Genomic DNA, 67,067 nt, shown 5'->3' on the forward strand with positions numbered 1-67,067 from the left:
CTCACTCTGTAGACCAGGTTGGCTTCAAACTCACAGAAATCCACCTTCCTCTGCCTCCCGAGTGCTGGGATTAAAGTGTAAGCCACCACTGGCAGGCTTCTCTTTTTTGAATTTATTTTATTTGTGTATATGCCATGTGAGTGCAGGTGCCCATGGAGACCAGAAGAGGGCATCAGATCCCTTGGAGTAGAAGTTACAGGTTGTGAGCTGGGATATCAGGAACCTATTTCCAGTCCTGTGGAAGAACAACAGGAGCTCTTGCCTTGCTTCCTGTCTCCCGTGTTAACAAGTTAATAGATTTCAGCTCATGCATAAGTTTGTCTAGCATGCGTTGTTAGCCCTTTATATGTTTTATAAATATATATGCATGCAAGGTCTATATACATAGTTATATGTGCATACATAGCTTGATTTTCTATCATAACTACAATAATAGTACATGTGCTTTTCATCCTTACTGTGAAATATTTGATACATGAGAATAAATAGGTATGTGATGCACATGTAAATTATAAGGCACAATCACAAGAGTGAAATGTGGCTGCACACTGCACCTGAGGCTCCTGTGGGCTGACCTCATGGTATGTCCTCTTACTCAGCTGGACGCTCCCACGGTCCTGATTTTGGTGTGTGTTGTTTCCTTACACAGAATTAAGTTTGTTCTTTCCTCTGCTCGTTTTCTCCTCCAAAGAAGATTCTTCTTTTGTTTGGGCATTCGGGGACGGAATCTCACTGTGCTGTTCAGACTGGCCTCAAACTTGTGATCCTCCTGCCCTAGACTCCCAAGCACTGGTCTGAAGGCGTGAGCCATTATACCTGGCCAAGAACGTTTTTTGTTTGTTTTTGTTTTTATTTTCTTTTGATAGTGGGAACTGAACCCAGGGCCTTCCACAACCAAGGCAAGTGTTCCGGCACTCAGCTACACCCCGGCTCAAAATATTGGCTTTTTAAAAGTCAGCTTCAGGGGTTGGAGAGATGGCTCGGGGGTCAAGAGCACTGGCTTCTCCTGCAGGGGACTCAAGTTCAGTTCCCAGCACCCACGTCAGGTGTATCACAACAAAAGCCTGTAACTGCAGCTTCAGGAGATCCAGGAATCTTCTGGCCTCTTCAGGCACTGCACACAAGTGAACATTACTGCCCCCTCCCCCTCCACACACACACACATACATATAATTAGAATAAAATCCTTAAAATTAAAAAAAAAATCAGTTTCAGGGTTTTGGGATATAGCTCCGTAGTAGCATGTATAAGGCCCTGGGTTCGATCCCCAGTACTGCTGAAAAAAAAGGATCAACATAGCCGGGCGGTGGTGGCGCACGCCTTTAATCCCAGCACTCGGGAGGCAGAGCCAGGCGGATCTCTGTGAGTTCGAGGCCAGCCTAGTCTCCAAAGCGAGTTCCAGGAAAGGCGCAAAGCTACACAGAGAAACCCTGTCTCGAAAAACCAAAAAAAAAAAAAAAAAAAAAAAAAAGGATCAACATGATTGTACATACCTATAACTCCACCACGTGGGAGGTGGAGGCAAGATCAGGAGTCCAAAACCAGTCAGCTACACAGAGGGCTTGGGGCCAGCCTGGGCTACATGAAATGCTGTTTCAAACATCTGTATTTACACAGAGAGATAAAACACATGTAGAGATAGAGACAGCCATCTCCAGCTGTCAAAGTACAACTGTAGTTACACACCCGTCAGAGTCAGGAGGCTAACATTGGTCCCTCGCTGCAATCTAATCCTCAGAGGTTATTCAACCTTCCCAGGTTATCCCATGGGCATTCTTACAAAGAAAATGCCCTAGTCAGGGTCACACGCTACACTTGGTCCTTTTAAAAAGACCGAAATTCTATTTTATTTATTTGTATGTGTATGTGGTGGGTGCGCACATGTCACACTACATGGTGAGGTCGGGACAACTTAGAGGGGTCAGCAGTCCCTGGGATCGAGTTCACATCATTAGGTTCTTTCACCCACTGAGCCATCTCCCCAGACCCTCTACAATAAAACTTATGTGACTCAAAAACATGTTGAACAAGAATATCTAATAATAAACTGGGATGTGATACAGCAGTAATTCTCTCTGTGTGTGTGTCTGTCTGTCTGTCTGTCTGTCTCTCTCTCTCTCTCTCTCTCTCTCTCTCTCTCTGCCATCCCACTGTATTTGCCCTTCTCATGGTGATGAAATTCCTTGCATCACATGACTGCATGAGAATTCCTTGCATCACATGACTGCATGAGAATTCCTTGCATCACATGACTGCATGAGAATTCCTTGCATCACATGACTGCATGAGAATTCCTTACATCGCATGACTGCATGAGAATTCCTTACATCGCATGACTGCATGGGTTGCTTGAAGCTGGGCACGTTGGCATGAATTTGTAGTCCTAGCTGAAACAGGAGAATCATTTGAGTTCAGGACTTTGAGGCCATCCTGATGACATGCTGAGGCCCACTTGTAAACAGAGTACTCACACTATTTATTGGAATATAAATATTGGAATCCTCCATTTCATATTGTCAGACTGCAGTGGATACCCCAAACTATAGGAAACCAATTGCACGTGACTGTGGATACCACAAACTATAGGAAGCCAAACTACTTATAAATGGGTTTACTGTATTTAGAAATTGTTTGGAAGAATGAAGTTGTAATGGATTAAGGTGGATCCTAAATCCAATAAATATAATGTCCTTATAAAAAGACCAAGGAGGGCACAGGGATATGGGGAGAATGTTGTGACAATGAGATAGACTGAAATGACATGTCTGCATGCCAAGGAACTTCAGGGGCCATTGGCAGCCAGGGACAGAAGCCAAGAAGACAGAGGAGACCCTCCTTACAGGCTTCAGAGGCATGGTCCTGCCCCCACCTTGATTTCAAATCGTCAGCCTCCAGAATAGTAAGGGAATAAATGTCTGCCACTTAAAGCTACCCAGTCTGTGGTCATTCATTATAGCAGTCTTGGGGAAGTAAAGGTGTTGCTAGGAAACGTGCTGTAGACAGAGTTACATGGTTTGCATTCACGTGTGCCTCCATGCTTATCTCTGCATAGTGAATCCTTGCTCCATCTCACCTACTGCGGTAGCAGAATTGGCTCATTTTCTCTTCTCCACAAACTTGGCTCTCATTATTTGGCCATCCCCCCAAAAGGTAGCAGTTTCCACCATATGCTCCCTCATACAGCCAGCCTGCCTCACCCTGCCCATGTTCTGGCTCCCTTGTCAGTCTGTTCTGGCAGACAGACACACGCCTCACCTCCACCACCCTGAGCCAGGCGAGCCCCTGTGTGGGTTCCCTCTAGCCCAGCTCTGCCTCTAATAACACATGCTGGACTGGGCTGCCCTGCACTGATTTTAACGTTATGTAAGCAGTGTGTGTTGCCCATTCCCTCCTGTGATCTGAATCTGAATCACTCAGCACCATGTTTATGAACCTCACGCAGACAGATGCCTGTAACTGTAGCTCACCTATCTGAACGATGTAGTATTTCCTGATGAGAGCTGCCACGGTGGAAGGATGTTCCATTGTCCGGCTGTGACATCCACCGACTTGTCTCTTGGTGCAGAGCAGTTTTTCTAGGGCATGTCCCCAGGGATGGCTTCGATGCGTCAGAGGGCGTGCATCATCACATCAGGCCCTGCCAAAATGTTTCCCTAAACACTCCGTTTGTCCCTTTTGGTTCTCAAACCCGAAGAACAGCTCCTGTTGTCCTATATCTCAGTGACAATGCATTCAGACCTTTAAAATATTGCCTGTCTGATGGGACAGAAGAATAGCTAAACTTGATTTTATTGGCAGTGCCCGCCCTTCCCATGAGCTGAGCAGCCCTCCAGTGTTGACTGTCTCTTTGCCTTTGATTTTTTCAAAAACTGCCTGCTGATATCTCTCTTTTAAATTTTTAAAAAAAATTTTAAATTATTTTATGTATGGTTTTTATTTTTGTTTGTTTTTGTTTCTATCTGAATGTATGTCTGTGTACTGTGTGCTTGCCATGAATTTCTAAATTTCTAAAAACACTGAGTTCTAGGACAGCCAGTGCTACTTAGAGAGACCCTGTCTTAAAAAATAAATAAAACACACACACACACACACACACACACACACACACACACACACACATGAATGGACTTTACTGAAAACCATGAATAAAAAATTTTTGAAATCTCCCATGTTTTCAGAGCTTTTTTTTTTTTCCCAAGACAGAGTTTCTCTGTGAAACAGTCCTGGCTATCCTGGAACTCACTCTGTAGACCAGGCTGGTCTTGAACTCACAAGAGATCCACCTGCCTCTGCCTCCCGAGTGCTGGGATCAAAGGCGTGCATCACCACCACTCAGCCATAGCCAGGGCTCTTAACGGCTGAGCCATCTCTCCAGCCCCACATCAATCTTTTAAAAAGTAATGAAGCATCCTCTTGGAGGAGGCTACTCTTCCTTACTGCCTCTGTTAACACGAGTCAATCCTAGTGGCAGAGAATCAGGAAAAGGAAACCATATTTACAGATTAAGCAATCATATTCATGACATACTAGTTTAAATGAGTATCAAATGATATACTTAAAATATATGATGTACTTTCACTAAATGACACCAAATTGATACATATATTTCAAATGTTAGTACTATGTTAAATAGCATGTTAAGATTTATAGTAAATCGTTCAATTTTTAAATTCCAGTATAAAGGGCTTAGCTTAACAAAAGATTTTTTTTTTTTTGGTTTTTCGAGGCAGGGTTTCTCTGTGTAGCTTTGCGCCTTTCCTGGAACTCACTTGGTAGCCCAGGCTAGCCTCGAACTCACAGAGATCCACCTGGCTCTGCCTCCCGAGTGCTGGGATTAAAGGCGTGCGCCACCACCGCCCGGCAACAAAAGATTTTTAAAGTAGGGGCTGGAGAGATGGTTCAGCAGTCAAGAGCAGTGGCTGCTCTTCCAGAGGACCAGGGTTCAATTCCCAGGACCAACATGGTGGTTCACAACTGCCCATAACTCCAGTTCCAGGGGATCCAATGCCCTCTCCGGGCCTCCACAGGCACTCACTCTGTTGACTAGGCTGGCCTCTAACTCTGCCTGCCTCTGCCTCCCATGGGCTAGTTTTCAATTTCTTTATGGGCCCAGTCTTCTATAAGGCAGACTGCTGACTGTCCATCACGATCCATATTCTCCTTCCTCCATTATTGTTCACACAGCAATAATGTAGGCTGTTACACATGGCAGCCCCGTTAGGCTAACTGATGTGGCCAATGGTGACCACCTTGCCATCGAAATAGTAGCAAAAATGGGTGCATCATATTTCCAGCCATGTCTTAAGACACTGAACCCCTACAAATCTTCCTCTCACTTTCCAGCTGGAAGTCATAAGTGAACATGTGAAGTCAGACACCCCCACTGTCTGGACCATCACTGAGGGATTAGTGTCTGAAAGTCCCTGGCTTGTTACAGCAGTTGGCTTCCGCCCCTGTGGAACTCACTTCCTGAGTCCCCTAAGCCCCTCCCACACATGCCTCTGAATGTTCTCAGGAGATGAAAATCCCATTATCAACACCCCATCCACACCAGGCGCCTGAGCATGGAGGTTTTCTCAAACTCCTTCAGGGCTTTCTTTTTCTTTCTTTCTTTCTTTTTTCCTGTTCCCTTTCTCAGAATTTTCCCAAGATAGCCATGGAGGTGTTGGGTGGGAGTTGGCCTTGATTCCTCCTCCCACCTACCTTCCTTCAGTGACTAAGAAGACTTCAAAATCAAAGCTAGGATGACCTCCCAACGTGGTTAAGTCAGCATTCTGCCCTTTTTTCACTGAGGGCTCTTTTAGGGACATATTCTCCAGCCTGTGCGTCAAGAAAAATGTAGGGCATGTTGGCTGATGGAGGCAGGCTGGACCGGAGATAATGAGATACAAACTGGATGTTCATTTTGCCAATATTCTTAAAAAGTGTGAAACTACCTCTTATGGATGATGACAGTGTACCACAGATCAGTTTGGTCAGACTATGGCACTTGAAATAAAAATGCAAGCATTCCTAACTCAGGGCTGAAGAAGAGCCTCCAAGCCTGGTGCCATCGCCATAGTTATCTGCCTTTTACTTCCTTGCTGTACACATCGGAAGTCCTGAGCAGGCTGAAGACCTAGTATCCTAGGTGGCGATGAGCAGGACCACAGGACTGGCTAGTTATCTGCCTCCATCCCCTGCCCTTTGAGGAAGCCCCAGTGGCGGGAATGGAGCAGATGTATTGCTACTCACTGTGTGACGCTATCTGCTGGCATGTCTATGCTGGACCGCATCACATAACTCGGTCCAAGAGGGGCCTGGCCTCCTCAGAAGCCAGCACACGGTTCCTCAAGCGCCCTCCTGAGTGGCTGGTCAGCCCTTCATCACCACTGTGCGCTGCTCCGGAGCAGGGTGCTGTCTGCGGACCCTAAGGCATTCCTTCAGTCTCGCTCAAATTATATATATGCTTTCCACTCCCTGCTTAACTGAAACTCTGGGTTCCACCTGAAATCTGGGGCCTCAACTAAGGAGTTCCATTCTGTTAGTTTTTGAGATGAGTCTCGTTCTGTAGCCTAGGTGGGATTCAAACTTGTGACAATCCTCTCGCCAAAACCTCCCAAGTGTGTGATTACAGGCACAGGACACCATGACCAGCCCCTAATACCGCCTCTCTTTGTTCATTTTGGTGAACATGAGGAAGGAAGGTTTTGGAAACAGCTGTTATTTTCTCACCAGAATTTATTTACATGTTAATCAATTAGGTTCTTTCAAGACAGGGCTTCTTTGTATAGCCCTGGATGTCCTGGAACTCACAATGTAGACCAGGCTGGCCTCAAACTCAGAGATCCTCCTGGCCTCTGCCTCCTGAGTGCTGGGATTACAGATGTACACCACCACTGCCCAGCTTATTTACATGTTTTAGAGCTATACAGTTTATAGTCCAAACATGTCTATGGACAGGACCTGTCGATCTGAATCCCCAGTGCCACCCAAAAGAATCATATGATCTTAGAAAGCAGAAATGCCAGGCATGTTGGCACATGCTTGTAACCCAACATGTATGTAGCAGGGGACCTATAAATTTGCCGGTAGCCTGGGCTGCACAGAGAAAAACCTGGTCTCAAAAATGGAAAAAAATAAAATTTCACATAAAAACAATCTAAAATGTTTTAAAATACAGAACTTTCTCCCCAGCATCAAAAGTTTTTCTCAAATATTTACACAATAATTTACTCTTTTATTAAAAGTCTGGAAGTTTTTGATCACTAAAGTAATACATACTTATTTTAGAAAATACAAAATGTATAAAAAAGAAGAGTCACTCATAATTCTGCTACTGATCAGTTAACTACTGCACGCATACACTGAGCCTCAGCCCACTCATACTTCCAGTCACACACCAACCTCAAAGAAATAATATACTTTTTAAAAATACTCGAGCGGTATTCTTAAAGGTTTCTTTACACAGTAGCTTCCTACAAATCCTCCATTTTCCCGATTCCTCTGATTCAGATAGAGAGGGAGCAGTTGTTACAATGAGCGGGAACGAGGGAGCAGAGCAAGGCAGGGCGAAAGGGCGGGCTCATCTCCAGATGCCTCCCCTACTCCTCACGCTGCTCGGGCCGGGATGCCCACTTTTCTTCCGTGCAGGCTTTTCAGTCTTAGGGGCTGAAGCAAGGCGTCGAGCGACGGCCTGGGAGGGGATCTGAGAATTGAGGGGAAAGAAGAAAAGCCATCATCATACACCCTCACTTCCCCACCCCACAGAGAAAGGGCCTGGCGTGAAGTGGCCCCGACCAGTGAGCACAGGGGAAGGAAGTGTGTGTGCTAGCAAGTGGGGGGCCAGGTGGGGTAGCGGGGCCAGCCAGGGAGTGTGGAGTGCCGAGGGGACCAGGAGACAAAAGCCCTGCTTTCCCCTGGTCCCTGCTGACTTTCCCTCACCTCTTTCCGGGGGATCTCACCCAAGCGGGAGTCTGTGTTTCTTCTGGGGACAAGCTCCCCTTGGCCGTCAGTCCTGCCACACAGATCAAGGGTGTGAGCGAAGATGTGGGGGGTAATCCCCCAATTCCACACAGATCTGTATACAAACTGAAATGCTCGCCAATTTCCTCTCTTGAGTGTGAGTCTGGGGAGAAGGCTCAGATGGGAGAACACTTATCCTGCGAACAGGAGGCCAGGGGCTCAATATCCGCTTACAAAGAGAACTGAGAACGGAGCTGGAGACTGCGGGAGGAGGCTCAGTGTAAGCTAACGAGTCACTCTGGACCCGACTTTCTCAAACTGTGGTACAACTAATCATGGAGGTGAAAAGGTTTCTGAACAAGGCACAACCAAATATTAACTCAAAATCAAGCCCAAAATGAGTCCAAAGTGTTTCTGGATGGTGGTGTACTGTGGGACTTCAGCCTTGGTTCGGAACACACAGCACACAAGTTTTACACTGCGCCTGCCATCACCACACAGGACCACTGCCTGAAACACCTCGGCTCTAACTGCTGCACATGGTGAGTCGCAGTGTGCGACTTACTGTCCATAGGAAGTTTTCTGCTCTCACAGGAACAGCAGTTTAATTATAGAAACAAGGACTGCGTTGGGGACGTGTGTATCCAGGTGCACACGCACACGTGTGAGCATGCCTGTGGAGGCAGAGGACAGCCAGCCTCCAGGTTTGCTCCTCGGGAGCTGTCCACCTTAATCTTTTTTGTCTTTTTAAAACAGGGTCTCCCTATGTGGCTGGCCTCAAACTCACAGAGATCCACCTGCCTCAACATCCCAAGTGCTGGGATTAAAGGTGTGTGCCACTATACCTGGCTAATTTAGTTTTTGAGGGAGGGTCTTTTATTGGCCTGAGGCTCAATGATTTGACCTAGCTGGCTGCAGGCCGGTGAGCCCCAGGGTATTTCAAGTGTGTGCTACCACGCCTGGTTTTTCTGTGAGTTCAGGGGTCACACTCGGCTCTTCATTGAATTGCAGGCACTTTCCCACAGGAGCTGGCGTCTCTCCAACCCTGTCATTCCTCATCATGTATCAAATTAGCATGTCTCTGCGTTGTAGTCACATGTTTGGTTTGAAATTGTTTGAGTTGATGACTTTAAGTTTCATTACAAAAAAAAAAAAAAAAATCAAGGCAAGCATGTTCACACACGTCCCTTTAATCCCAGCACTTGGAAGGCAGAGGCAGGTAGGTCTCAGAGTTTGATGCCAGCCTTACCTATACAGTGAGTTCCAGGCTAGCCAGGGCTGCATAATGAGATACTGTCTCAAAAATATATAATAAATAAACAAATAAGCAAATTTCCTTATGATTTACTATGAATAAATGTTTGATTTGTTTAAAAAAAAAAAAAGTTCCCAGGTAAAAAGGGCCACAGGTGGAAAAAGTTTTAGAAGCCCTTCACTAAATAAGCAAAACTCCTGGGACTCTGAGTTTTAAGCTTCTGGAGAGAGAAGAAAGAAAACTGAAGTACAGATACATGGGTAAGAGTTTAAGGAGAAAAATCAGCAGACATTCCTGCCAAGAGATGGGAAAGTTGTGACTCTACATTTCATCCCTCATCCCTCCGTGTGTCCCTCCACCCCGAAAAGGACAAAAGCCTGCACCCAGTGGATATACTGGGCCTGACCACCTCCTAATCCAAATTCCTCCCTTGGCTCCTCCTCTTCCCTCCCAGGCTCATACCCGCCATGTTCCAGCCTCTTCAGGTACAGCAGCAGGTCCTCAGCAGGCAGAGCGCCCCAACCCCGAGCCTGGTACAGTCGTAGCAGCTCAGACACCTCCATCAGCTGCCTTGGGGAGCTGAGCCTATCTGTACCTGAGAGACAAGCTGACACCATTACCCGAGGGCTCTTCTCCCAGCGTTCATCCCATTTCCCTAGGAATGGTCTGAAGGAAAAAGTCCCAAGAATTTCCTTTTCTTTCCCTGGCAAATCCTGGCCTGTTTACCTCTCTCCGGGGAGCCAGCGCTGAGACCACTGCCTTGTAAATGGGACGAGGGAAGCTCACGGACCCTGAAAAGACTAGACGCCATGGCCAAGGGAACTTTCGTTTTGTGGACAGGAGGTGGGAGGCGTGGCACCTGAGGTACTTCCTCCCAAGATGAGACAGCCCGAGAACCTAGCAGCAGGAGAGAGATGTAAGAATGAGCATGGGATAACAAGGCTGGGCACAGCTCGGCTCACAGAGAGCAGCTCAGAGGCCCTGGGTTCAATCTCCAGCACAAATAAAACTGGGCATGGTGGCACACACCTGGACTCTCAGTACCTGGGAAGTAAAGGCAGGGTGATCAGGTCACCTCTGACTACGTGAGATCCTGTCTCAGAAAGAAAAATGACAATCCTTTCCCTCAATAAAAATGTTCTATGTCCTGGGTACTATGTAATAAAAGAATTGTAAGAAAGTATGATATTCCAGTGATCACAATGTACTATAGCATAACTGTTTGGACATTTAAATGAGTACTTTTAAGTTTAACTATATTAATTTAGCTGTTATTAATATATTGCAAAGTACCAGAAGGAACTGTTTCTAACACTACCAGGTAAAATATAAATTAATTTAGAAATGGAATCCAAATTCAAGCCAGGCACTGTGACTCACTCCTGGAGACCCAGTATTTGGGAGACCAAGAAAGGCCACCTGCTGAGTTCAACCTGATGTACACAGCAAGGTTGAGGCCAGTCTGGACTACAGAATGAGATCCTGCTACAGAAAACATACAAACAACAACAACACCACAAGAAACAGAACCCAAATTCAAAGAAATGTATATAAAACCTCTCTACAGAAAACTACAGTGACCTTGTTTCTAATGCAGATCTGTTTTATATGTGAAGACAGGTAGTCTTTAGCAGTTAAGGGAGCAGAGTTGAGTCCTCCCTCCAAGCTCCTACTTCATCCTAGACTGCCAATTCCCACCTCTTCTAGGCCCAGCCTCGATCCTCTTCAGAGTTGGGACTCACCAGACTTAGCGGGCAACAGGTCAACAGAAGGGTTTTCATTGCTCTGAGGTGCTGAGGTCTCCAGCAGCTGGGGAAATAAGACAGGATGTTCCCCTAGAAAACTGTAGAAAGAAACCTGGGGTCTGAGGCAGGGTCAATGGCCTCAGTCCCGGGAGAATTACGGACTAAGAGGGACAGAAACTAACAGCTGGCAGAAACAACTGCTCCTGAGGAGAAGGAAGGGAAGGGCTGGGGAGACAGCTCAGTGATAAGAGTGCATACTGAGCAGGCATGGGGACGGACCTGAGTTCAATTCCCAACATCCACATAAAAGCCAGGCACAACTAGGAAGGGGGGCACACGCCTTCAACCCCAGCACTGGGAGGCAGGCAGAGCTCTGAGTTTGAGGCTGGCCTGGTCTATAGAGTCAGTCACAGGCCAGCCAGGGTTATAGAGTAAGGCCTTGTCATTTTTTTTTTTTCCCTAGTTTTTCTGAGACAGGGTTTCTCTGTGTAGCCCTGGCTGTCCTGAAACTCACTTTGTAGACCAGGCTGGCCTTAAACTCACAGAGACCCACCTGCCTTTGTCTCCCGAGTACTGGGATTAAACCACCATGCCAGGTTGAATCCATCTTTAAAAAAAAAAAAAAATTGGGTGTGGTGTGGGATGGAGCCATTTTGCACTCAGCACTTAGGAGGAAGGGAATCCGAGGGAGACAGGTGAGTCCTGGGGGCTTGCTGGCCAGTCACTCCAGCCAACCAGTAAACTCTAGGTTCAGTCAGAGACACTGTCTCAAAAAAAATAGTGTTGGGATCTACAGAATAAAAAAGCTGACACCGACTTCTCTCTCTCTCTCTCTCTCTCTCTCTCTCTCTCTCTCTCTCTCTCTCTTTCTCTCTCTCTCTCTCTCTCACACACACACACACACACACACACACACACACACACACACACACATGCAGGCACACATACCTACACACAAAGGCAAGGAAGCCGGCCGGGCACAGCGGCAAGCCTGTGATCCCTGCACTTGGGAGGCTGAGGCAGGAGGAACAAGTGTTGGGATCAGATCCAAATTGAGAGCAAATGAGTCAGTAGATAAGAAAAATGGAGTTCTTGGTAGAATCTCTCTTACCTGCTGCAAAAAATTCTTAAGGCCCTCGAGCTGAGAAGCAGGTGGCAGCCCTGGTTTTAGGGGGCCGTCACCATCAGACCCAGGGTCTTCCTCAGGAAATGGTCGTTCTGGCCTATGGTCAGCAGTGAAGGCCTCCAGTGCAGAGAAGGGTCCATCTGTAAAAGGAGACAGGCACCTTGCACACATGTGTGTTGTGTATGGAAGAAGTCTCTCCATAAATGAACCTACCAAATGCTCCCAAAGGAAAGGCACTAGTAAATACAAGAGTCGGGGCTGGAGAGCCGGCTCAGAGGTTAAGAGCACTTATCGTTCTTCCAGAGGACCTGAGTCCAATTCTTAGCACCCACATGGCAGCTCCCAACTGTCTGTAATTCCAGTTTCAGGAGATCCAACACCCTCTTCTGGGCTCCACAGGCACTGCATACATGTGGTCCACAGACATATAGGCAGGCAAAACACCCATATACATATTTTTTAAATCTTTAAAACAAAGAAATAAATAAATAAAGGAAGGATACCACAGCTAGGAGATGACACCAGAGTTTAAAAATCTGGAGAAGGGAGGAAGGGAGTTGTCTGGGAGATCACACAGCTGAATTTTAAGACAGAACTGCAGACAGAAGCAGAAAGTTGTGGCACTTCACTCTACACAGGTTTACCATCAACTCCTTATAGACACATTCGTTACAGGGCCTGGGGAGGTAGCTAACAGAGATTGCTTGCCGGGCAAACAGGAAGCACTGGCCTTGATCCCAGCACCGCAGACTGGGTGTGGCAGCATTGGAGAATCAGAGTTCAAGGTCCTACGTGGATATGACAGCAATCCAAGGCAAACCCCACCTCCTTTTTTGGTGGGCTTGCAAGAAGGCTCACCAATAAAGGCACTTGCTGCCAAGCCTGGGGACCCGAGTTTGATTCCTAGAACCCACATGGTATAAAGAACAGATCAGCTCCCATAACTCCACATAAATACCACGGTATGCACGTGCCTGTACATACACAGATGCAAGTGGGTAATGTGAAAAAAATTACTGTTTCCGTGTGCAAATGCAGAGGACTGCTTTACCCCCTTTGGACGAGTCTCTCTCTAAACCTGAAGCTACAAGCCCCGCTGGTCCCCAATCCTGCAATGGTTTGAATGACAATGGAACCCACAGGCCCATGGGGTGTGCTTTGAGGTCTCAGATCTCAAGCCAGGCCCAGTCTCTCATTCTCTTCCTACCTCAAAGGCCCGGACTAGAAGTGGATTCACCCACTTCAAACCAAGCAGAAAACCTCTCACAGGTGTCCCTCCATTCCTGGACTGTAGTTCATTCCAGGTACGGTCAAGTTGGCCCCCAAGAAGAGCCATCCCAGGCTCCCTGTCAAAGGCTGAGCTTATCAGTGATGTCACCACACTGGCTTTCTCACGGGTGCTAAGGTCTGACTCAGGCCCCAGTGCTCATACAGCGAGCTCTTACTCCAGCCAGGCCAGCTCTTTCCTCTGTGCACTGGGGACTGAACCTAGCACCTCGGATGAGAGGCAAGCAAGCAAGCTGCCACTGAGTTACAGCTCCAGACATGGCCTTGAACTCTTGACCCTCCTGCCTCCACCTTCCAAGTGCTGGGACTACAGGCATGAGACACTGCTCCTGGATCTACTCTTTTTTTTCTTTTCCCTTTTTTGATAGGGTTTCATTTATCCCAGGCTGGCTTCAAATTCACTCTGTATTTATAGATGCTTTAGTGGTTAAGAGCATTTGCTGCTCTAAATAGGACCTGGTTCAGTTCCCAGTACTGGCATGATGGCTACCAACCATCTGTAACTCCAGGTTCAGGGAATCTGATGCCCTCTTCTGGCCTCCACAGGCACTAGACATCCATGTGGTGCATATACATACATGTAGGCAAAACACTCATACACATAAAATATAAAAATAATCCTAAAACCACCTCACTATATAGCTGAGGATGGCCTTGAACTTCTGACCTTTTTGTCTCCACCCAGTGAGTGCAGGTATACACCACCAGGTCATTTACGCGGTGCTGAGGATTGAACCCAGGGCTCCACACATGCTAGGCAAGCACTCTGTTGACAACTAAGCTACAAACCTCAGCACAGTCTCCACTCTAAATTCACACTGGATCGAGATGTTTGAACCACAAAGAAAGTCAACCATCAACAGATAGGTACCATCCATCACTTGGAGTCTTTAAACTGGACCTACGGAACTATTCAGTGTCAAGAGCCTAGGCTAGAGTCATGACTGGTCAAGGTCACAAATCAGCCAAGGTTATGAGGAACTAGAACCACGAGTGTGAGAGAGTGAGAGTGAGAGGTAGTCTTTTAGAGAGCAGCAAGGGTGTAGAGCGAGGCAGTCAGGAGAAGGGCCTTCCTAGAGAGAGGTAACACCGCCACTGTTCCTGACGTCACCCGCTTTGGACTCCAGTTCTCAGTAAGTCCAAGTACTTCTGTGATCTCCTCTTCCCTTTACTGAATGAGTTTCATGATGGTAAGACATCAGCAGGAAGCTAGGTAAGGAAGCCATTCATGCACGTACGGAGAACACCAGCGGCTTCTGGCCGCGGTTACCTGAGGGTGGAGCCATGTCAGGTTTGGGCTCCAGGGGCTGGAAGGAGCTCTGGTTCTGGAAAGGGGGTCCCAGCAGGAGGCTAAGGTCCGGGGAGGGGCTACAGAGGACAGCAGGCCCTCCAGGCAGATCATCCCTCACTTCTCGGCTTTGCTGCAGCACAGGCTTCAGGGCCACGGCCACGGGAGGCATGGCCCAGACCCTCCTCTCCCCCTTCTCTGGCTCCAGAGGCCCAGGGCTAGAGGGCTCAGCAGGAGGGGCCTGGCCAGGGAGAGAAAGAAAGCAGACTCACAGCCCGGGGGCCTCAAACACAAGTCTTAGGACAGGCATTTTTTTTTTTTTTTTTTTTTTGGTTTTTCGAGACAGGGTTTCTCTGTGTAGCTTTGCGCCTTTCCTGGAACTCACTCTGTAGCCCAGGCTGGCCTCGAACTCACAGAGATCCGCCTGGCTCTGCCTCCCGAGTGCTGGGATTAAAGGCGTGCACCACCACCGCCCGGCTTAGGACAGGCATTTGAATGTGATTACAAGCTACCCGAATTCCCTTCAAGGAGACTGGGTGGCATCGAATTTCCATCAGAGTTAAAACTGATTATTTCTCATATTACAACTCTATTTCCAGAAATTTTATAGATAACTTATACAATTACATGCATTTTAATATTTATTGTAACACTATAGACATAAAATATAGAAAACTGTTTCTGTAGCCAGGAATATGCGCTTGGTTACATACAAAGTTATACAGCGTAGGCAGAGGGTGGCATCTGGTGGAGGGGTTGAGGAGGAGGAGGAGGAGAGATGTTCAAGACCCCAGCTCACGGCTGCCTCTGGGGAAGGAAGGGACCTGGACATAGGGAGCTGGGTCCTGGGACAGGATGGATGTTCCTTTTTACTGTACACTTTTCTATTTCAGCAGCTTAGACTTTTTTGTTTGCTTTGACCACATACATGTTACTAACTAGCCAATATCACATGTGACATTCTAGCCAATAATCACACCGTAAACAAAAGGAGGAGATGCCAACGGAAGAAAGACTAAAAGGAAGGGCCCCTGCTTTAGTCAAGGGCGGGACTCAGCAACAACGTGTGTGTGTGTGTGTGTGTGTGTGTGTGTGTGTGTGTGTGTGTGTGCCCAGAGGTCACACTTGAGTGTAGTTCTCAAGTTGTCACTTTGGTTGCTGTTGCTGGTTTTTTTTATTTGTTTTGTTTTGCTTTTCCTTTGAGATAGGACCTCAGTAGCCCAGGCTTATCCTGAATTCACTTTAAAGCTGAGGATAACTTTGAGTGTCTGACCTTCTGCCTCCACAAGCATTCGTGCACAGCTATTTTTTTTTTTTTTAACATGGGTTTTAGGGGATGAAATCAGATCCTCAAGCTTGTAAAGCAAGCACCTTACTGACAGTTATCTCCCTAGCCCTATCAACAATTTACTGTCGTAATTAATTCAGCCATTATTCCACCAAACTGGTATCACATATTCATTCATTCATTCATTCATTCATTCATGTCTTAGAGTACTGGAATCACAGAGCTATGCCCAATGGGCAGGGGCCAGTATGGTGAGCTATGGCCATGGAAAATGGTTTATTTCGGCAGAACAGCTAGTCTCTGGGGCAATGCCTACCTGGAGGTTGGGAGGCAGGAGCGTGGTACTGAGCAGCTGGTTGACCTCATCCCAGTGGGCCTGCAGCATGGCCTGGAGCCTTTCTACCAGCTCCACCCGCTGCTCCTCCAGCTGTTGGGTGCCACTCTTCAGGTCCCGCACTCGAGCTTGCTCCCTTGCCAGTCTGAAGAAAAGAGAACAGCTGGGAGATGGGTCAGGTGGTAACCTGTCCGCTGAGGAGCCAGAGGCCCAGAGTTAGGACCCCCACAAAGGCCGGGTGTGGCAGTACAGATGGGACACTCCAGTGCTGGGTGATCCCTAGAGACCCCAGGGCTCAGAGGCTAGACAGTCCAGCCAAACTGGTGAGCTCCAAGTTCAGTGTCTCAAAAAATAAGGTGAAGGAGACATCTGACATTGACCTCTGGCCCACGCATCACCCAAAGGAGCAAATCCGTACTCCCCCATACACACACATTAAAGAGGGGACTTAGGGGTTTTAAGAGAACAGAGGCTGAGAAGTTACGAAGGACACTGGAGGAGGCCGATCTTCGGAGAGGCCGTTCTTTGCCATCCCCAGTCTGGGCTCTTCCCACTGAAAGAGGAACCCAGGCCAGTACCTGAGCTCGTAGTCCTGAAGCACCTGCTGCTGCCGCTCCTCCCGGTCGGCCATCTCCACCTTGAACTGAGCCAGCTGGGTGGCCAGTTCCTGTTGGTGCTGCCCACTGAGTTCCTGCAGCTGCTTCCTACAAGACCCCGGTGAGAGAGAGACAGACTACAGACAGGTGATACCACCAGGGGCTGGAGGGCTGGCTCAGTGTTTAACAGTGTGCCATGTGCTGCTCTTGCAGAGGACCTAAGTTCGGTTCCTAGCACCCACATTGGACAGCTAACAACTGCTTGTAACTCTAGCTCCATGGATCCAAGTCCCCGTCTGCCTCCACAGGCGTCTGTACTCACCTGCAAATACCTAAACACAGACACGTGTCTACATGCAATTAAAAATAAAGTCGTTTTTAAACAAAAAGATGTGATCAATGAGAGAGAGGCAGACTGTGTGTAGGTAAGGGGAGATGTGGGAAGCCAGACCAACCCAAGACTTTCTCAAAAGGCCCAGGAAGAGGATAAAGGGAGCTTTAGTTCTGTGTCTTTGTCTCAAAGGGGACTTGGCGAGACCAGTCTAGGGCTGGAGCCAGTGTCTCCTCAGAGAGTCGAGGTTGTGGTTTCTGGGGACCCGACTTTTCCCCCTGAGCTGTGCAGTCCCTAGGCAGCTGTGTCTGAGGGATCCCATGTTCTCTTTGCCAATATTGTCTGACTTAACTCAATGCTGACCTTGGCCACCCCCCAACCCCTGACAAATAGTATATAAGATACTTTTGCCGGGCAGTGGTGGCGCACGCCTTTAATCCCAGCACTCGGAAGGCAGAGCCAGGTGGATCTCTGTCAGTTCAAGGCCAGCCTGGGCTACCTAGTGAGTTCCAGGAAAGGCGCAAAGCTACACAGAGAAACCCTGTCTCAAAAAAAAACAAACCCCCCCCCCCAAAAAAAGATACTTTTGTGTGTGTGTGTGTGTGTGTGTGTATGTGTGTGTGTGTGTGAGTAAGACAGGGTTTCTCTGTGTAGCACCAGCTGTCCTGGATCTCACTCTGTAGACCAGGCTGGCCTCAAACTCAGAGGTCCACCTGCCTCTGCCTCCCGGGTGCTGGGATTAAAGGCGTGCGCCACCACTCAGTGATGCTATACTTCTTAGACTTGCTTGGCATACGTCATCAGCTTAGGCAAGACCTGCTGGTCCTAGCTATCACTTTCGTCTTCTTCATTTCTCACCCCTGGTCTTCCCACTCGACACTTCACCTTTAGGGACCCTTATTCCTGTGGGTTCAGGTTAGGGAGACAGACAGCTGCAATCACCTGGCCTAGCCACAACACAGGAACAAATAACAACCAAGCTCACGCCACGGAATGGCTTCCCCAGACGCAAAGACTGCAGTGGGATTTATCAGTAGATTAGCTGATCAGTTTGGTTTGGTCTGGTTTGTTTGAGACAGAATCTCACTAGATAACAGAGACTCATCACAAACTTGCAATCCTCCTGCCTCAGCCACCCAAGATGGGATTACAGGACTGTAATCCACGTTCACTTGAAAATGACATAATGGAAGCATTTCCACCAAGCGTGGTGGTACATGCCTTTAATCCCAGCACTCAGGAGGCAGAGACAAGCAGATTTTTGTGAGTTCAAGGCCAGTCTGGTCTACATAGTGAGACCCTGTCTCAAAAAAGAAAAAGAGCCGGGCGGTGGTGGCGCACGCCTTTAATCCCAGCACTCAGGAGGCAGAGGCAGGCGGATCTCTGTGAGTTCGAGGCCAGCCTGGTCTCCAAAGCGAGTTCCAGGAAAGGCGCAAAGCTACACAGAGAAACCCTGTCTTGAAAAACCAAAAAAAAAAAAAAAAAAAAAAAAAAAAAAAAAAAAAAAACAACAAAACAAAAAAAAAAAGAAATAAAAGAAAAGAAAAAGAAAAAACCCAAACAGACAAAAAAGAAGCCTTCCAGAAAACATGGATGAAGGATGGGGTGAGAGAAGCCTGGGATAGGAAGGAGGCTCCTCACACACAGCTGTGATCACACTTAGCACAGCATGGTCCTGCCCTTCAGTGTCGGCTAAAGGCTATGCCTTACGGGGGAGAAATCTCGGTGTCTCTCCATAAGCACTTCCTGGAACTCCCCCAGGAGAGACTAAGATCTTAGCGGATGGGACGCACATGGAAGAGGGGAAGGCTCTGAGCACATGGGCAGGAAGCTAATGACAGTTGCTGCTGCCAGAGAAACACTATCTGTGAGTCCCCAGTACCTGTGGTGGTCCCTCAGGGAGGCGGCCTGCCGCAGGCTGCTCTCTTGAGCTTCCGCCAGGCGCTCGGTCACCCGCTGCTCCAGCTGTACAGCCAACTCGGACTCCATCTGGATCCGCTGGCTCTCGTACCGGGCCTGGGAGTGAAGGAAGAGGGGACTGACTGGCCGCTCAGTTCTCTTTGAGCTCAGTCTTCTAAGTGGTGGGAAATGTAAACAGAACCACCAACGCTTCATCCACGGTAAGGACGAAGAACAAGAAATTTGCCTCAGAGAGCGACACAGGTTCCCTTTCTTTATTGAACTGTGAGACACATCATAAATGAGCACAAAAGTAAAAATGGCTTTGGATGGAAAAATAGGATATATTAACCCAAGGTAATGTTAGAGCATAATACATGTTACCTCTACCTGAAGCCAGGAGGTATTCAGTCAGTCGGTCAGTCAGTCGGTCGGTCAGTCGGTCAGTCATCTACAACTGCTGTTTCCATCTTCTGGCCTCACGCTCCCCTCGCTCACGGGCACCTGATGGCTACTTCACTTGCAAAGAGCTCAGTTCCAATCCCACAGTGGCTGTCTCTCCATTTACGTCTTTTATGATGTCACTGCAGCTCCTGACCCCCGGAGCCAAAACTCTGTCTATTGGATTTTCTCTGCAGAACCTCTCTGTTCTCATTCTGAGTTTGGGCTGACGGCTCTGCCTCCAACTGCCCTCCAGTCCCGCCCTTCCTTCTCTTCTCTACTGTCTGTGACATTCCAGCCAGATTATTCTAAGCGTATATAATAAGCTTTTCCCTCTAGGCACGGTTTTACTACATTTCTTAATTCCCAAATCTTTCATTTACTTGATCTTTTTTCCAAGTTTTAAGCCCATATACCCAAGCCAGGTATGGTGGCTCATGCCTGAACTCCAGCACTTGGTATCGGAGGCAGTGGGATAAGGCCAGGCAACCTCCACGTATCAAGACCTTGTCTAAAAAAATAAAAATAAAACAAAACCCCCCATATACCCCCAAACTTCCTAGCTGCTTCTGTGCACACTAGATTTCTCGACTCAGTGCATCTCTCCCTGCGGGAGCACCTGAGCTATGGGGGCCCCGGAGGGTCATTCTTGTCTCCTCTTGTTTACTGCCTCTGACTGGTCACTTAATTCTATTTTTAATTTGCTCCCAGAAACTCATGACTGGCCCTTAGCACCCACCCATTTCACACATTCAAACAGGCCCACAATGGTCAGAACCGAGAGTCCTCCCGTGTCAGGGCTCTTCAAAACCGGGTTTCCCCATGACTGAAACACAGTTCTCTCCACTGTCCAGGGATCAGCAAACTCAATTAGTCCCCCCACTGCCTGCTTTTTGGTTTGTTTTGGTTTGGTTTGGTTTTTCAAGACAGGGTTTCTCTGTGTAGTTTTTTTGGTGCCTTTCCTGGATCTCCCTCTGTATACCAGGCTGGCCTCGAACTCACAGAGATCCACCTGGCTTTTTGGCTGTTGTTTTAACCAGTACTGGGGACTGAACCCAGGGCCTCACACATGCTGAGTATATCCTAGTCTACATTTTACATCTGGAGCCAGGATTTCCCTAAGTTAGCTAGGCCATCCTTGAATTCACATTCACTCTGCAACCCAGGCTGGGCTAGAACTTGAGATCCTCCTGCCTCAGCCATCCAAGTAGCTGGAATTACTGAAAAATGTTTTTCAATCTAACTGTATCTGACAATGTTTGGTCCTATTCTGTGCCAGGTTCTGAGCTATTCCAGGAATAACGCAGAGGTGTTAGTAGAAGTTCCTAGGGCGGTGACAACTGGGCTGTTAGACAGCCCAGCAGATACAAATACAGGCACACTCCATAACCCCGATAACCTGGGTTCAATCCCGAAGACTCACGTGGAAGGAAAAAGCTGTTCTCTGACCTCTACCCACATGTCATGGTACATATTCACCGCCCCCCATACACACATACCACAAGTATAATGATAAGTAGAATTTTTAAATGATAAACAAAGTAGGGGCTAGAGAGATGGTCCAGCAGTTTAGGGGACCAGGGTCAATTCCCAGCACCCACACAGTAGCTCACAATGTCTGTAACTCCAGTTCCAGGGCTTCTAACATCCTCACACAGACACACATGCAGGCAAAACACCAATGAACGTAAGACAGAAATAAATTATGTATTTTTAAAAAGATAAATAACAATACAAAGCAGACCATTACCAATTGGAGTGAGGTCTCACAGAAGCTTTCAACCGCTCAGTCAGTGCACGCGGTGAGTGGGTACCTACTGTCTCTTTAAGAGCAGGGTAAGGGGAGGCTGCGGTCGGGATGTACTGCATGAGAATAGTATAAGGTATCTCAGATTTAAATCAGTAGTCTAAAAGTAACAGCAAGCCAGCCCACATTGTGAGGAAACGGGAGTTTAAGACAGAATAGTACCAAATTAACCAGTGGTAAGTCCCAAATACCTGAGATGGGCAAGTCTTCACAGTTCCCAAAAAGTCACTGTATGCGCTCAGACCTGCTTTCTGAGGCACAGAAAACCCCTAAGAACCTCCCCTGCTCACCTGGACCAAGCTCATCTCCAGCTGCAGCGCGTCTCTCTCTCTCCGGACTGTGTCCAGCTCCCCTTCCAGCCGCCGCACCTCAGACTGCAGCAGTACCAACTGCTGCTGGGCCTCCCGGGCTGCCTGGGCCTCCCTCTGGCTGGTCCCCTAAGAAGGAATATCCGCTCTCCGTGCGTGTCTCACCTCCTAAGTCCTGGTCACTGATTCCAAGTCTCACCCCATCTCCGCCTCCTCCTACTTGTCCTGTCTCCCTCTCTGTGTTGAATGTCACTTTCTGGCCTGCCACGTATCTGTCGCCCCCAGACCTTCACACGGGTTCTCAACTCCCGACTTCCACGTATAAATTCATTATTCTCCATCCCTGCTCCCCAGTAACCTCCAGATTCTGGCATCTCATCCTAGTCAGTAATTTGTTCCCAGCCCACGTTTCCATTTCCCAAATCTTCCAACTGCCACTCTACCTTCTCTCTTTCCAGCTGAGCCTGGCTTTCCTCTCGTAGAGCCTGAAGGTGCTCCTTCAGCTGGTGCTCCTGCTGGCTCCAGGCCTGCCTTTCTTCTTCTAGAGCAACCTGAAGGGCCTCCAGCTTGCGGTGCTCATTGAGCTGCCCGGCCCTAGCCTCCTCCCGCTCTTGCTGGAGGGTCCGGCACTGCTGCTGTTCCACCTCCAACCTCAGAGTCAACGCTTGCCTCTCTTCTTCCTAACGCCCCAGGAGAAAGCCGGCTTCTTGAGTACGCCCTCCAGAGACCGGCAAACCAAGAGAGAGTCACGGTCACTGAAAACACAGGCTATAATGCAGTGGGTAAGCACTCCACCCCACTGCTCCACAGAGGGAAAGCATGCCTGGTACTGTGAACCCAGCAGAAGCCCAAGGCTTGACGGTTAGAGGTCCTGGGGGTGGGGGTTGGAGAGATGGCTTAGTGGCTAAGAGCATCGGCCGCTCTTCCAGAGGATCCAGGTTCAATCACCAGGATCCACATGGTGCCTCACAACTGTCTTTAACTCCAATTCCAGGGGTTCTGAAGCCTTCTCCTGGCCTCTGTGAGTACCAGGCATGCACATGGTACACAGACATACATGCAGACAAAACAACCATACACATAAAATAAAAATTTAAAATTCATGTTTAAACATATGTTTGTGGTGTTCTCAACCTTGGCCAGAGAGGGTTCATTCTGCTATGGGCAGCACTTAATTTGGAAACTCACAATTGGTGACAGAATTGCAAATCAGTGACTATTGAGTGTGGAGCTCTAAATGGGGGCATCTACGCCTATGTCAACCCTCCCAAGGCTCAGGAATGTCATGCAGAGGGGTAGGGAGGAGTGCTGTGAGAAGACGGACATGACAGAGCAATTGCACTCATGAACAGTGCTATGGTGACTGCATGAGATCTGGGTGTGATCAAGCCAACAAGATCAGTCCTCAGCTGATCAGTCACCAACTGGACTAAGTGGGTCACCCCCAAAGAAAAGGAGACACATGAAGGCCTTCTCGGGGAGTGGAAAGATTTGGGGTACATTTATCAAGACACACTGTTTATATGTACAAGATTAAAGAATAAATAAAAGATATTCTATTTAAAAAGCAGATATACCTTGCCTCCTTGCCAAGTGAGGATGCTACAAGAAGTTACCTGCCTGCAAGCCAGAAACAACCCACCCAGCACACTGCTCCTGCCTTGCAGCCTCCCGAACTTGAGAGACTTACACAGCCCTGCAGTGCGAGGCTTCGTCATACTAAGAGACTGAGTACCCTAACACAGGCTGTGGAAGGGGAGCTGGGAGACCTTGTGGTGCTTTAAAGGAAATACAAGTTCAAGTGAAGACGTAACATACTGAGGGCTGTGAATGTGTGATAGAAATACCCTGCTTCTTATCAAATCTTCAATACAATTTTAATTTTTTTTTTCCAAGACAGAGAGAGTCTTATTATATAGCTCTGGCTGTCCTGAAACTATGTAGACTAGGCTGGCCTTGAACCCACAGAGATCTGCCTGCCTCTGCCTCGCAAGTACTGGGATTAAAGGTATGTGCCACTATGCCTGGCTGATAATTTTTTAAATAAAAATAATAAATATATAAAAACTTTCCCAGAGTTAGGCAGATCTGGATGCAAATCTCAGCCTGAATCCTACTTTTCATATCTGTTTATTATGTGGTTTCTGAGTCAGAGTCTGGCTCTACAGCCCAGGCTGAGTTTGAACTCATGATCCTCTTGCCTTAGCTTCCCAGATGTTGTGATTACAGGGGCATGCCACCATGCCCAGTATTCTGCGTGTCTTAGACACACATCATTATCTGTAAAAGGAAGATAATCACATTGTTTGCCTCGTGAGGTTGAAAGTAAAAGCAGCGTATATAAAGCACTTAGCAGTGTCTGGCACCTAGCAAGTACTTAACAGCTATCACCATCATCATCCAAAGGAAAAAAATCCAGCCTACTCAGGAGCACTGTCAGATGGAGTTAAGACCACAAATACCAAATGCATGTAGCAAGTATGTGTCAGGAAACAACAAGTTCCAAGCCTGGCTACTAAACTCACGTAGGTATCCACGCAATAATCACTTCAGCTCTAAGAATCCCAAATGAGTTCCATCCTACACTGCTTTAGGCTATATAACCTAGACCAGAGTTCCCATACCTGACTGAACAAAATCACCTAGAAAATTTTGTAACACACAATATATCTGTTGAATCAAAACCTCTAGCGTTAAGAGACTGAGGGTGTAGTTCAGTGGGAGAACTCTTGTCTAGACATGTAAGGCTCTAAGATCCCAGGGTCCTCTGGCTTTTACAAGTGGGAGAAGGGTTCTAGGAAAAACGTGTGTGTGTGTGTGTGTGTGTGTGTGTGTGTGTGTGTGTTTGGAGATGGAGTCTCATTGTGTAGTCCTGGCTGGCCTGGAATTCTCTATGTAGACCAGGCTGGCCTCAGACTCACAGAGATCCACCTGCCTCTGTCTACCTCCAGAGTGCTGAGATTAAAGGCCTGCACCACCACACCCAGCTCCTCAGATAAGTTTAAGGATAATTCAAGGATATAATTTTCAGCCTCAAATTGACCTGGCAGCAGGCTGCTTTCTGTAGACTAACAGATCTTAGCAGAACTAACGTTCTAAGGATGCACTTGAGGAGCACCGCCCTAGTATCACTCAAATTAGACACTCTTCCAGATCATCCAGACAACCCATAGGTCTCTAGACATAGTATCACTCAAATTAGACACTCTTCCAGATCATCCAGACAACCCACAGGTCTCTAGACATGATTAACTACTCCACTGCAATCAACAGGCCTGCCTTCTTACCAGTGCCTCTCTTTCCCTCTGCTGTAGTCTAGTACTCTCCTGCTCACGATTTAGGGCTTCCATGGCCTCAGAAAGGCTTTGTTCCAGGCGGGTTACTGTCTTTCGTGAGAGAAAACAGAACAGTGAACATGGGAAAAATGCCTCCACTTCAGGAATAATAAGCAATGTCAACTTGAGGCCTCAGTGTTACTACCTGACCTCCGGCACCCGAGAAGACGGTGTAAGGAAGGGAAATCTGGGAAACCACCACTTATAAATCGGACAGCAGATACAGGAACAGTAGAGGAAAGGGGGGTAAGAACGGCAGCTACAAGCCAGAGGCCGGTCTTTTGGGAACCCTAATACCAAAGCCCTTTCTTCCCACCTAGACATCTATGCACCAAGTCACCCACCTCCTGCTGCTTGCTTCTGGTGAGCTCTGCTGCCTGGCGCTCCTCCTGAAGTCCACGCAGCACCTCTGTCCGCTCGGCCTCATGCCGATTCCAGCCCTCCACCACTCGAGCCAGGGTCTCAAGAAAGGCAAGTAAAATGGAATTTCAAACTTGCCTTTTGCCCTCTTTTCTACAAGTCATTAGCCACATGCTTCTCCCACGTCAGAAAACCTGCCCACCTCATCCTGCTGTTAGCACACACACAGTGGTTAAGCAAGGTCTGACGGTTCATGCCTGTAATCTCAGCACCTGGGAGGCTGAGGAGGGAAGGCCACCAAAAGCTCAAAGGAAGACTATATAACGAGATCCTATCACCTCCTCACTAACCCCTCCACAGTGCCCTCCATGGGAGACCACCGACGCTACCCCGTCACCTTATCCAGTTGTTCGATCATGATATCTTTCTTGCGGTCAGCAGCCACAGCCACAGCTAACTGTTGCTGCAACTCCAGCACCCGAGTCTGCAGGCTTTGAATGTGGCGCTCACAATGCTGGAAAGAGACACGAGGATTGGAGGTGCTGCTCATTCTTATTCAGAACACAGCACCAGACAGTTCGGCATCCTTAGAGAGAAATGGGCTAGAGACAGGAAGCTTGGGTCCCCAAAACAGAACCGTTTGAAAAGAAAGACTCAGGAATTCTGGAGCAGGAACCTTAAGACCCAAGACCGCCAAACACTTTTTTCTACTAGCTCAGGAGGTGGTTGTTAGCTTCCAAGCTCTTCCCGTTCCTACTTCCCATAGACCATTTGGCAGAGGTGCGGCAGAGCAGCGGCCTACTGTAAAGTGTGGGACGTTACTCCTGCTCTAAAGAGCGCACTCATCACAAAACAGAAAGCCCTTCACTCATGGCCCAGCATTTAAAATGATGGGGAGAGCTCCAAAGTTGACAACCAGTGATTCTGCCGTTCTTCATTCTCGTTCCTCTCTCTGTCACACACACACACACACACACACACACACACACACACACACACACACCAACATTAAGGCTGACAGTCACGGAGGAAAAGATCATCATATCACCCATAGCTCTAGAGCTCTGTGCAAGCCGATGAAGTTCTTGTCCATTCAACAAACATGGAATGATTTTTCTGTGTTAGGTGTATTCTAGACCTTAGCCAGTGCTGAATAGGACACAGTACTGAACTTTGAAGAGCTTGGATTTTAGGGGAAAAACAAAGAAGATGTGTGTCAGTGATAAGCTGATGGAGAGAATCAGGGATCTGATGATTCTCTGCAGGGAAGGTGGTACACATCACACACATCACTGAGGGCCTTTCTGAAGACAGCCTAGGGCACAGACCCAGCCTTCAGCCTTATACACTCTCAGCCCCACTTTGCCACCCAAGGCTCCTAATTCCTAATCTTGCCACTTTCAGAAGAAAGCCTTTGCCTCTCACCTTGCGGCGGGTAAGTTCTGAGTCCAGTGCATCTCTCAGGCCCTGAAAATCTGGGGGGTTGGTGGGGGGCCCTGGCCGAAGGCTGGTATAGCGAGGAAACAAGTCTTCCAGTGCCTGGGCTGAACTGGATGGAGACAGGTCTTGAAGAGGTCGGGTGCTGAGCAAACCAGATAGAGAACGTCAAAACTGGGAAAACCTTTGAGCCCCACTGATCCTACGGTGGTATTTTATGCATCAGAAAACCAAGACTAGCAATGGGCAAGAGACTTGCCCAAAGTCAGAAAGCTAAAGCTAAGGAGAGACATCGACAGCACAGAGGATTGACTCCTGACGTTCCTCCCTCCGTATCACAGTCCCTAAAATGAGGTCTAATAACAGCAGAAACAGCGTATTCTTCAAGGGGAAGAGGGGCTAAAGACAGAGAGAGCCAAGTGCTGGACAGCTACTGCCCAGGTTCCAGAAGGAAGAGACAGAAAAAGATGAAAACTCATGGCAAGCTTCTGAGATCCCTCAGAAGTAAATAAGGGGTGACAGGGGACGAGGGAGGGGAACAGAAGTGGGCGGGCCACAAGAACCCCCTCCAAGGAGCACCTCCAAGGAGCACTTACTTGAGCAAGGTCGCTGTGCTGTCGCTGTCAAAGGAGTCCTCTTCCCGTCTCTCTGAGCCAGTTCCTGGAATGAGGGGATCCCCTGCTTGCAGCCCAAGAGACCCCAAAGTAAGGATCAAGTAGGAACAGGAACAGAGGCCATTTGAAGGAAAGTGGGCCTCCACTCCCCAAACCTCTTCCCAGAGAATGGGTGCTTTTTCTTCTTAAGTCTCGCCTCAGAAGTCTACGTTCTTGCTTCCCGTCTCCTGTCCTGTCCTTACACCTCAGCTTCCCTCTAGAGCTCTAAGGAAGGGGCCCGACTTACGATAGGCAGTGTCACGTGAGGTATGGAGCATGGTCTGGAGCTGACCCCGAACACTTTCCATCTCAAAGATATGTTGAGACCCATCCTGGGGGGAAAAAAAAACCAAAAAACAAAAACCACAGAAGTCACATTTAACCTGTATAATCTATAGTCTACATACTGCCAAGGTAGAATTTTCAAATAGGCCTTAGAAATTTGAGGAAAGCAGTTTAGGCCCAACAAAAAAGATATTAACCTTGAACCACAAACCCAAATGTTTACAGAAGCCAGGAGAGTGAGTGAATAAAACAGCAGGTATAAACTAGGCTGCAGGGGACTGTCAACTGTGGAGCAAATGTCTGTCTGCAGCCTGGTGCAGCTTACCTATTGGATTCCACACTCTGGAGACCTAACCTGTCTGCACATTAGTGGGACCTTTTTCCATTAGGACAACTAACTTCTCTAGAATATGCAATTTTTTTTTGTTTTTTTTGTTTGATTTTGATTTTGTTTGTTTTTGGGTTTTTGTTTTGTTTTGTTTTGTTTTTTCGAGACAGGGTTTCTCCATGTAGTTTTGGTGCCTGTCCTGGAACTCGATCTGTAGACCAGGACTGGCCTTGAACTCACAGAGATCCACCTGGCTCTGCCTCCCGAGTGCTGGGATTTAAAGGCGTGAGCACACCACCACCGCCCGGCTTAGAACATGCATTTTTAATGACTTGTGTGCCACACAATCAAAATTTTGAGCTGAAAGGACCTTTACATAATTTGCCTCTTGTCTTAAGTTGCCCCAGTTCTCACCTGAGTCCAAGAAACCTAATCCCTACTTCCAGGCAACCAATCTACTCTACCGTGCAGACGTCTGACCATGCAAAAACAAAACCCTGGGAACCATCACAATTTCCCAAATTATGTTCTTCCATGCCATTCCCTCACACACTTCTACGGGACGAAAGCATGAAAACCTGTGTACTTAAGAGGTAATTTAAGCCGGGCGGTGGTGGCGCACGCCTTTAATCCCAGCACTCGGGAGGCAGAGGCAGGCGGATCTCTGTGAGTTCGAGGCCAGCCTGGGCTACCAAGTGAGTTCCAGGAAAGGCGCAAAGCTACACAGAGAAACCCCGTCTCGAAAAAACAAAAACAAAAACAAGAGGTAATTTAAATCTAATAATAGATTCAAGCTGCAGCAAAGCTAACCCAAAAGCCCACGAGCCTAATGCTTCCTAATACCCAAAAGGTCTCCAAGACACGCCTCTCTCACCTTTTTCTTCAAGTTGTTCTCCAGTCCAACTGACAAGCTTCGGCTCAGTTCCTGAGCCAAGCTGTCTAAGCCCTCATTAGGAGGTGAGGAGGCGGAAGCTAAATACAGCTGGGCTCGGGCTGTCGCCTGGGCCTGACGGCTGAGATGCAAAGAAGTATAGAGCTGGGAGGTGACCTCGGAAGACACCTGGTTCAACCCAGGAGGCTCTGATGAGTCGCTCAGGAGGTCCTCTGACCGGAGAGGTGAACCGGGGCTGGTCGCTGCTGTAGCCATGTGCAGGGAAGAGACAAGCGGACACAGCAGAAAACTGGGAACTCCTGGCTGAACTTGTGGATAAGTTCACCGAGAAGGGAAGATTTGTAAGAAGGGAGGAAGAAGGCTGGATCCTCAGTAAATACGGATATCAGGGCTTTCTGGTTAGAGGAGTGTCCACTCGCTCCAGGGGCCATGGAGAGGGAGACATTCCTTCTCCTGGAAACCGCGTAAAGCGGATTTCGAGGTAATGGACAGAAGACCTGCAGAGCAACGGGAGCGCTAAAGTTCCTTCCTAACTGGAGCGCGGGCGGCGGCAGATCAGCTTCGGCACCGGCTAACTGGATAACTTTTTTTCACACTCAGAACATGCAAACAAACCCCACACCAAAGCGGGCCCAATGTCTGTCCCTCAACTGGTGTTAGTGCAGAAATAGGTAAGACTTCATCGCCACAACGCCACGCTCCCGCCCCTACGTCACCGGTGCCACCCAGAGTCGACTCCCTTGGATTTCCCCTCCAATCCTCCCTGGTAAGAAAGCCACAGGAGGTCCGCCAGAATTCTTCCCTGCTTCACCCTAAGAGCATGCCCCCACCCCCACCCCGCACGACCCGCCTGGGATCCTCTACCGCGACCACCGGGTTCTGACTACTCTGAGCATGTCGGCCCCTAGTTTGCCAAGATGAAGAGGACTGTCCCCCTACCCCATAACCTCGACGGAGAAAAACCAAAGACCACCCCTTCCTAGCGCGGGACTCCGCTCTCAAAACCGTTGGCAACCTCCCGCCCACCGCCTCCAGCCCCGCCTCCCACGAATTACGTCACCCTCCCGCGAGTCCACGCTCCCCACACCTCCCCCGGCTTCAGAGTCCTGGGCGCGCATGCGTGCGGCATCGGTGAGCACGGATTGGCTGCGGGAGAGAGGTGGAGTCTGGTGAGACTATCGGGGCGGAGTCAATGCTCTGCTGCTGCGGCTTGCCACCTAGCTGTGCTTGGAAACCGGAAGTAGCTTGTCACCCTCACTCGCAGCAATTCCGGTGAGTCCGGAGGTGGGGTTCCCACCTAACTGAAGACCCCGGTTCTACAGAGTCAGGTGCATGCCATTGAGCGAGGCCCTTTATCTTGCAGATGACTGTCCACAATCTGTACCTATTTGACCGGAATGGAGTATGTCTACATTACAGTGAGTGGCACCGCAAGAAGCAAGCGGGGATCCCTAAGGAAGAGGTGATCGGAGAGTCCCGGCACACCCCCAGATGCACATAGTCCCATCCCAGTCCCTCTTCTCCAAATCCCAGTTCCTTCCCGCTCCCATTCTCTCTCCTTCCATAGCCGAGACCTAACTCTACCCCCTCTCCCTGCAGGAGTACAAGCTGATGTATGGGATGCTCTTCTCCATTCGTTCCTTCGTCAGCAAGATGTCCCCGCTAGACATGTACGGTCGTGTTAGAGGAGGTGTTGAAGGGAGGGCTAGCCAGCCTTGGGAGTGGTCGATATTGTTTTGGAATGGAAGTGGCATGTGGCCCCTGAGAGGGGAGGCTGATATTAGAGAGAGAAAGGTTGGATCTGGAACACGAGTCCTGAAGCTGTCAGGAGTAGCTAGCTGCAGGGAGAGTCTCAGAGTAGGACGGGTGAAGGCAGCAGCGACTAAGTGGAGGGGTGGAGATGATGGTAGGTGTTTTTACTCAATGAGGCTGCTACAGACCATCTGTTTATGTGAATAGGAAGGAGCTGATCTTGAGGGGATCACAATTATTTCTTTGGGAGTGATTCCACTCCTGTTTCAATACCCATTTCTGCAGGAAGGATGGCTTTCTGTCTTTCCAAACGAGCCGGTACAAACTCCATTACTACGAGACGCCCACTGGAATCAAGGTTGTCATGAATACTGACTTGGGCGTGGGACCTATTCGAGATGTGCTACACCACATCTACAGTGCGGTCAGTGTCAGCCGGGAACCCTTTTCCCGGAGCCCTAGGAGACCCTCAAGGTCTCTGCCCTAATCCTTTTGTATTATATCCCTGTTGGACTCAGTTTTCTCCAGAGCCTTCAGCTCCTTCAACAGTAATAACTATTCCTAAGGGAGAAGTTGAATGCTTTTAATGATTTAATTTTAACTATATGTATTATGTAGAGGGGGTTTATGCATGTGAGCACAGGTGTCTGTGGAGGACAGAAGAGGGTGACAGATCCTCTGGAGCTGGAATTGCGGGCAATTGTGAGCCATTCAACTTGGGTGCTGGGCGCTGACTGTCCTCTGCAAAAGCGGTATGCTTTCTTAACTGCTGAACCATCTCTCCAGCCCCCCTCCGTGTATTCTTACATCCCTGAGGTTATACCAGGTTTGAGGTTGAAAATGAGAAATGTCCCAAATCTGGCTCACACACCCTCCTCTCCACAGCTGTATGTGGAGCTGGTCGTGAAGAACCCTCTGTGCCCACTGGGACAGACTGTGCAAAGTGAGCTCTTCCGCTCCCGGCTAGACTCCTATGTCCGATCTTTGCCCTTCTTCTCTGCCCGGGCTGGCTGAAACATCTACCTCCCCCCTCAGAAGAATCCGTGACTGTCTGGACCCTTGTGACTTGTGGCACCCTCAGCCCTTCCACCTCCCTGTCTCCCCCAAGAGCTTCGACCTGAAGGCCCACCACCCACTGCCTCCGGGTCATAAGAATGAAGCCCAAAGGAGTCCTTGACAGTTTTATCCCCTGCTTGACTCTATGAGGAACACAGAATAAACTCTTTGTCACCTTCTGCTGCCTGAGTGTGGGTTTCTGTGGCCCCTCCCAGTGTGACTCATAAAGATGGGAACTAGTGTAGCCACACATCCCTGAAGCCTATAAAGAGGTTTTTCCAGCAGATTGCTCACATCTTATCAGTTGGATAATTCCTTATTACGTTTTAGTATTTTAGCAGCAACCTTTGTGACCACTTGCTAAATGTAATATATACATCCTGCCTCACCTCTAGTTGTGACAATCGGTGTCTCTAAACCTTGTTTTCTGGGGGACAAAAAAAAAGCCCCTCTCGACTGCACATCACTGACCGGGAGGAAAGTTGACAAACTTCAAGTACAAAAAGTAGAACCACGTTCCTAAAACGGGATGTTCTGACCAAGGCACTCTGTTGAAGCCGGGGAGTCTTCCGCAGGCGGAGCTTATGCAGATGAAGCAGCGTGTTCGGCTCGGAGGCAGGCGGGCCCATGCAGATGAAGGGGCGGGGCTGCATGTTGATGAGCTGGGCTTGCTGCCGACGCGGCTGGGAGCACAGCGGTCCCGCAGCGGTTCCAGCTGAAGTGGCACCCGTCTTTCGCCACCCCTTGTCCCTGGGTCTCTATCCTTGAAGACCGTCCTCGACTTTATCTTTATCCTTACCCGTTTATCCTCCTACTCCCTGCATCACAGCCCCCGGCATCTGAATACCCACCACTCCTGGCACCCCCCCTCCCCACGGTTTTCCTTTCCCGCCGCAAACCCCGCGACCTCCAGCAGCCCGCCCCCGCGGGCCCGATCCCGTTTGGCGGCTCTAGCTGCAGCCTCCCCAGCCTTCCCGCTCTCCCAGGGATCGCGCTACTACCACACCGGTGTCTGCCCTCGGACTTGCCCGCTCCCTCCTCCCTCTCCCTCGGAGCCCCCTCCCCCGCCCTGGCCAGGCGGCATGCAGGTGTCTATCGCGTGTACCGAGCAGAACCTTCGCAGCCGGAGCAGTGAGGACCGTCTGTGTGGACCCCGGCCGGGTCCTGGGGGCGGTAATGGAGGGCCAGTGGGCGGAGGGCATGGGAACCCTCCGGGGGGTGGACCCAAGTCACGAGCTGCACTGGTCCCCCGACCCCCAGCACCCGCTGGGGCCCTTCGAGAGAGCACCGGCCGAGGCACGGGCATGAAATACAGGTATGGGGTGGCCAGGCAGCCTACCCATTCGCTTCCCTTTCGGGACTCCTGAGGCTTTCTGGGTTATCGCCGCGACCCCTTCAAACTTAGCTCAAAAGGTCCCTATTCATTCCCCTCTCTTCTTTCCGTCACTGGCACTCTCTCTTGGTCTCTGTTAGTTCCCCTAACTATGAGACCAAGTTTACCAAGGTTGACAGAGTCCTGTCGTATCTAAACAGTGCCCCTGGGGTGCCCTCCTTATCCGTAAAAAAGCGGGGAACGCCTGATCTCCAGGCTGCTTTCCCCTCCAATGGAGTGCCCTTGGGTTGGCGTCCTGGGGAGAAGAGCGAAGGAAACAGCATCTCACTCTGGCCGGTTGGGGCGCCTGACCCAGATATTGCCCCCACCAGCCCCGAAGCCAGTCTCCCTCAACCTTTCCAGGGTGAGGTCAGGGCAGGAGAGGGGAAGGGGACAGACCACACCTTTCATCCCCATGCTGGAAGACAAGAGTTGGGTGGGAAGGGCTATGGGAATTTTACTTCACCTTAGGGGACTGCTGACCAGAGACGGTCAGAACTCGAAATGGGGGGGGGGGGGGGGACTTCTCGGGAATATGCTAAGGTCGTTGATGTGACCTGCCTTTGTCCCCTGAAGTATCCCCTCCTCTCCCTGTAGCAGCCCTGATTAGGGAGTAGAGCTGTTTGATCTATGCCTGGGGAAGAGGAGAGGTTCTAGTTCAGTCCTCAGAAGTCAAATGAGAGACACGGACTTTCCAGTCAAATCCTCCCCATCTCCACATCTGCCTTTGCTGGGGCTCATCTGTGTGCTTCGTCAAGTGCCTGAACTGGAGTTGGTTTATGACTTTCTACTGTCACCCTTTAGTGTGGCGTTCTTTGACTGGGGGCCTGTTCCCAAACTCACCACCATCAGCCACATTGTTCCAAGCCCACTCACTACTCCACACATCCCAGAGCTGGCTGAGACACAGGCAGGGCTTCATCCGGAAGACGGACCGGAAGGCACAGATGATAGGAATTGAGGGGCTAGACAGCGGCTCTCGAGGAACAATCCATCACTACTCACTCGTTCTTTCAACAATATTCCTAGGGCCTCTGCTATGGGGATAGCACTGCCCACCCCATCAGCCCGCTGGGTCTGGTTTCTTTGGACTGAGACCCTTGAGGGCGTCTCAGTTTGGAAGGACAGGAGCTGGGGACTGATCATCCAAGTCCCCAGCGGAGGTTTCACCCTTCCCTGCCGCTTCTGTGTCCTGCAGGAACCTCGGAAAGTCTGGTCTCCGGGTGTCCTGCCTTGGCCTTGGTGAGTTAGAATAGAAAGTAAAGGAAAGGAGCATTCTTTCATAGTGTGGCTCCCACAGTTCTCACGTGTCCGACGTCTGTCTTGCAGGTACCTGGGTCACATTTGGCTCTCAGATCTCAGATGAGGTATAAGTGATGGGACCCAGAAACAGGGTAGAGGTGGTTGGGGAGAGGGACTAAGAAGAGAAAGAAGTGGATCTGTCTGGCTAGGGTTTGGACAAGCTTGGTGGGGGCGGGTGGGGTGGGGAGAAGGGATCTGAGGCTGGAGGCTGGGCAAAGGAGAGAAAATGGGGGAGCCAGGACTGAAGTGCTATGCGTTAGGATGCAGGGAGGGAAGTAACTAAGGGGCAGCCGTTCATCTCCGACTTTTTCTCGCCTCCCTAGACAGCAGAAGATGTGCTGACAGTGGCCTACGAGCACGGTGTAAACCTGTTTGACACGGCCGAAGTGTATGCGGCGGGAAAGTAAGAACCAGGGTAAAAGAGTGATGTTATATTTGGAAGGCAGGCTGAGAGAACGTCAGGGATTCTTGTTTCCCTCTTTAAAAAAAGGAACCTGGGAATTCTGGGAACACTAAAGTCCAACTTTTCAGGGCTCACAGACCCCCTGTGCACTATGGGAGTTGTAGTTCTCACACTTCCCTCTCTGGATTAGAGGTCAGTATACATACTGTGCAGTTACATTTAAAATAAAACCAACAAATTTATCCTTAAGATTACAAAGCTGTATTTTCAAACACACCACGTCACATCACATGCCCATGACTTTACATTGGGAGCAGCCAGAGTCTAGGGTGGCCTACTCTGCCTCTTTATTTGATAAACATTCTTCTTCAAGATTAGCTCAAATGTCAAATCCTCCAAGAAGCTTTTACCCAACTGCCCAGAGTTGGTCACAACCTTCTGTAAGCATCCATGACACTCTGTACTACCTTCTGACATAAAGTATAGTTGCTTTATACGACTATACTTGCTGCTCAGCTCAGAGGCTTCCCACCTCCATGGAACTTGTCTTCCCAAGACCCTCTGGAGAGGCCATCACAAAGCACGCACAGTTTAGGGAAGAGGTCAACATAACCTTGAAAAGTATACAGCCTGAGTGATTACACAAACAAGGGACAGAGGAGAGTTCCCACACTGTAGAGTGTTTCAGTAATTTAAGACTTGTCACAGGTTAGCCCATGTTTGTATCCTAACAGACTGTGTAGGCTGGGCATGATGGCGCACACCTGTAATTCCAACATTGGAAGGCTAAGGGAAGAGGGTTGAGAATTTGAGGCCAACCTAGGCTACAAACTGAGATCTTCTTTCCAAAGGGGGAGCGGGGAGAAGAGAGGAGAATTGTGTGAGCAACTCTCTGGAAGCTGGTGAGAAGGACTCACCATAGATCGGCACTCACAGGCAGAACCAGAGCTGGTGAGAACTCACCATAGACTGGCACTCACAGGCAGAACCAGAGCTGGTGAGAACTCACCATAGACTGGCACTCACAGGCAGAACCAGAGCTGGTGAGGACTCACCATAGACTGGCACTCACAGCAGAACCAGAGCTGGTGAGGACTCACCATGGATCAGCACTCACAGGCAGAATCAGAGCTGGTGAGGACTCACCATGGATCGGCACTCACAGGCAGAACCAGAGCTGCACTTAGGAGGACCTCTGGTATTTTACAGAGGCAGATGAAGAAGAGAACAACCCAGATGACTGAAAGCAGAAAAGGCAGTGCCCACCCTGACTCGGTTCTCTCACCTCACCATACTCTACCCTTTAAGCACCCACACTAGGACTTGGTACATAGTTGGCACACAACATGGGCGAATGCATAAAGGTTCTCTCAGCCGGGCGGTGGTGGCGCACGCCTTTAATCCCAGCACTCGGGAGGCAGAGGGAGGCAGATCTTTGTGAGTTCGAGGCCAGCCTGGTCTACAGAGTGAGATCCAGGAAAGGCACAAAGCTACACAGAGAAACCCTGTCTCGAAAACCCAAAAAAAAAAAAAAAAAAAAAAAAAGGCTCTCTCACCTCACCATACTCTACCCCTTAAGCACCCACACTAGGATTTGGTACATAGTTGGTACACAACATGGTGAGTTCTCACTGAGTGTGTGACTACACTACTAGCCCCTCTCCTTTGTCCAAGATGGACCTGAGACTCCAAATTGACTCCTGTTTCCCCACTCCCCTTTCTTCCTACTAGAGGGGACAAGCTGGGAGAAGGGGAGGAACTGATCTGTCTTGGAGAGATCAGTGTCCTTACGTTATCTTTATTTCAGGGCTGAAAGAACCCTAGGCAACATCCTCAGGAGCAAAGGCTGGAGGTGAGACTGATTTTGTGGGTTACTGGAGACATGATCAACCAAATATCATTTTCCTGTTGGCTCTCTCATTTTGTTTTTTCCAGGAGATCAAGCTATGTGATCACCACTAAGATTTTTTGGGGAGGACAGTAAGTAATTGGGGAGAAGACTTACAAAGAATGTGTGGTATGTGAGATAGGAATGGGGGTTGCTGTCCCCCGCCCCCATTCTGCCTGTGAGGACTCATGCCATCCCACTGTCTCATAGCTGCAGATATCCCTCATCCTTAACGTAGCCTTTTCCTACAGGGCAGAAACTGAGCGAGGCTTGAGTCGCAAACACATCATTGAAGGTGAGAATTGGTGGCCGCCACCTGAGGTGGATGGGCATGGAAGCCAGAGGACTTGGGATTGTTTCTGAAGTCCTGAAGTAGAAGATTAAGTTGACCATGAGACAAGGGGGTATGGTCTGGATTCTTAGCAAACTGAAGGTGAGACATTTACCTTCCTCTTCTCTCTCCCACTCCCAGGCTTGCAAGGATCCCTGGACCGCCTTCAACTGGAATACGTTGACATAGTCTTCGCCAATCGTTCAGACCCTAACAGTCCTATGGAGGGTAAAACCAGCATCCCTAAACCTGACAGCCCTTCAAAACTGGGCACGTTCTCAAATCGGCACCAGGAAGCCAGCCTCCCCCACTCAAAAGCCCCCCAGTCTCCATAGCAGAGGCTCAGACCCTAGGACCTAAACAAGGAAGGAGGTGAAGAGTAGCTACAGACATGCCTGGCTCCTGTTGGGGTGGACAGAGTCTAGGTGGGGTGGATCTAGAGTCTAGGATCCCGCGGATCAGACATCGAGGCTTTTCCTCTCCTGTGCACCTAGAAATTGTGAGAGCCATGACCCACGTCATCAACCAGGGCCTGGCCCTGTACTGGGGGACATCCAGATGGAGTGCTGCAGAGATCATGGTATGTGACTCTGACACTCCCCACCCCATGTCTGGTTCCCTTTTCTCACACCCAGTCCAAACCTCACTGTGCTGAGAAGCAGGAAGATGGGAGGATTGCTCTAACCCCTGTCTCCTTTCCACACCAACCCAGGAGGCCTATTCCATGGCCAGACAGTTCAATCTGATCCCTCCCGTGTGTGAGCAAGCGGAGAACCACTTCTTTCAGAGGGAGAAGGTGGAGATGCAGCTGCCTGAACTCTACCACAAGATTGGTGTGCAGACCCTCACCCCCACCTTTCCCGTTTTACCCGTGATGACCTAAGGCCCTGGCCCACACCAAAAACCTCTTGCTCTTAGGTGTTGGCTCTGTTACTTGGTCTCCCCTGGCGTGTGGCCTCATTACTAGCAAGTATGATGGGCGAGTTCCAGATACTTGCAAGGCAACTGTCAAGGTGAGATGCAGTAGCTCCAGGAGGCAGGACTGGGCTATCTAGGCTGCTGTGTGGTTGAGGAGGGGGTGGGGCCTTTTGCTGATTCTCCTTGGCTTCCAGGGGTACCAGTGGCTCAAGGAAAAAGTGCAGAGTGAGGATGGTAAGAAGCAACAAGCCAGAGTCATGGACCTGCTCCCCATCGCTCACCAGCTAGACTGCACTGTGGCCCAGCTTGCTATAGGTGAGACCCTGCAGGGGCCTGCCTTTCGGTGGGTGAGACTTCCTAAACCTATCTCTAGACTAGTGTGTCCCTGGAGAGGACCCTCTTCAGACACTTCCGGAGTCTGAGTGCCCACGATGATCCCATCAGTTCCTTTCCCTTTCCTCCTCTGGTCCCAGCTTGGTGTCTCCGAAGTGAGGGTGTCAGCTCAGTCTTACTGGGAGTGTCCAGTGCAGAGCAGCTGATGGAACATCTGGGCTCCCTACAGGTGAGTTGGAGATGCAGACAGAATCGTTTTCTCTCCCCTTCCCCGAGAGTCAAGGCCATACTGTCTAAACCTGAATGAAAAGTCCAGGGAGACAGGGACAAACAGCTGAGACCCTTTCTCATTGGGTCCCACTGCGGCCTGCATCATGCCCTTCCTCAGTGTCCCAGCAAAAACGGTCCTCTCCACTGCCCCTTCTCAAGGTGCTGAGTCAGCTGACGCCGCAAACGGTGATGGAAATAGACGCACTCCTGGGGAACAAATCGCATTCCAAGAAATAGTCCTTTGGGGGCGCGGGGACCCAACGCGGAGTGATTGCACCTGCCGGAAACCACTTTCCAGCAACCGGCCCTCTAGCGCCCCATCTCTCCCCTCTACCCCCAACCCTGCTCCCACGCAGCGGCAGAATCAGGGTAGCCCCGCCCACCAACAAGTCCCGGCTTCGAGTAGCGATTCGCATGAACAAAGCCATATCCTTTCGCCTTGGGGCTTGAGAGAGAAAGTAGATCTCCCACCCACCCTGTACGCCCCTGCTGTGTGTTCTAGGGCATGAGCCATCTTCTCTCAGCCATTTGGTCTCGCTCGTTTCTTTTCCCTATTGCCGAAACCCAGAAAACATCCAGCAGATAAAAGAAACATTGAGAGTACCTCAAAAATGGGCCTTGAAATGTCATCCAAGTGGCAAGAACCTAGTGAGTTATCGCGTAATCTGGAGCACAGGAAACGGGGCTTTTGTAGTATTTGTTCAATAGAAGCCAGGCTGGTCCTGGCAGAAAGTAAATGACAATCTTTGGAAACCAGAATCCTGCCTCCTGCCTGGAGGTGGAGGACTTAAATCTAGAGCTAGGGTGACACTTTGTGCTTGCAGAGAGGGGATAAAGGTGGGAAGACAATGTTGCCAAAGGCAGAAAGAAATTTGATGGAGATATGGCAAGGTGTCCTTTAGAAAACAAAGTGCTTTGGAGGATTTAGTGATGGCCTTTGGACCACCAGCAAAAACACGAGGTTGTAAAAGGTCTGGGGACACCCCTGGGCTTGAACTGGATTTAGTATGTAGCATTGGAGGACTGCAGTCTTCTTCCTGGCAATAAATCTAAAGCAATAAAGACGGCCCCTCTGCTGTAAGATTTCCCAGGGAACTAACTGTAAATAAAATCTCAGCTTGATCCTCAGGACGTCTCAGATTGCTGGGCTGGGGGTGGGTGGGGGGCCTTAAGGGCACGGTCTCACATAAGGTTTCCTCTAACTCCTTTGTTAGAATGCTCTCAACACTGATTTCCTCTCCACTCATGTGAGTGGCTCAGGCATGTGTCCATCCCTGGCTATGGGTCCCTTGGAGGATCTAAGCACCAGGTACCCCTGGCCCAGGCCCTGGTGCCTTCTTTAAAACCTAGTGATGCTCCTTTTTATTTTCTTGACCCCTTCTTATCTTCCTAATGAAGCATGCAGCTGGATAACACTTCCCCTTTCTCTACATTACTTTGGTTTGTTTTTTGAGGCAGGGTTTCTATGTGTAGCCTTGGCTATCCTAGAACTCGCTCTGTAGACCAGGTTGGCCTCAGATAGACTCACAAGAGATCCACCTGACTCTGCCTCCTGAGTGATGGGATTAAAGGTGTGCACCACCACCGCCCGGCTTGCATTTTTAAATTTTATCTTATGTGTGCATGTGTGTGGATACACGTGCCACAGTGCTCTTGTGGAGGTCAGAGGACAACTTTCGGTTCTCTCTCTCCACGATGTGGCTTCTAGGGATCAAACTCAGGTTGTTATTGTTGGCAGTAATCACCTTTAGCCATCTTGCTGGCCTGCCCACCCTTTAATCCGTTTTATGTATGTGGGTGTTTTGCCTGCGCGTACAGATTATTCACCACTTGCATCCTGTAGGCCACAGAGGCCAGAAGATGGTGTTGGATCCCCAGGGACTAGAGGTACAAACAGTTACAAGCTGCTCTGTGGGTGCTGGGAATTGAACCCAGGTCTTCTGCAAGAGCAGCCACCTCACCCCATTTTGGTTTTTTATTTTTTAAAGGTTTTGTGTGTATGAGCATTTTACTTTCATGTGTGCCTGTGCCTGAAGAGGACAGAGAGGACGTCAGATCCCCTGGAACCTGAGTTATAGATGACTGTGAGGCACCAGTGGATGCCAGGAACCAAACCTGGGTCCTTCGCCAAAGCAGCCTGTGCTCTTAACCATTGAAAAACACACACACAGAGTTTTTATCTGCCACACTTCCTGTCTTGTAAGCTTCCTTTCCTTCTTGTCCTGTACCTTCGGGTACCCAGAAATGAAGCAGCTTTGTTGTGGCTGGATGGGAAAGGTCACGGGGGTTGTGGTTTTGTGATGTGATGGTGATAAGGTGAGGGGACACAGAGTGTGTGTGTGTGGGGGGCCATAACTTGCAAGGAAAAGCAGCGAAAGGCTGGGTGGCAAGGCAGCGGAAAACCAGAATCCAGTGGGCTCTTCGGGTGAAGCCGCCATTTTCCTCCTTTATGGACTCTTGGAGGAAAGGAAGTGGGTGGGAAGTCACATCCTGCAGGGATCACAAAGCGAGGGAGATGACTTCTGCCACCCTTAAATATAACCTCAGCGGCTCTCTTCCCCCCTGCTCCTCCTGCCTCGGTCCTAGAGCTGGAGTGCAGAGGAAAACTAACTTCCAAAAGAGACTGAGCAGCCTGCCTCTCCTGGCTGGATTAACAGCCTCAGGATCAACTAATGAGCACCTCCATCCACCCCTTTCGTCTCCCACTCATCCTGGAAGACTGTGGGGGAATCAAAGTGAAATGTATGACTAAGCTATGATTAGTTCTTCTGTGACAAACATACAAGAATTTATCAATTCAAAATAGTATTCCCTTAAATAGTTCTCCTGGAGAGCAGTGCGCTGCTTCTGACCCTGCCTCCCCCCGGCACAGCACTTTTGTTCTGTATTTTCCTTCTTCTGTTCAACACACTTTAAAGCCTCCTCTTAGAATTCCCTCGAGACAGTTTAGAAGGCCCTTGTCAACAAAACCTTCCTTGATTGTCCCATGTCCTTTGTGTATAAGCATCTGCCATCATCCCTCGCCCACCCTGTTCACGAACGTAATGAATATTTGGTGTATGGAGTCCTTCCGTGGTGTGGCATAAGGATACGGAGCTACCGTCATGTCGTTTGCTGCTGAGGGAGACAGTCGCCTGTGACTTCCAGTGCAAACTTCTGTTGCCCGGTGTCCAGAGGGAGGCCTATGGTGTCAGCAGCATCGAGCCAGGGTGTGTGAGAGCAGAGGGTGTGAGTGTGAAAGCAAGAGTGTGAGGACTTGAACCAGCAGCCACACTTTTTCTTTTACTTGAGACAAAGTCTCATGAAGCCCAGGCTGGCTTCAAACTCACTGTGCAGCTAAAGATAAGCCTGTACTCCGGATCCTCCTCTCTCTCCCTTACTAGCAAGTGTGCCCCAAGGCCAGCTAGACAAGGCACTTCAGAGCACCATCTGTATGCTAGGCACTGTTCCAAGTACGTTATGGAAGTCCCATTTTACAGCTCAAAACTCAGGGTCGGACTGAGCGTAACGGCACATCTTCAGATCCTAACACTTGAAGGACCCTGTCACCACGGCAAGAGAACTGTGTACATAGTGACCCTGGCTACAGAGAAAGAAAACCACGAACCAAAGATTGTCCAGTGAGTGGCCCCACATCTTTGTGCATAGGGGAAGCAGGGAGGTATCTAAAAACAAAAAGACCTGAAGTTTAGAGGGGACCATGTTGGAAAAGGTCTGGGGAAACAGGAAGAGGAAGTGGATTTGATCAAAAGACCATTGTATACACATGAAATTCTCACATACTAATAAATAATAAAAATAAGAGAAATAAAACAATTAAAAAGGGAAGGTTTATTCCAGCTCATGGGTTTTCAGCACGTGGTTGCTTGGCCCATTCGCTCTTGAGTCTGTGGCAGACCACCATGGTGGAATAAACTGCTCACTTTAGGGCAGCTGGGAAGCAGAGAGGAAGTAGCTGGGTTCTCAATATCCCTTTCAAGGACACACCCCCATATAACATAAATTCTAACAGTGGCACCCCCTCGCCAACATACCATCACCTGGGAATCTTCAATACGTGGCTTTGGAGGACATTTAAGATCCACATCGTGATAGAATTCACGTCTCCAAAGCAGGGAGCAAACAGAATACATGTGGGCACACTGAAGTCAGAGCACACCAAGTCTTCTGGGCATTTCAGAGGTTTTTGTTTTTTGTTTTTTTCCCCCGAGACAGGGTTTCTCTGTGTAGCTTTGCGCCTATCCTGGATCTCGCTCTGTAGACCAGGCTGGCCTCGAACTCACAAAGATCCGCCTGCCTCTGCCTCCCGAGTGCTGGGCGCACACCTTTAATCCCAGGGTATTATCTTAATCATCAAGATAACAGGGTAGTATCTACTTCTGTTATCTGTTAGTAAATATACCAATCATCCCAAAATCTAGTGATTTGAAACAACTTTTTAAAATGAAATTGAGCCAGACGGTGGTGGTGCAGGTGGTGGTGCACACCTTTAATCCCAGCACTCGGGAGGCAGAGGTAGGTGGATCCCTGTGAGTTTAAGGCCAGGCTGTTCTACAGAGTGAGTTCCAGGACAGGCTCCAAAGCTACACAGAGAAACCCTGTCTTCAAAACAAAACAAAACAAAAATGAAATTGAGGTGAGGTGGGAGGAGGGCTGAAGAGATGACTGAACAGTTTAGATGCACACTTCTCTTGCAGAAGACCCATGTCCTTCTGTGGCTCTTCACACCTTCTGTGGCTCTTCTGTGGTGATTCACACCCCCATAACTCCAGCCCTGGGTGGCGTCAGACACCCTCTTTTGCCTCAGCAGGCACCTGTATGAACATATATACACACACGGGGCGGGAGGCGGGGGGAGAGGAATTAAAAATAATTTAAAAACAAATGGATATATTACCCATTTTTTTTTTCATGATTCTGTGAGTTGGCCAGGAGTCTCTCTGCTGTTTCACTTGGGTTCGTTCATGTGGCTGTATTCACTAAGCAGGTTAACTGAGCAGGAATATTCCAGATGGCTTCACTAGCATGTCAGGCAGTCAGGACTAGCCATTGCCTGGGGTGCATCCATTTCCTTCCACAGTGCTTAGGTCTAACCCCACTTCCTTCTATGGTGATTTGAGGGCAACCTTCCAGCAGATAGAGGTGCAATGCTGTGGAAGCCTAGGCTCCAGAACACACACACACACACACACACACACACACACACACACACACACACACACGATTTCTGCCTCATGCTAGTAACTGGTCAAGGCTGGTCACAAAGCCATCCTCCATTGCTGAGATAGGGAAGTAGATTCTTTTTGTTTGTGTGGAAACAGTCTCACTGTGTAGTCCGGGTGGTCCTCAAACTCCCAATCCTTCTGTCTCAGCCTCCTAAGTGCTGGGATTACAGTTGTGTGCCACCATGCCTAGTCTAGGCCCTGACTGATGATGCGGTGGCAAAGGATCCGGGAGCCACCCAACACTCACTACATTAAGAGATTTTACAGAGGAGTGGAAGCGGTGATAGAATGTGATGGGTTGAGATTTGGAGAGCTCTCTGTAAATACCACCGTGGGGAAAGCCTGTAGAACACCAGGGTTTGTGAATTAACTGGATAGGGAGGTGAGAGATGACGACAGCTTGGACCAGGAGGGTGGGCAAGAGGTGGAGATAAGTAGGTGGGTTGGCTATTAAAGGGACAGAAAGACCTGGGCTTGGAGATGGGTCAATAAAGGACTGTGAAGGGAAGGGAGAGCTTAAGAGTTTTACCCAGGGTGATAGAGCTAGCAGAGGAAGGGAGTGAAAAGCCGGAAGAAGGTCTGTCTTGGGAAAGGGAATCACCAGTCTGGGTTCTTGGTGATAAAGGCTGTGGAGCAGGTGACATGATGAGCAGCTTAGAGGGACCCTTGGTGGGGAGACGCTTCGGACTGGTTTTATTCTACCTTCCATAATTAAGATTTGGGTTGGGGAGATGACTTGCTGGGTAAGGCGCCTGAACGCAGGTGTGAGAACCTCAGTTTGAATACACAGACCTCACATAAACTGAGCGTCATGATTGAGTGTCTGTAATCACATTTCTCCTACAGCAGGTGGGAGGTGAATACAGGAGAATCCTCAGAATCCCAGAAGCTTGTGGGCCAGCTATCCTGGCGTACAAATCTGTGAAATCCTGTCTTAAGCAAGGTTAGGCTGGGCATGGTGGTGCATGCTTTTAATCCTAACACTCTGAGACAGAGGCAAGCAGAACTCTGCGAGTTTGAGGCCAGCCTGGTCTACATAGTTCCAGGCCAGTCAGGGCTACATACTCTACCTCAAGAACACACACCCACTACCAACAACAGGAAAAGCCAAAGAGGGTGCACATGAGGACTTCTGCGGTCATCCTCTGGTCTTTACACATGTGCCGTAGCATGAATTACACACAGGAATCCACACACATCATAAACATGGACATCCATACGAGCACAGATTAACATTTACCATCAGTTGAAGTTTGTTTTGTATGTATGCGTGCATGTGTGTGTATGTATGGCAGGTGTGTGCAGGTGTGTGGAGTCTAGAAAAGATTCACATCTGAAGCTAGAGTTACAGGCAATTGTAAGCTGCCCCACATAGGTGCTGGGAACTGAACTCAGGTCCCCTGGAAGAGCAGCAAGTGTTCTTAAGGACTGAGCCACCTTGCCAGCCTCCTGAAGATATTTTAAAATGTGAGGCTCACCTTTCCAAAGAAAAGTCCTACAAAAGGTTTGAATTATGACAGTGTCACTGGAATAAGTGGACGAGTTCTCCCACGTGACCAGGAAAGCAACCAAGCTCCTAAATTCTTACCATCTGCTTGATGGTAAACCAAAATAATGGCAAACCAAAGCAGGATGTGATGGCACACACCTGTAACCCTAGCACTTGGGGAGCAGGCATAGGAAGGATCGGGAGTTGAAGGTCATTTTCAGCTCTCTGTAGAGTTCTCGGCCAGTCCGAGGCCACCAATCTGTGCTGCTCTTACAGGGGACCCAGTTTCATCCTAGAACCCACGTTGGGCAGTTCACATCCACCTGTACCTCCAGCTTCAGGAGATCTGACACCCACCTCTGGGCTCCGGGGGCTCCTGCACTCATGGGCACATGCACACAGACCCACAAACATACATAATTAAATGTAAAATAAACCTCAGGTAAATCTCACAAAAAGATTCCTTTCCAAAGCTATAATTCCGGGGCTCTGGAAGCTGAGGTAGGAAGACTGCCATGAGTCTGAGACCAGTGTAGGCTACACAGTGGATTCCGAATTAGACTGGGTAAAAGATTACCTTGGTAGGCATGGTAATAAATGCCTTTAATCCCAGCACTCGGCAGACAGAGGCAGGCAGATCGTTTGTGAGTTTGAAGCCATCCAGAACTACACACAGAGTTCCAGCCCAGCCAGGGCTACATAGTGAGACCCAGTCTCAGAAAACAAAACCGAGATTACCCTCCAGGTTTTAACAACTCTAATGTTACAAAACCAAGTGAGCTGTACCTTACCTGTGATGGACCAGGAAATGCTATGCATATAGAGAAACCCGTCTTGGATAAACCAAGAGATGCTTTATGTGAAATACTGGGTACCCGAGAAGTTAAAGGGAACGCAATGCACGTTTGGAGCCAGGGATGATAAGGATAATAATAGGTATTGCTTATCTAGTGTTTACTATGTCCCGGGCGTCATTTAAAATACCTTACAAACACAAGCTCTTTCGATCCTTACTATTATTATCCACATTTTGTAGATGAGGAAATCAAGGCCCAGAGAAATTAAGCAACATGCCTGCGATGTCACAACCAGGATTGGTACTCAGCTGTCTCAAGACTTGTTTATTATCCTCTGCAACAGAACCTGGGCTACCAGTACAAGAGAAGATGAGGAGGCTGCTTGGGTGTGGGCACCACACCATGAGGGAATGTGGGTTGTGAGCACCACGTCCTGTTTACCTGTGTGAGAAGTCAGACCCCTGAGTCAGAAGTCATGAAGGGCTGCTTCGTTTCAACCATCATACTGTGTGGGTGTCTGAGCCTGGATACTCTGGAAGGAAAAGATTCCCAGCATTCCTAAGGCCATGCTCCTGGAATCTGAGTCCCTCCTTAGGCAGAGATGTTAGCTGGAATCGAACTCTTTGATGAAGGACGAAATTTAGGGAGCCTTACGAGAACCCAAGAGGTCATGCATAAAAAAGAGAGGCGAGGGCGGCATGAATCCAAACATCCAGAAACCCAATTAAAATTGGGCAGAACCAGTAGTAAACCTGGCATATGTAGCCTGTTTGTGGGAGGTTGAGAAAGAGTATGAACATGTGACAAGTAGGCTCAGAGGGCCCTTGAGACTCGGGCCAGTGGCTGTGTGCAAGAGGGGACCTGGGGATCTGCTCCACGTTTAATTATGGCGCCGGTGTTTTGCTGGGGGTGAGGAGTTCGTCAAGGGGGCAGTGGGTGGTGCGTGTCCCCCTCTCCTCCCCTCGGGCAGTTCTGGCATCGTGTGGGCATTCATCCCGCTGGCGCCCCCACTCAGTGCATTCCCAGCCTCGCGCCTCCACCGCCCCGACGCGTGCCACGGAAGGGAGCGGCCGATCTGGTGTGTGACGCCTCGAGGGTGGGGCCTCACTATTAAAAGGGGACCGAGGCGGCGGCGCCGGCCCCAGGCCCCAGCCCTGGCCCAAGGAGGGCCGCTTGTTCTGTCTCCTAGCCGCCGCGGGATCGACGTCCTCGGGTCACCGCGGCCACCATGCAGCTTCTGATGAGGGTGCCTTCTCTTCCCGAGCGGGGTGAGCTGGACTGCAACATCTGCTACCGACCCTTCAACCTTGGGGCCCGCGCGCCCCGCCGCCTGCCGGGCACGGCGCGCGCCCGCTGCGGCCACACACTGTGCACCGCTTGCCTGCGCGAGCTGGCGGCGCGGGGCGACGGCGGCCGCACGGCCGCGCGCGTGGTGCGCCTGCGCCGCGCTGTCACGTGCCCGTTCTGCCGCGCGCCCTCCCCGCTCCCGCGCGGCGGCGTCTCCGAGATCGCGCTGGACCCCGGCTTGTGGTCACGGCTGGAGGAAAAAGCGCGGGCTGAGCGCGAACGAGACCCGACGGGGAGCCTGGCCAAGGAAAGCGGAGACAACGGAGAGGACGACGGCGGCGGGGAAGACCAAAGCGAGAAGGGGGCGGGACCGACAAGTGCGGGTTGGCGCGCGGTTCGCCGAATCTTGGACAGGGTCCTGGCGCCGGCGCGCCGCTTGCGGCGTCCGTTGCCTAGCAATGGTGAGGGGCCGCCTAGGGAGGATGCTGGGCACCGAGCGCCCAAGAATGCTGGGTCAGGTTGCATCCTCATGCTGCCACTAATCCTTCTTCTTTCCTCCAGTGCTCTACTGTCCAGAGGTCAAGGACATTGCCCACATGACCCGTTGCACGCTGTAACCGAAGAACCTGGGAGCTATGGCAGAGAAGGCAGGTGGGAGCAGCATCTTCTTCGGGCGTGCTCTAATACAAAGGGTTGATGTCAAGACTACCCTCTCTGATGCTGGAATTGGTACGTTCGTGATGGAGTTGAACAGAAAGTACCCTAGGTGCTGTGAATTTTGAGCGGCGGAGGCTCCTAGACTGCCAGCTTCACATTGTGTTCAGGATGGCAGTGGCCAGGGGATAATAAAAACAGAGTGTACCGTAATGTGGGAAGAAAACATACAGAGCTGTAGCCTTCGCGTTTGTTCAGGGAGGCTGTGGTGTAAGCGGCACATCCTGTTTTAGCAGTGGGCAGTGGTTGGGAGTGTTTAAAAAAGACAGGACAGGGGATAAGCTAATGATGTCAATCTCACTTGTCTGGTTATGTGTGTGTGCTGGCATGCCATCTTCCCACTCTTGGTTCCTTGTTCTAGAAATTACTGTGTTGCCTCCCTGATTATGATTGGAAGCCTTGCATACACAATCTCCCTTCACCTTGATAAGGCAGGTACGAAAATGTCCAAGTGGCGTTTATAGGAGGCCTTAATTAAGGCTTATCAAGCATGGGTGAGCCACTTGATAAAGGAATCAAAATTTAACCTTTATCTGTTGTCTTTACAGACTCTGTAGCAATACTGGAGAAAAAAAAGATGCTCACATAATTTTGTTTGTGTCCCATAATGGGACATGGCTTATCATATGTGATTAGTTCTATTTTAAAGTCCTGTAAATATCTTACTATAGACTTAAAATCAAGACCAACAGTGTTGGCCCTCACAGCTTGCTAGAAGTGCAGAATTTCAGGACCCCAGTCCACATTCCCTGACTACGTTTTCAGAATCCCAGGTGATGTAAGTTAAGAAGCACTGGTTTAGATCTTAGTCACTCCAGGATGTCATCATCACCTGTGGGTGGGACATTTAAAACACTGGTGACACCCTGCTTTAAGGTTCTAAAGTGACATTCTATTGTGGAAGAAAACATTCTTTTCTGAGCTAAAAATGTGAATTTACAATAGACCTCAGTTTTCAGAGGTCTTCAAGAGCTTTTTATTGACAATAATTTATCTAGTTATAGAGTATAAACCTGTTTAAAAAGTTTTGTCATTTTCCTGTCCTTAATTTCAGCTAAATGTCCTCTTTTGGAGTCCAGTATGCATCTGTTGCGATGTGCCTTATTGTCATATTTCTGTATATGTGCTGTCAAAGTGAACGCTGCATTTATTTTCTAATATTTTATGTTTTGAGTATTTCCAGAGTGTAAACTCCAAATGACTGTCTCTAGTGCCAATCGCAGTGTTAATGTATAATATGTACTCAAAAACTGTTTGCTGAATTTATTTTTAATGTAAGTCTCAAGAATAAAGTATCTTGGCTCACTCAACCTGTGAAAGGCTGTTACTGAATAATACAAAGTGTTGTCCAGCAGTTTAAATCCTTCACAGGGGACACCGGACCGACCCCAGTTCTTTAAAACAAAATTTAAATAAAAACTTTCTGCTTCATAGTGGAATTGAACCTGTGGAGCTGTAGTGACCTCTACTGACTCTTGGGGGAAGCAGTTTTCAGTGTTAGGCACCTCTCCCTCATGTCAGGAAGGCTGCTCTGCTCACCACTTAGCATTTGTGGCTTCAGGGATCCTGCTGCTCACCAGCTCTACACTGAGCTCATGATGTGGTTGGTATTGAGAAAAGGTCTTATTTTGATTCCTGAATGGTGGCGGTGGTGGCTCACACCTTTAATCCCAGCACTTGGGAGGCAGAAGCAGATGGATCTGAGTTCCAGGCCAGCCTGGTCTACAAAGTAAGTTCCAGGACAGCCAGGGATACACAGAGGGACTCTGCCCCCCGCACCCTGCCCCCAGTAGTGGTACTCCTTTGATTCTTGAATGGTTTAAGAGATCAAGGCCAGCCTTGGCTACAAAGGAAGTTCCAGGACAGCCAGGGATACAAAGAGAAACCCTGTCTCAAAAGCCAAACAAAAAAAGGGTGGGGTGGGGGTTAATAAGATGAGATAGTACAAAGCAAAAATCTTTCTTACTGTCTTACCTCCGTACTAGGATTCCCCCTCCCCAGGTAAAAACGACAGCACACAGAAAGGAAAGTATAATTTATATGTACAACCGATAACCTGATACAGAAGAGGGATGGGGACAGACCAGGAGTAGGAGCGAAGAGACTGGGAAAGGGGCAGCAAGGAGGAAGTGGGGGTTCCCCATGCAAACTGCCACTCCCTGGCCCCTCCGTGGAGGGGATGTGCCCATATCTCCTTAGCCTGTTATCCACTATGTTGCTCTGGTCCCACAGGCAAGGTAGTCTCCTGACTAGGCCCCTGGCCTGACCTACTCAAATTTAGTCTGTATCCAGGCCTTGAGGAGGGAGGATTTAAGTCCTCCAGAAACCTGAGCCCCAGAGTGGGGGTCTGCCCCCATGTCTGGCCCTCTGTATTCTCTCCCACCCTCTCTAGGTTTCCTAGAACAGGCTGGGGAGCTCCTCTTTGGCTTGAGGGAGTATCACCCAACCGTTACTCTGTGGGGGTGGTCCTTGGTCCCTAGGGAGGAGAAAGGTTCCTAAAGCAAGATGCTGGTACACAGGAGGTAAGAGAGCCACCTACAGCAATCAACTCCCTCTCTTGTAGCTGCTGCGCCCGCCCTCCGTGTGGAGGCAGGGAAAGTGGCATGCAGCCGCCCTCCCCTCCCCTTCCTTCTCCTGGTGCCCTTCTCATCCCTCTGGAATGATGTACCCTCCTCTCTGTTGCTCTCAGCGGCCAGGCAAGGCTAACCCCCACTTCTGCAGGAGGTGGAGGTGATTCTGCAGGTAAGGACTGGGAGGCTCCACCTCTCCCCCCCCCCCCGACAATCAGTTAGTGGGAAGCTGTATATTTGGTGGTGGGGAGTAAGGGTACTTGAAGACCCTGCTAACCGTCTCCCACAGACCTCTTCACACCAGCACAGTCTTCAAGGTTTGGTGGGAAAGGTGTGTGGAGGTGGAGAGAGATAGGGTCCTTCTTGAAGGGAGACGTTATAGGGGGCAGGAGGGCTCTTAGCCCAGTGGTGGCCCAAGGGGTGGGGAAGGTGGAGGGTTGGCAGCAGGCCCCAAGGCCTGAGATGTGGGTCGGCTCCGGGGTCGGGGCCTAGGTGAAGGGCAGGCCTGAGATCCAGTCAGTCGTCTATACAAATCACCTCCCCTGCTCGGGGCTCCTTCCGATCCAGCCCGTCTGACCCCAAGGCTGCCATCATTTCCTTCTCTTTCTTCACCAGAACTGGAGGGCCGTTGGTGGTGGCTGCTTGGGGAGACCAGTATGGAAAGGTCAGTCCCTACATCCCAAACATCACTCCCTGAGGAAAGCCTCCCCCACGGCCACGTCATTTCCTCCCACTCTGATTTTTCTTATAAATGTAGGACTGGGGTGAAGTCCTCCTCAGAGTCCCCTGGTGCCACAGTGTGACAGGTCTGGTGCTGGAGCCTTTCTGAATTCACGCTCACTTCTTGAGGAAATGGGGTAGAGGAGGCTCAAGTGGGGGACACGAAGTCACATGGCATGTGAGGCTTTTAGTTTCTTGTTTTGTTGAGAAAGGATCTCTCTTCATAGCCCTCACTGTCCTGGAACTTGAACTCACAGATATCCACCTGCTTCTGCCCCCCAGGTTCTGGGATTAAACGTGTGCATGACCACACAGCCCAGGCTGGCCTGAGGACTCTCAGGCATCCTGCCTTGGCCTCCTGATTGACAGAGTTTTGTCATGGGGATAGCAGAAGGGATACAAAGGAACAGATAAAACAAGCCCAGAACAACTCTTCCCTAAAACAGTGGACACTTTCGAGGAAGAGAGGTGGGGTTTAAACAGGGCAGGGGAGTCAAGCAGGAACAACGTTTGGCAAAAGTGAGGGAGGAGCGAGTCGGAACAACCATCTACCTGTGATGAAGGACCCTGCAGGCATCTGGCTGTAATTGGCGCCGGCGGCGGCCAGAGCCCCTACGGGAGCGGGGCTGAAGGCTGCCCCGTACCCCGGTGGTGTGGCGTAAGGACCCGGGGGAAAGGCCTGGAACAGAGAGCAAGCCGAGGTTAGTTCGTCCACAGTCTAGAGGAGAGGGGTCACGCTCCAGAATTACTAGAGGCTGTGGTACAGGCAGGGAGACTCCAGGTGAAGACTACTGTAGCAGGCTATTTCTCCATGTATGTAGGATTCTGATGGAGCATGTGTGTGCGTGTGCGTGTGCGTGTGCGTGCGCGTGCGTGTGCGTGTGTGTGTGTGTGTGTGTGTGTGTGTGTGTGTAGAAGGGGCACTGACAGAAACAGTTAGGGGAAAGAGGGTTACCGGTGTGGGGTGAGGCTCTGTGCCCTTGCTGGCCAGCCGGCTGAGGATGCTGCGCTCGGACATCTGAAGGCGGGCTGCGATGGGGGGTATTCGGGACAGCGTGGCTGGCAGGCGGGTCACATCCGCCTTCATGTCGCTCAGCAACTCCTCCAGCTGGTTCAGAACTGGGGCCCGGGCCACAGAGAAAGAAGGGCAAGAGAAAGATGGAAAGAGAGATGGAGCCAGAAAAAGTGACAGTCAGATGGACCAGTACAGTCAGAAAGAGAGGACACACAGTGACAAAAGGACAGGAAGTAGACAGGAAAGGAGCGATTCCGAGGAGGAAAGTGTCAGGCCAGACACCACACAGGACAGATGGAAATGAAGAGGAAGAAGAAAGAATATGGAAAAGAGGAGGGGAAGACATTGGAAGACATGGGGTCGGGGGTTGTCAGAACATCCCATACTGGAACAGGAAGGCTTAGGGGGTGGGGATGGTGGGGAGGAATTGGAGGCACGGGGTAGTATGATTGAAGGGGTCAGTTTTAGCACATAACGGGGAGGGAAGTGAAGGGCCAGCATTACACAGAGGGACCTAAGGCAGGAGTCGGTCACTACACCAGGTGCTGTTGGGGGTCAAGAAGGCTCTGGGACTTAACCTATAATTGCCAAGGAGAAAGAAGGATGTGGGAGAAGAGGTTGAGGTCAAAGGTAAGTTTTATGGGGTATGGTCAAGGGTGGATAGGCAGGAGTTTCACTTCACAGGATGAAGGAGGTTCTAAGAAAGTGGTCTGTGGGCTCAAAGCCAAGGACCTTTGTGGTGTCCACACACAAACTAAAGCTATCAGGATCATAGCAGGTACAACCATGTGGTCGCACTCCCAGGGATGAGGTCCCACTGAATGAGGTGACTGGTACCCTACCGGTCACGGATGTGAACCCTCGCAGGTAGTGGGGAGAATGGGCTCAGACAAGGGATAAAGGCTAAAACCCAAAAGGGTGCCAGCTGGGTCAGAGGTGGGGTTAGAGGTCAGAGGGTAGAGGGGTAAGGGGGCGAAGGGTGTGGGAAGATTTTGAAGGGTGCGGGGTGAAGACTTACGCAGCGTTGTGGGCCCTCCCCCGCGCGGGGCCACCGCGGCCCTTACCCTTGTGCAGGACGGCGTTGGCCGGCTTGTTCCCTGCCAGCGACTCCTTGGAGAGGTGCTGGTGGCTCTCGGCTAGGCACTCGGCCTCGGCAAAGCGGGCGTGGAGGGCCATGGCGGGGTGCGCCGGCTCCTGTGACAGGTTCAGGTAGGCCGCCCGCCGCAGCTGCTCCTCGATCACCAGCGCCTGCTCCAGGAGCTAAGGGCGCAGGAGAGAGGTGAACACAGAGGTGAGCAGAGGGGCAGGACACAGCACTGGAGAGCTACTCTGTCCCGGCGCTCGGCCCTCAGCGTGTGACCCCGACATCAATGCCCATGCAGACCAGTTTCCATCACAAGGGTACACTCGGATCTTAGCCCCAAGTGCTACCTCAACTCCCAAGATGTTAACACCCCCCTAGACAACCTCCGACCCAAGACCTTCTTCACCCTACTTCTATCCTTTTTCATCCCCACCTTGAACCTCCGGGCCAGGAACTTATTTTTCATCTCCAGGAAGTTCCCCTTATTGGCTTCGGTCTTAAACGGCTCATTGATAATGGCAAACTGAGCATCATTCTGGATGTCTTGCCACCGGGCATAGCCATGACTGCCAGGGGAGGGAAGGGACTGTCAAGGAAACCAACTGAATGGGCTTCACTGTGAACATTTCTTCTGACTGGCCAGATTTCCCCAGAGTGTGGCACAAGTCTCCCTGCCCCAAGTGTGGACCCTTCTTCGACCCGTAGTTCCCCTCAACCTAACACAAGTTAGAGTTATCTGGGAAGTGGAACCTCAATCGAGAAAATGCCTAAATAAGGTTGGACTGGAGGCAAACCTATAGGGCATTTTCTTTTTTTCTTTTTTTTTTTTTTTTTTTTTTTTTTTGGTTTTTCGAGACAGGGTTTCTCTGTGTAACTTTGCACCTTTCCTGGAATTCGCTTTGGAGACCAGGCTGGCCTCGAACTCACAGAGATCCGCCTGGCTCTGCCTCCCGAGTGCTGGGATTAAAGGCGTGCGCCACCACCGCCCGGCTGGCATTTTCTTAATATTGGCTGATGTGGGAGGATCCTGCTCACTGTGGGTGGTGCCACCCCTGGACAGGTGGTCCTGCGTGCTATAAGAAAGCAGGCTGAGCAAGCCATGAAGAGCAAGCCAATAATCACTCCTCCCTGGCATCTGCATCAGTTCCTGCCTCCAGGTTCCTGCCTCCAGGTTCCTGCCCTGACTTCTCCGGAAGACGCATTACAAGTTGTAAGATGAAATAACCCTTTCCTCCCCAAGTTGCTTTTGGTCACGATGTTTATCGCAGCTACAGAAACATGGCTAAGACCCCTTCTCTCCTCAATCGTGCATCTATACCAAGGATACAGGACAATCCCAGCCAGAAGCCAGTAGTCATGTCTTCGATGCCAGATCTCGTTGAGTTTCCCCGAGGAAATAGCTGCCCTCTCTTCATTTTGCCAAAGCGTGTGTAGCTCTGCAGAGAGACCAGCGGGAGCATCAGGTTTGTGACCCGCATCCATCCCAACAGTCACGTACAGATGGAAAGCTGAGTGACGCCAGAGCACTAAAGGCTCATTAAAGGCTCCTAAGAACCGTGAATAGGGTGACAGACGGAGCTCAGGGGTTAAGAGCACTTGTTGCTCATACAGAGGACCTGAGTTCAGTTCCCAGCACCCACATGGTAACTCATAACCATCTACAATTCCAGGTACAGGGGGTCCAGCACCCTCTCTGAGGGTGCTACCTACATGTGGTGCACACACATACATGCAGGCAAACACTCAGACATAAAATAAATCTGAAAAAAGTTAAATTGAAAAAATGGGGAAAGGTTATGGCAGGTGGTAAGAAATAAAGTTAGTTGTGAACAGGCTCACTTAATTAGGATTAAGGCAAAAGACTCTATTAGAGAGAGTGGGAAGGCTCACAGGCAGCATGCACTGTCTCATGGAAGTACTTGGAATTAAACGTAGCAGGTAGCCTCGGGCGCAGTGAGAAAGCCTGAATGGCCGGTAACAGAGGACAACCCGCACCTGTGAAACCACCATCGGCAATATTGAACATGAACCTTGGCTTCTCCACCTTCTCCTCACGGCGCCCATTGGACCGTGGCTCATCTCGAGGAGGCCCAAGTCGAAGTTCCCGTTCTGCTTTTACATCCTCTGCTAGGCCGAACAGGAAAAGCTCACACCTCAGGACAGCCTCCTACTAGGTCTCGAGACTACTTAATACATAAACCGGGCTGGCTCTTCCGACGGCTACCCACCCAAGACCCAGGCATTTAGTTCCCCCAGATTCCACCTCCCCTGGTACCCTTAGGGACTCTGGTGTCCAGTCCTTCCACCCATTACCTCTCTTGCCCAAATCCCCTGTTTCCCCCTCTGGTCTCTCCCTGTGTTCCTGTACATCCAACGGTTTCTCCTCCCCCCTTTCTCCTGGCGTTGGCTCTGAGGCTGAGGAAAGAGTCGGGAAACAGAAGGAAAGACATTACTCTCTCCCAACTCCGGAAGACAGAGCTCCCAAATTCCAGTCCCCGTCAGCACTAGGACAATGACCCACCAGACTTGTCTCTGCCTGCTCGGTACCCAGGTTCAGGCTCCACCTCTCCGGGCAGCCCTGGTGCTTCATCCTCTGACAGAATCTTCCGTGGCTCCAGTCGCTCTCCAAGTGACGGGGCTGGGCTGGGAGAGTCAACCTGGTGGAGGACAGTAGAGTCACGATGAGCTATAGTTCCTAGGTACCAAGACCCCTCCAGACCTTCCACTCCAGCCCCTCAGAGAGATCCAGATGTCCGCACACCTCTGTCTCCATCTTTTCCCCCATTTTGCTATTCTTCTCTGGCTTCTCTTCCGGGTTTTCAGTGTCATCCTTCTCGAGAGGTGTCCTTATGCCATCTCCTTTCTCACTTGGGGCGGGAGTAGCTGTGGGTGAAGGCAGAGTGCTTTGGTTTGACAACTTAAGTGGTCTCCAAGGGTTCATGTGTTGAAATTTAATGTCCAGTGTGAGGTAATAAAACGGTAGAAACTGAATCTAAGTACAGTATTGACTGGTGGGGTTTGGAGGAGATAACCAGGATTAGATAAGGTCAGGGTGAAGCCCCTCCCCGCAACTGAATCCTGGTGGCTCTTCAGAAGAGGGGAGAATATACATGCATGCTCTCTGCAGTTCACCATGGGACAGCCTGTGGGACCTCAGGATTCTGCAAGCAAGAAGGTCACCACCAGATGCAACTGTTGACCTCAAACTTCCAAAACCATGAGCCCAGATAAGCCTACTTCCTATAAAGCTTTCCAGCCTCAGGTGTCTCATTAGAATCACACAAACCACGGAGAGCAGAGGTTTTCTACCCTGACATCTGACTGCACTTGTCCCCCTCCGTCCTGACGCCCAGTTACCAGGTTTAGAGGTGCAAGGACTGTTGGTGGTAGAAGCCTCGGGAGTGGCGGGAGACGTCTTGGCTGGAGAGGAGGCCCTGGAAGAGCGCTTGGAGTCAGCACTTGGGTCGGGCATCAGCTCCGGCATTGACCAGCGTCCATTGATATGCTCAAACTCCTGCACCTGGGGAAGGAGGTTTCCAGGACACGGGTCAGTTCCCGGCACCGGGCACGGAGGAAGCCCTAGTCTCCTATGTAGTACACCAGCCTGAGCTAGAACTAAGACAGAGGAAGGACAGAGACCAAGCAGCTGGCCAGATGCTTGAGCGAGGAAAGTCTGATACCTTCTTCTTGACCAGAGACATGACTCCAATGCGGGTCAACACCTGCTGGCGACTCAGCCCCTCCCGAGGGACCCCATCAGCGAAGGTCTCTGAGCCATCTGCCCCCGGTTCACACAGGTGGCGCATGAACAAAGACACGTAGGCCCTGGAAAGCATGGGGCAGAAGGAAGATTGCAAGGTCTCAGGGGTGGGTCAGGCAATGAGGGATATGCAGAGATCACTACCTCCTGAACTTCCAAGACTCGGCCCACGGGCCTCCCACTGGCATCGGCCCCCACACCTAACTCTTCATTGACCTTCCCTTCAGCTCCCCCACGGCAGCTCCTGGGACTTGGCACTTTGTTCCTGGGCCCCATCAGTCAGTTATTCATCCTGTTCACCAGCTCCTCCTGCCAAGTTATCATGGCCAAGTAAATGTGAGGCCAGGCTAGCCTAGGTGAGTCTCCTTCCTCAAACACCCCTCCCATGAGGGAAGAGGCCCGGCCCCTTTATTCTAGGCTCTGTTGAGGGGAAGTGGGGTAGGCTGAGCCCACATCCCAGGAAATCGAGCCTGGACATGTCGTAAGGTAGGGAGGCGGTGATCAGCTGAGTAAGGTCACATCATATGGCAGCCAAGAGGAAGAAAGTAATACCCGAAGCTCTCAGCCCCTATTCAATTCATCCCCAAATCATCCACACTCACTTAAACTCTTTCTCGGTCTTGCCCCTCAGGTCGCGCACTAGCCACTGTGTTGTGAAAGCGTCCTGAGGTGGCATCCCCCAGCGCATCACAGCGTTAAGGAATGCCTTCCGTTGCCGGGTGTTGAATCCCAGTACCTGAAGACGGGGAGAAGAGGCAGGGCCACGAACGGTTAGGAGTCTGAAGTCCTCCCTACTGCCGGTGGCCCAGTCCTCAGTCCCCCCCCCCCCCCCCCCCCGACCCCGCCACCATTCTCTGCAGTCTCACCTCGATGTTCCCGCCCACGCGAGCCAGCAGTGGAGGCAGCGGCTTGTCCTTCTCATTGCGGAGCTGTCTCTTAGACTGTCGGCGACCTAGGGTAAGGGTGACACTGGTTAGCAGAGTCACCTCCTCTAAGCCCTCAGACTTCCTTAGCACCCATCCCATAATACAGAAAACTCAGGCTAGCCTGTGGCATGTGGGCCTCTAATTTCCTCCAAGTACGTTGTCAGCAACACTACCTAGTAAGGCTAAAAGAAGTCATATTTGAAAATTAATAGCAAATATCTGACAGACAGTCCTACTCATGGGAAAGTAAAACACCGTGATTTTCCTGTCTAGTCTCACGTTCGTGTGTTCGTGCTTTTAGATGAGGTCTGTGTGGACCAGCCATCCAACTCCTAGACTCAAGCGATCCTGTCTGACCCTCCTAGGAGCTGGACCTGCAGGTGCGCATCACCACGCCTCACTACCTTTCCTGACCTGTGAGCATCTGATACCACATGGCTGTGTGCTCCAAATGTGACAGAAAAAGAAGAAAAAAATAGTGGGCATAAAGGAAGCTAGAAAGTAAAACTGCAAGGCTGAGACAGGAAGTCAAGACAAGAGGCCACCTTCAGGACGCTCATCGAAGTCCTCATCCTCCTCCTCTGACCCCACTGAGTATTCTGACTGGTTATCTGTGAGGACAGAGGGTTCAATGGTCAGTGGTAACCATACTGGGGCCCTTCCCACTTGGATTCTTCATCTTGGACATTTCTCCCCCCCCACCCGGCCTTGGTCCTGCTGGAGACACTGGGTCAGATCCGTTAGTCATATATTCCTAGCCATCTTTGGTCTCTGGGGACCTCCTACTGTACCACTCTGCCTCCTGTCAAAGCTACCCTAAACACTGAGTCTCAGGGTGTTCACAAGATCCCTCTGTAGTCCCTAGAGAGTTAAATCCCCACAAATCCACCTGGCCTTAGAAAAGTTCCCCTTGACCCTTCCCAGTCACCTGGCCTCCAAAGCTCTCCGTCACCTCCTCCCGTCCCACCCCTCGGGGCAGTCCTCACCTTGATCCTCCTGCGCGGCATCATTGTAGTTAACTTGCTTTCGAACCCGCTTCCCCTTGCCGAGGTTTCGGGCAAGGTCTTCTTGCTGCTGCTCATAGTGATGCCTCAGCAGCTTCTCCCAGTAGTCGGGGTCCACGTTCTCCTCCTGCTTGATGATCTCTCGCTCGATCTCCTCGATCTGCAAGGCAGCCGAGTGAGGCTGGCAGCCTCCCTCACCGGGCCTTGGGCTGCATCAAACCCCCTCCCCCACGTAGGCCCAGTGATGCTCCCTCCCCGTCCTCAGGTCTGCGTGCAGTCTGGACACTGCACAGCTTTCCTAGCTCCTCTTCCCTGCAATGTGCCGGCTCCTTCTCTAAACCTCCCCTCCACTTCCCCTTACTCCCTCCCACAGGACTCTAGTAGTTCTGTGACTACCAGAACTTTCTCTGCCTATGTCTCTCTCCAAAGTGCGGTCTCATCTATCAGAATGAGAGACTGCTTGAGGTCCACTGTTGCTTTTTGCTGGGGGCCAGGGTGGGAGAAAAAAATCAAAAATAAGAGTGCAGACTTTCACAATTTAGTGAGAGGCACTGCCCCTCAGAGATGGCCCTGGAGAGACAGGGTGTGGCCGGCCCCAGTGCCTCTCACCTTGTCTTCTTCACGCACAACATACTGGGCCACCTTGAAGGAGCTGAGATACTCATTCATGTTCTGCACGTCAGTATCCTCAGTTGCATCCTGGTTTCGGTCCAGGAGTCGAGCGATGGCTTCGTTGTCATAGTGGATCACACTGCTGTCCTCCTCCTTATTCTCCCCTGGCAGAGACAAGAGAACAGAAAGGACTTGAGGCTCCAGCCAGAAGCCCTGGCAGTTTAGGCAGGATGGTGAGATGCTCCACCCCTCCTCCTCCTCACTGGGCCCTGCAGAGGACAACTGTTCCCTGGGAGCTCATGTCAAAGGTCTTTTGCTTGGTTTCCTTAGGTGGCCAACCCTTCTCTCAGGACCACTAGAAAGGAGGTGTTTCTCTTCACCTTTGTTTTGTTTTGTTCGGGGCGTGTTTTCCTCAGGGGAGGACAGGACTACCTTCAGGGAGCGGAGGACACGTCTCACTCACCCTCATTCTCGTCCTTGAACAGCTCCTCGGTGCCGAACTTGAGGATGTCATCGAGTTCCTGCTTGGACATGGAGCCAGCCTTGGAGCCCAGGCCGGGCCGCACTACCAGGTGTGTCAACATCATCTTCCTCTTGGCCACCTGCGTGATCCGCTCCTCCACAGATGCTCGCGTCACAAAGCGGTAGATCATCACTTTGTTGGCCTGGCCAATCCGATGGGCCCTGCTGAAGGCCTGCAGGGGCAGGAGAGAAGGGAGGTCAGCCGGGGAGTGGCATGAGGAAGCGGGCACACGGTCAGGAAAGGAGGCTGGTGGGGAAAGGCCCTCTCCTCTCTCCTAAGACCCCCACCTGAGCAGGACCACCTCTTCCATGAACCCCTGTCAACTTGCTGAATGTTACAGGGGATTTAGGATGCAGGTTCCCACCTGGATGTCATTATGGGGGTTCCAATCAGAATCGAAGATGATGACAGTGTCAGCAGTGGCCAGGTTGATGCCCAGGCCTCCAGCTCGGGTGGACAGGAGGAAGCAGAATTGTTGGGCACCAGGAGCTAGAAGGTGAGAATTAGGAGGTCAAGTTCACCACCAGCTGCTAGACGCTCTGACTATAAATCACTATATCCTAACTCCAAAGTCCAAGTTTCCAACATCCCCTCACCCTCCCCCATCCCTGAGGATATGACAGAAGTTTCTCGGGCCTTCCATATCCACCGGGACCAAAGCATTTCATTCTCACCATTAAACCGATCAATGGCCTCCTGCCTAAGGGCACCAGTGATGCCGCCATCGATGCGTTCATACTTGTAGCCTTCGTAGTCTAGGAAGTCCTCCAGAAGGTCTAACATTTTGGTCATCTAAAACAAGGCACAGTAAGAGTTCAGAAGGCTACGACACAGCTTGGGCCTAGTTCCTCAAAGTAATACGTTACTGTAACAAATTCCCAAGCCTTATACTGAAACACACCCACCCTCTGAGACTCCCAGTGACTCCCTCCCGCCCTCTACCCCCAGCCATCGCTGTTCTGGTTTCCACTCTTGATTAATCTTCTGATAAGGCACAGGTTCTCCGAGACCATGAAAAGGTTTCAGAGAAACCTATAAATACTTTGAAAAGCTCATAAAACTGGTATGTGGTTTTCTCCAAAGCGGAAGAATACCTTTCATCAGAATCCTAAAGGGTCGGTACTTCCTACCTGCATTCATTCACAAAGCTGACTACCACACTAGTCTTAGGAACAAGGATCAGATCAAGGGATGAGCCAGGCAAGCCAGGCTTTTGGCTTTGTTTTTAAAGACAAGGACTCACTGTGTAGGCCTGGCTGGCCTGGAACCCGCTATGTGGACCAGGCTGGACTAAAGGCATGCACCACCACACCTAGCCCCAGACTTCTTTATTATTGTTTTATTTGTGGATCCAATCATAGCCTCATGCAGGCTAGGCAGGGGCTCTACCACGGAGCCATCTCTAGCCACGTGCCCTCTCTTTTTGTCACTCGAATATGGGGTCTCTCTATGTGTAGACTGGCTTCAGCCTCGGCATCCCAACTTCAGGGATTATAGGCATGTGTCGCCTTGCCTGCCTGAGTCAAGACATGCTTATGAGCAGGAGGATCTCAGTCTTTCCTACTAGAGCAGCCCAGGAATGAAGACGGGCATTAAAGTCTGGTTGGCGGATGGCCACAGGACACAGGTATGAGGCGAGCAGACGGCTGGGTCACCTGCGAGAAGATGAGTACTCTGTGTCCTTGTTCCTTCAGCTTCCGCAGCATCTTCTGCAGCAGCATGAGCTTCCCTGATGACTTAATGAGTGCCCCACCCTCGTAAGCCCCACTGGGGAGTTTCGGAGACTCCTGAAAAGGGGGGGGAAGGGGTCAGGGAGCGTACTCCTTACTTCTGCCGTGACTAGAAAAACCAAAAGCTTAATACGGCTCCCACACTTCTCAGTTCCTACCCTTCCAAGGGCAGAACCTGGGCCCTGCAAGCTAGTTCCACCCCTCTGCTCAACACAGACCCTCCCAGAGAACCAGCCATGTGATCAGCCCCCTGCTCTGGTTCCTACCATAGCAGAGAACCAGCCACGTGATCAGCCACCCCCCAACCCCCCAACCCCTACCCCCGCCGCCCTCTGCTTCCTACCATGGCAGCCACGGGGAAGAGGTATGGGTGGTTACAGCACTTCTTAAGATCCATCATGATGTTAAGCAGCGACACTTGGTTCCCACCGCCTCTTGAGTTCAAGGCCTCAAAATTTCGAGTTAGGATGTACTTGTAGTATTTCCTAAAGACCAGGGTAGGGATGTACAAGGGATAATAAGAAAGAAACCACTTCTTTTTTCTTTCTTTCTTTTTTTAAAATTTTTGAAACAAGGTTTCTCTGTGTAGTCCTGGTTATCCTGGAACTAACTCTGTAGATCAGGCTGACCTCAAACTCAGAGACCCATCTGCTCCTGCCTCCCAAGTGCTGGGATTAAAGGCAGGGGACACCGCTCCCAGCGGCAACCACTTCTGATACAGCACTTGGTCCCAACTCCTGGAAAGTTACTATCACCCAAACCCCACTCCCAAGTCAAGGCAGCCTGTCCTGAGTCTCACTTCTGCATGGGGCTTAGCTCCACTCGGACAATGAGCTCCGTCTTGGCCGGCATGTTCTTAAAGACATCTGCCTTGAGTCTCCGCAGCATGTGTGGCCCCAGTAAATCATGCAGTTTCTTAATCTGGTCCTCTTTGGATATGTCGGCAAACTCCTCCAAGAAGCCCTCCAGGTTGCTAGCAGACACAAAGAGGTAAGAAGACAGACAAGGTGACAGACAGTCCCCTGCCTCTGACCTCAGGCTCCATTTCCTACGTCCGGTGGATCTTTACTAGAACCCTGGCGCTGCCTTTCCCCACCTGGCACTGCCCTTCGGGAGCACTTACTTAAACCTCTCTGGAGTGAGGAAGTTCAGAAGATGGAAGAGCTCCTCCAGGTTATTCTGCAGTGGGGTCCCCGTCAGCAGCAGCTTATGATCTATCTTGTAGCCATTGAGGACCCTGAAAAACTAGAAAGTGAGACAAGGACAGACAGGAGAAAGGGTTATCAGTGGGAAGTGGCTGTCTCACCTCACAGACATTTCCCTATCGCCAGATGCTGAACCCCATACCCTCAGGATCAGAGACCCCAAATCCCTAGCCCCATTCCCCTCCCAGAGCAGTCCTTTCTCCACAAAGAACAGGAACCCTCCTTCCAGGCTACAACTTCCCCAAAGGATTTGTGTTAAGGATCGAGACAGAGGGGAGTCCACAGCTTCATTCTGGAATCTCACTCACCTTGGACTGGTTGTTCTTGAGACGATGAGCTTCATCCACCACAAGACAGGCCCAGCGGATGGAGCCAAGCGCTGCCTGATCGATGGTGATCAGCTCATACGACGTCAGGAGAACATGGAACTTCACCTGAGCCTCTCTCTGCCAACAAAGCCATTGCCCATTCAGCTGCCACTTACCACACACCCACCTACACCCCGGCCCCCCGCCCTTTATCGAGAACCATGCTCTGTGTTTCCCTCGGGAAGCCGAACAGTGGCTACGGACCACAGCTCTCGGTGCCCCCGCCCCATGCCCAGTACTGACAGCCTCATGCACGCTTCCAGGAGAGTCTACGGTGGAGGAAGAGTACAGAGGCACAGAGATGAGGAGAGGAACCCCTGGTTGGGACAAGGAAACGACAGACCCAAGGATCTTGAAGCACGAGACAGGGACTCACCTTCATCTTAAAAGCTTTCTTCCCGCCTTTTATGGCATTATCCTCAAAGGAGAACTCATTTTCTCGAATAATGGCCCGGCTGTCCTTGTCACCCGTGTATGTGACCACATAGAACTTGGGTGCCCACATTTGGAACTCTCGCTCCCAGTTGATGATGGTAGAGAGTGGAGCACTCACCAGGAAGGGACCTTTGGTGTGGCCCTGGGAGTCAAGGGTGGAATCCCATCAGTCCTGGCTCCAACACTACACACCAGTCTGCCTGCTCTAGTCTTCTGTCCTCCACCCCAGTCTAGGCTAGCACGCACACCCTCGGGGGCCCGGAATCCACCGCACACCTCCTTGTACAGTGAGTACAGAAAGACGATGGTTTGGATGGTCTTGCCCAGGCCCATCTCATCAGCTAGAATTGTGTCGGTGCCTTGGGCCCACGAGAAGCGCAGCCAGTTGAGACCCTCCAGCTGGTACATGTGCAGTGTGCCTCCTGTGGCTGTGATAAACCGTGGCTGGGTCTCGTATTTCACTGTAGGCTGTAGAGGGGCGACATGGAAAGGTTCAACGGGGCAGGGTGCTTCGGCCCTGTCCTAACACTGCTTTCAAGCTGAACTACAATATCCTCAGCTACGGCCTGAGTTGAGTTCTACTCTTCAGTCCTCCCCCACCCCGCACCCTTGGCTCCCAAATCACACCCAGCAGCACCACTAGGAAGGGCTAGCTCGGAAAGGAACTGGGCTACTACTTCTGGAAGCACTCCAACTCCCACGCCAAATCCCGAGCCCCTCTGCGGGCCAGAATAAAGGGCGGGGGAAAAAACGGTTGCTCAGAGCCGCTGACCGCTCCAGGACTCAGTCCCAAGGCTGTAGTGACAAGGAAAAGAACTTACGTCATTAGTAGGTGAACTGGGAGGCCCGTCTCCCTGTAACTCCTTCTTCTTCTTCTTATACTTTCGAGGCTGTGCAGGGTCCTCCCCCATAATTAGCTCACTGAGGAAAGAGTGGGCATCTGAGCAAGGCCTGGTCCTCGGGAGCCCCCCACTCTTCTAAATCTATTCCAGACCTGCCTCCTTCTGCCTAAAACCTTTTCTCAGATTCTCTCGGTTTCTTTCTCAAATGCATTTTAAAGAAAAAAATCTAACTACACGTACAGTTTTGAGTGTGTACATATGTATGCACACGCCATGGCCTACATGCAGAGGTCAGAGGACAACTTGTGGAAATTGGTTCTCTCATTCCACCACGTGGACACTAGGGGATGAAACTCAGGTCGTCAGGCTTAGTGGCCAGTACCTTTATCCACTAAGCCATCTTGCCACCCTCTCCCAAGCCTTCTATCCCCACTCCTGGGGTGATACCTTGAGAGTCAATCCTTCTCTTCCAGGCAATCTCTTACCCACTTCTCAGACCACATCTCATTTCCTCTTCTTATTCTTTTAGATTTAGTTATCTTTACTTATGTATGTGTGATAGGCATGCACATGTGTGTGGGGGTGCCCTCAGAGGCCAGAAGAAGGTGTCTGATCCCCTGGATCTGGAATTACAGAAGGTTGTGAGCCTGCAGATGTGGGTGCTGAACTCAGGTCCTCTACAAGAGCTCTTAGCTGCTGGAACATTTTCAGGCCGGCCAGATCTTACTGCTTGTCCTTAAACTACCACTACCAAAGCCATCACAGGCGGAGCCCAGGCTGCCACTGCCCTAGGCTGGCTCTGCCAGAGACGGCATCCTCAGCTTAGTTTTCGTGTGCTGTGCGCCGGCTCCCTCACCGATGTCTCCAGTAGCTCTGCTTGTGGTCTTCATATTCGGGGATGCTCATTTCATCCTCCTCCCATGTAGACTGGTCGTAAGGCAAATCCTTCCATTTCACAAGATAGTGGTAATTCCCCTTTTTATCCATACTGTTGGGCAGAAGGCCAAGAAGAGACGCAAGAGGGAAAAAATAGAATGCATCACACATTGCACAAAGTCCTGATAAATAAAGTGTCAACAAACACAGCATCTGCTACCTTAGCTTTCTCGAGATGGTATGTAAAAGCCAATCACAGAACATCCCAGACAGCCCACAGTACCACTTGCTTACCCATACAGGATTTCTGAGTGTCTAACATGACACTCAGGCCCGCACAGAGGCACTAGACTGAGCAGCAAGTGAACCACAAATACCCATCTTGTCACTCACGCTTTGGTACAAATGAACTAGTGCTAGACGGTAGTAAAAGCCACACTGCAAACACTCATCTGGATGACCTGTTTCTCATAATTTGCTTTCATGTCCCACCCCATCCCTATGCTACTAGAAATAAGTGAAGAATACTGGACTGGGCTTTCCTCTTGGTTTCTCAAGTCCCCTAGAAGAGCAAGGCCAGAAGGACTGGAATTGCAGAAACAGTTACCAAACCTCAGCTGCCATCTGGTTTATACAGGGCCATCACCACAGCAAGACAGTGTCACAGTCCGGGCAGGCCTTCCCGCGGACCGACGGCTCACCTGTGGTTGATGATGCGGTGGACAGTCATCCACTCTGGCTTGATGCCGAAACGGTAGTACTTCTCCTCCATCTCAGCATAGTGAGGGTCCTTCACCTTGCGCTTGTCGCTCTTCCCGTCGTCCTCACCGGAGCCGTAGTCCAGGGGTGGGGGCTCATCCATGTCATTCTTCCGTTGGTAGTTGCGATACATTACCAAGTGGAAGATTTCCAGCTGATGGAGCAGAGAGGGAGAGAAGAGAGGGAGAGAAGAGAGGAGAAGAGATGGCATCCAAATCCAAAGAGACAAAGCGCAGCAGAGAAAAGGCGGCTAAACATCCAACAGTAATGATAAAAACAACAGTGAAAAAGAAAGAAAACGCCTTTAATCCCAGCACTCGGGAGGCAGAGCCAGGCGGATCTCTGTGAGTTCGAGGCCAGCCTGGTCTACAGAGTGAGTTCCACGACAGGCTCCAAAACTACACAGCGAAACCCTGTCTCGAAAAAACAAAGTAAACAAACAAACAAACAAATAAAATGGATAGGGCAGAAATAAATACACCTGATAGAAGACCAGGCCTGGGAGAGCAGTTAGGGAACGTGAGAGACAAGACAAGGGGTGATTATGACAGTGGAGATGGAT

At 50.3% G+C, this 67,067-nt stretch overlaps 5 protein-coding genes and 1 non-coding gene across 12 annotated transcripts in view; 3 read left to right on the top strand and 3 right to left on the bottom strand.

Annotated features, from left to right (window-relative positions):
• Positions 1-7,198: 7,198 nt before the first annotated feature.
• Cntrob (centrobin, centriole duplication and spindle assembly protein) lies at positions 7,199-29,984 on the bottom strand. Of its 5 annotated transcripts, none has more exons than XM_059270960.1 (19): positions 28,922-29,984; positions 27,682-27,766; positions 27,378-27,459; positions 26,770-26,926; positions 25,742-25,858; positions 25,329-25,445; positions 24,937-25,035; positions 22,093-22,329; positions 21,632-21,778; positions 19,077-19,210; positions 16,846-16,971; positions 16,250-16,412; positions 14,628-14,886; positions 12,056-12,210; positions 10,942-11,008; positions 9,926-10,096; positions 9,662-9,794; positions 7,924-7,996; positions 7,199-7,687 (listed from the first exon to the last, which is right to left on the bottom strand). In XM_059270960.1, exons 1-19 carry the CDS (start codon positions 29,192-29,194, stop codon positions 7,565-7,567), a joined length of 2,718 nt encoding a protein of 905 aa, XP_059126943.1. In that variant the 5' UTR covers positions 29,195-29,984; the 3' UTR covers positions 7,199-7,564. The 5 variants fall into 5 exon arrangements, 4 of the variants coding, with proteins under 4 accessions (XP_059126943.1, XP_059126942.1, XP_059126944.1 ...); XM_059270959.1 differs by having other exon boundaries at positions 27,378-27,462; XM_059270961.1 differs by having other exon boundaries at positions 27,378-27,441; positions 28,922-29,983.
• Positions 29,985-30,082: 98 nt separating this feature from the next.
• Trappc1 (trafficking protein particle complex subunit 1) lies at positions 30,083-31,926 on the top strand. 3 transcript variants are annotated; one of them, XM_059270963.1, is made up of 5 exons: positions 30,083-30,211; positions 30,303-30,401; positions 30,539-30,609; positions 30,977-31,115; positions 31,577-31,926. In XM_059270963.1, the coding sequence occupies exons 2-5, from the start codon at positions 30,303-30,305 to the stop codon at positions 31,703-31,705; spliced, it is 438 nt and encodes a 145-aa protein (XP_059126946.1). In that variant the 5' UTR covers positions 30,083-30,211; the 3' UTR covers positions 31,706-31,926. The 3 variants fall into 3 exon arrangements, with proteins under 3 accessions (XP_059126946.1, XP_059126948.1, XP_059126947.1); XM_059270965.1 differs by having other exon boundaries at positions 30,144-30,211; positions 30,303-30,357; XM_059270964.1 differs by lacking the exon at positions 30,083-30,211 and having other exon boundaries at positions 30,244-30,357.
• A 511-nt stretch (positions 31,927-32,437) lies between these two features.
• Positions 32,438-39,692, top strand: Kcnab3 (potassium voltage-gated channel subfamily A regulatory beta subunit 3). The gene is made up of 14 exons (XM_059269443.1): positions 32,438-33,062; positions 34,318-34,361; positions 34,449-34,486; positions 34,745-34,824; positions 36,632-36,676; positions 36,760-36,804; positions 36,964-37,007; positions 37,185-37,271; positions 37,538-37,623; positions 37,756-37,876; positions 37,962-38,056; positions 38,156-38,276; positions 38,435-38,523; positions 38,724-39,692. The coding sequence occupies exons 1-14, from the start codon at positions 32,830-32,832 to the stop codon at positions 38,799-38,801; spliced, it is 1,206 nt and encodes a 401-aa protein (XP_059125426.1). The 5' UTR covers positions 32,438-32,829; the 3' UTR covers positions 38,802-39,692.
• Positions 39,693-47,004: 7,312 nt separating this feature from the next.
• Positions 47,005-49,386, top strand: Rnf227 (ring finger protein 227). Its single transcript, XM_059269444.1, has 2 exons — positions 47,005-47,823; positions 47,924-49,386. The coding sequence occupies exons 1-2, from the start codon at positions 47,304-47,306 to the stop codon at positions 47,977-47,979; spliced, it is 576 nt and encodes a 191-aa protein (XP_059125427.1). The 5' UTR covers positions 47,005-47,303; the 3' UTR covers positions 47,980-49,386.
• A 1,651-nt stretch (positions 49,387-51,037) lies between these two features.
• Chd3 (chromodomain helicase DNA binding protein 3) overlaps positions 51,038-67,067 on the bottom strand; it is a 25,598-nt gene continuing 9,568 nt past the window's right edge. Inside the window, exons 11-40 of the mRNA XM_059270966.1 lie at positions 66,448-66,659; positions 65,727-65,858; positions 64,850-64,949; positions 64,305-64,496; positions 63,970-64,170; positions 63,534-63,671; positions 63,144-63,265; positions 62,820-62,993; positions 62,364-62,505; positions 61,946-62,077; positions 60,965-61,082; positions 60,655-60,779; positions 60,231-60,462; positions 59,765-59,931; positions 59,138-59,315; positions 58,697-58,762; positions 58,092-58,177; positions 57,828-57,961; positions 57,146-57,290; positions 56,823-56,985; positions 56,227-56,348; positions 55,987-56,122; positions 55,779-55,880; positions 55,461-55,589; positions 54,793-54,901; positions 53,899-54,031; positions 53,446-53,641; positions 52,322-52,485; positions 51,919-52,045; positions 51,038-51,284 (exon numbers count right to left, since the gene is read on the bottom strand). Of these exons, the coding sequence (XP_059126949.1) occupies positions 51,163-51,284; positions 51,919-52,045; positions 52,322-52,485; positions 53,446-53,641; positions 53,899-54,031; positions 54,793-54,901; positions 55,461-55,589; positions 55,779-55,880; positions 55,987-56,122; positions 56,227-56,348; positions 56,823-56,985; positions 57,146-57,290; positions 57,828-57,961; positions 58,092-58,177; positions 58,697-58,762; positions 59,138-59,315; positions 59,765-59,931; positions 60,231-60,462; positions 60,655-60,779; positions 60,965-61,082; positions 61,946-62,077; positions 62,364-62,505; positions 62,820-62,993; positions 63,144-63,265; positions 63,534-63,671; positions 63,970-64,170; positions 64,305-64,496; positions 64,850-64,949; positions 65,727-65,858; positions 66,448-66,659 (4,299 nt within the window). The 3' untranslated portion in view covers positions 51,038-51,162. The remainder of the gene's footprint in view (positions 51,285-51,918; positions 52,046-52,321; positions 52,486-53,445; positions 53,642-53,898; positions 54,032-54,792; positions 54,902-55,460; positions 55,590-55,778; positions 55,881-55,986; positions 56,123-56,226; positions 56,349-56,822; positions 56,986-57,145; positions 57,291-57,827; positions 57,962-58,091; positions 58,178-58,696; positions 58,763-59,137; positions 59,316-59,764; positions 59,932-60,230; positions 60,463-60,654; positions 60,780-60,964; positions 61,083-61,945; positions 62,078-62,363; positions 62,506-62,819; positions 62,994-63,143; positions 63,266-63,533; positions 63,672-63,969; positions 64,171-64,304; positions 64,497-64,849; positions 64,950-65,726; positions 65,859-66,447; positions 66,660-67,067) is intronic.
• On the bottom strand, positions 57,558-57,697 carry LOC131918158 (small Cajal body-specific RNA 21). The gene has a single exon (XR_009380896.1). It is a non-coding gene; the product is annotated as a small Cajal body-specific RNA 21 (non-coding RNA).

The sequence above is a fragment of the Peromyscus eremicus genome, chromosome 8a (genome assembly GCF_949786415.1).
Source record: "Peromyscus eremicus chromosome 8a, PerEre_H2_v1, whole genome shotgun sequence".
NCBI classification, from domain to species: domain Eukaryota; kingdom Metazoa; phylum Chordata; class Mammalia; order Rodentia; family Cricetidae; genus Peromyscus; species Peromyscus eremicus.

What these genes read in the sequence shown, in the direction of transcription:
- Cntrob (XM_059270959.1), bottom strand. Translation starts at nt 29,194, where the DNA reads ATGGCTACAGCAGCGACCAGCCCCGGTTCACCTCTCCGGTCAGAGGAC. An exon ending in AGCACAGCGACCTTGCTCAA is followed by an intron (nt 26,927 to 27,377) that starts GTAAGTGCTCCT and finishes TGGTTTGCTCAG; the next exon opens with CACCCGACCTCTTCAAGACC. An exon ending in TGGAGATGAGCTTGGTCCAG is followed by an intron (nt 19,211 to 21,631) that starts GTGAGCAGGGGA and finishes CTTCACTCCCAG; the next exon opens with GCCCGGTACGAGAGCCAGCG.
- Trappc1 (XM_059270963.1), top strand. Translation starts at nt 30,303, where the DNA reads ATGACTGTCCACAATCTGTACCTATTTGACCGGAATGGAGTATGTCTA. An exon ending in CGGGGATCCCTAAGGAAGAG is followed by an intron (nt 30,402 to 30,538) that starts GTGATCGGAGAG and finishes CTCTCCCTGCAG; the next exon opens with GAGTACAAGCTGATGTATGG. An exon ending in TACACCACATCTACAGTGCG is followed by an intron (nt 31,116 to 31,576) that starts GTCAGTGTCAGC and finishes TCCTCTCCACAG; the next exon opens with CTGTATGTGGAGCTGGTCGT.
- Kcnab3 (XM_059269443.1), top strand. Translation starts at nt 32,830, where the DNA reads ATGCAGGTGTCTATCGCGTGTACCGAGCAGAACCTTCGCAGCCGGAGC. An exon ending in GGCACGGGCATGAAATACAG is followed by an intron (nt 33,063 to 34,317) that starts GTATGGGGTGGC and finishes TGTGTCCTGCAG; the next exon opens with GAACCTCGGAAAGTCTGGTC. An exon ending in AAGATTTTTTGGGGAGGACA is followed by an intron (nt 36,805 to 36,963) that starts GTAAGTAATTGG and finishes CTTTTCCTACAG; the next exon opens with GGCAGAAACTGAGCGAGGCT.
- Rnf227 (XM_059269444.1), top strand. Translation starts at nt 47,304, where the DNA reads ATGCAGCTTCTGATGAGGGTGCCTTCTCTTCCCGAGCGGGGTGAGCTG. An exon ending in GCGTCCGTTGCCTAGCAATG is followed by an intron (nt 47,824 to 47,923) that starts GTGAGGGGCCGC and finishes TCTTTCCTCCAG; the next exon opens with TGCTCTACTGTCCAGAGGTC.